General features: G+C 35.6%; 1 long non-coding RNA gene across 1 annotated transcript; it reads left to right on the top strand.

Moving 5' to 3' along the window:
• Window positions 1–21,603: 21,603 nt before the first annotated feature.
• LOC122675743 lies at window positions 21,604–45,945 on the top strand. Its single transcript, XR_006335330.1, has 3 exons — window positions 21,604–21,776; window positions 40,761–40,768; window positions 45,920–45,945. It is a non-coding gene; the product is annotated as an uncharacterized LOC122675743 (long non-coding RNA).
• The last annotated feature ends 26,144 nt before the right edge of the window (window positions 45,946–72,089 follow it).

The following is a 72,089-nucleotide window of genomic DNA, read 5'->3' as shown; positions in this document are numbered from 1 at the left end:
CCTCTCTATTTTCATTTCTACTCTCTCCCCAGACAGATGAAACCACACATTTCATCCTTTAGATAAGACAATCAGTAGTTATCCTTATAAGAATTAAATAGAATGATAATACCTTGCTGATAATATCCATTTTCCAAGAGTCAAAATATACTGAGCCTTTTAATCACAGATCACCCTATAAGGTAACTCCAGATCTTATAAGGAAATCTTTACATAGTACCTAACAGTTATATTCCAAGTAGTTAGCCAGAAAAGTTGAGTAATTTGGGACTTTGTATGCATTATCAATTAACACATTGTAGTAACTCTCAGATTCTAAAACATAGTGTCTCAAAAGGGCTAATTTAAAAAACAGTAAAATACAGTACTGAGTGTGTAAAATATTTATTGTATTTTACAGCACAGATTCAAGATTGAGACAAATATATTTTATTATATTTCAATCACAGTATCAACCAGAAGTTAAATGAACTGTCATTAATGATTTTCTCTTTCAATTTTAGAAAGAAGTTACCCTGGAGAAGGGAAAGGCTACCCACTCTGGTATTCTGGCCTTAAGAATTCCATGGACTGTATAGTCCATGGGATCGCAAAGAGTCGGACACGACTGATTGACTCTCACTTTCACTTCAATTTTAAAGTAACAAAAGCACTCTTTAATTTGTATATTTAAGCTTAATGGCAACCCACTCCAGTATTCTTGCCTGGAAAATCCCATGGACAGAGGAGCCTGGTAGGCTATAGTCCATGGGGTCACAAGAGTCGGGCACGACTTAATGACTAAACCACCAAGCTTTAAATATCAGAAGAATATGACTTTAGCTGAAAAGTTTAGATTCTTGTAAACTTTTCACTTGCATATATGATTTCAATAGAATGAGTCATTATTTTTGCTCCTTGCTCGTACAAAAGAGACAAATAGAAACAGACCAGCTACAAAGCATCAACATAATTTACAGAGATAGTTGAGACGTTCTTTACAAAGTCATGTTCAGTGTGATTCCTTTTTATTATTTTGCTAAAAATAATCACTCTGATACTTTTTCACTTTCTATTTTCCCCAAGGTCTCTTTAGAAGTAACCCTCTAAATTTCCTTATAAGAATTTCAATTGGGAAGGAAATTGATTCTGAAGGATGATAAAATATGGAAGTTACTTCAATAAAATATTTGCAAATATATTTTTAATAATTTCCCTGTTTGCTGATGTTCATATTTTATAAAGTGGCATCTCTAGTCTAGAGAATTTAATGACTTTCTAATGGCTTTCCCTAACCCAAGAAGTCTGAAAAAGACCTCAACCAATGTAATAGAGAGAAAATAAGCCAATGATAAACAAGTATCAGAAGAGAATAAAGAAATAATTGTATTGCATTATTTATTTATCTATGACTTTTCCCAAGAGATAGTCCCAGCAAACTTTGAAAAAATAAAGTAGGACTCACACCTAATTGGTACCTAAGGCATCTTAGTGTTCAATCACCACCTTATACCTTGGAAATACTTTCAAAATTGCCATTTCCTTTCCAATTCCCAATGTTACCTCCTCTATCAGGGTTTCATTTTCTTTTTCTTAATCCTGGTTTAGGGTCTGGATTCCTTGCAGCTCATCTGTCTATTCTAGTTCATCATCTTTAACAGAATTTTATGTAAAATGATTTATTTTCTGCAAAATACACACAGATCATGTTGTAGTCCACACAGCTGCAGAGTGCCTATTGAATACAGATCTCTTTAGCTTTATATTTTAAAGTCTTCAGAATATACCCACCTCTTTAACTGTGCTTAGAACTGCTCCTCCTTGCAGACCTGAAGTTTCAGCCACAAAACTTTGAGCATTTGCTCAAAGGGAATATTCAACACACGTTTGAAACAATGAAACATTGTCTTTTTTCTTTTTATTTTTTTTTTTATTATTTGGAGGCTAATTACTTCACAACATTTCAGTGGGTTTTGTCATACATTGATATGAATCAGCCATAGATTTTTATACACACTTTTCTTTGTTCTTTTAATAAATACTCTCACTTTTCTGATTGTCATGCTTCAAATGATGGTTCAAGACTGCAGAAGAATACTATTTTCAATTAATTAATTAAGATGTTTCTCAAAATTTCCTAGAAAATTGATGTTTTTTCCTTACATATCTCAGATCGCTATAATTCAGCTGTCTACTGGAGTCATGTTAAAAGTTTGTTGATATTAATATATCATTGGATTGACTCCTTCAGCAAGTGTTAGGTGGGAAATTCAGTATCTACATCAAGACTTGGCAAATTCTTGGAGCTTCAAGGTTACATAATCCCCTTGTGCTTTGTGAACAATTCTAACTGAATGGTTAAATACATTAATATCTTTCCTCTCATAGCATTTATTTTTATTTTATGGACAAAATGAACTTGAAATACAGTCACCTTTACTTTTGTCTCAGGAAAACCTCACTAATATGAGCTATTTGAACATATAATAATGTGGATCAAACATATTTGTTGATTTAGCTCCTCTGTGATTTTTGTTCTTCTGTTCCTGAAATTACCAGGAAATTTTAAATACAGAGAAATTTAGCAAGTAATCTCATCATAAATTATTCCCTTGATGAAGGTTAATATTGTGGCTTTATAATTTCAGTTCAGCTTACTGTGTTATGTACTTAATCAAAAAAACACCTATGATAGAGAAAGATATGATACTTTAGTGAGGGTGGGGCTTTGAGATGTCAACTGTGGTTTTAAAGAATAGAAAAGAATAAAAAAGCTGTTTTTTTTTTCTACATATATTCTTTGATGAGGGTTTTATCTGTGATCATGCAATTGGTATTTAATTATTACAACTCAAGTATTTAGATAATACTGCATTTTTTGAAAGCCTAGCAAGAAGCAAAATGTCTTGCATATATTAGGCATAAAATAAATATATACTTATGGATTCAGTTAATGAATAAAATGGAAATATTAAATCAATTACATCATTTGAATTTGTATTCCTTTCTAGATAAATAATTGACATAATTAACTAAATATTCTTGGAAATATTATATAAAAAAATACTGATTTTGTATCTAAACTGTAAAAAAGTGTTGTGAATAATAAACATGAATTATTTCAATCAGACTTTTTTTTTTTTTGAGACCTACAACACGCAGAATTTTTTAAGGACCTCCTCACTAAGAGTAACAGTTTCATGTGAAGATAGTTCTACATTCCTGGTGCCAAAATTGCGGTATCTGGACATCAAAGTTCTCATTTATTACTGTGTAATAAATGATTTTATTGAATTATTAAATCTTGCTGAAATTGGTATATTATCAAATAATCAAATTATATCACTTTTAATTATTTTAACAGACAATATATTATACTCCTGATATAGTGAGGTAGACAGTCTGAACTATTCCACTGAAAGATACTGCATAAATTTAAACAAATATAATTTATAATGCTTTTCAAAGCTTACTATCAAGTAAAGCATGGTGAGACAACCAGACTTTTTCCTCTAGCATTAACCAAATAATGATCAGTTAATCAAGTTATATACTATTTAGAGAAAACTTGCAAGATTATTTTCAAAAATAACTCCTATGTAAAATACCCAAACATACTTAGATCAACAATTCTATGAAACACACTAGTTAAGTGAAGACAGCAGATGGTAAGATTTCTACCAGAACTTTCAACAGGCTTTTTGTTCTCTTTCTTAAATATGAGCAAATAGACAAGGATTAGACATTTGAATAAATCAATGAAAAGAAACTGAACAAAGTAAGCTATAAGAAAATAAGAAATCAATTGAAAAATGTAAAAAGAAGAAAATATTAGAGGTAATGATGATGATAAGACAAGTAATAGAAGTTATGGCATCAATGAACTAAGAGAAAAAAAGAGTCTTCTCCAACACCACAGTTCAAAAGCATCAATTCTTCAGCGCTCCGCTTTATTTATAGTCCAACTCTCACATCCATACATGACTACTGGAAAAACCAAAGCCTTGACTAGATGGACCTTTGTTGACATGATGTCTCTGCTTTTTAATATGCTGTCTAGGTTGGTCAATAAAGGACAGAAATGGTAGGGACCTAACAGAAGCAGAAGATATTAAGAGGAGATGACAAGAACACACAGAAGAACTGTACAAAAAAGAGCTTCACAACCCAGATAATCACAATGGTGTGATCACTCACCTAGAGCCAGACATCCTGGAATGTGAGGTCAAGTGGGCCTTAGGAAGCATCACTACGAACAAAGCTAGTGGTGGTATTGGAATCCCAGTTGAGCTATTTCAAATACTGAAAGATGATACTGTGAAAGTGCTGCACTCAATATGCCAGCAAATTTGGAAAACTCAGCAGAGGCCACAGGATTGGAAAAAATCAGTTTTCATTCCAATCACAAAGAAAGGCAATGCCAAAGAATGCTCAAACTACCAAACAATTGCACTCATCTCACATGCTAATAAAGTAATGCTCAAAATTCTCCAAGCCAGGCTTCAGCAATACATGAACTATGAACTTCCAGATGTTCAAGCTGGTTTTAGGAAAGGCAGAGGAACCAGAGATCAAATTGCCAACATCTGCTGGATCATCAAAAAAGCAAGAGAGTTCCAGAAAAAGATCTATTTCTGCTTTATTGACTATCCCAAAGCCTTTGACTGTGTGGATCACAATAAACTGTGGAAATTTGAAAGAGATGGGAATACCAGACCACCTGACCTGCCTCTTGAGAAACCTGTATGCAGGTCAGGAAGCAACAGTTAGAACTGGACACGGAACAACAGACTGGATCCAAGTAGGAAAAGGAGTACATCAAGGCTGTATATTGTCATCCTGTTTATTTAACTTATATGCAGAGTACATCATGAGAAATGCTGGGCTGGAGGAAGCACAAGCTGGAATCAAGCTTGCCGGGAGAAATATCAATAAACTCAGATATGCAGATGACACCACCCTCATGGCAGAAAGTGAGAAAGAACTAAAGAGCCTCTTGATGAAAGTGAAGGAGGAGAGTGGAAAAGTTGGCTTAAAGCTCAACATTCAGAAAGTTAAGATTATGGCATCCGGTCCCATCACCTCATTGCAAATAGATGGGGAAACAGTGGAAACAGTGGCTGACTTTATTTTTCTGGGCTCCAAAATCACTTCAGATGGTGATCGCAGCCATAAAATTAAAAGACACTTACTCCTTGGAAGGAAAGCTATGACTAGAAGACAGCATATTAAAAAGCAGAGACATTACTTTGCCAACAAAGGTCCATCTAGTCAAGGCTATGGTTTTTCCAGTGGTCATGTGTGGATGTGAGAGTTCGGCTGTGAAGAAAGCTGAGTGCTGAAGAAGTGATGCTTTTGAACTGTGGTGTTGGAGAAGACTCTTGAGAGTCCCTTGGACTGCAAGGAGATCCAACCAGTCCATCCTAAAGGAGCTCAGTCCTGGGTGTTCATTGGAAGGACTGATGCTGAAGCTGAAACTCCAAAACTTTGGCCACCTGAAGCAAAGAGTTGACTTATTTGAAAAGACCCTGATGCTGGGAAAGATTGAGGGCAGGAGGAGAAGGGGATGACAGAGGATGAGATGGTTGGATGGCATCACCGACTCAATGGACATGAGTTTGAGTAAATTTCAGGAGTTGGTGATGGACAGGGAGGCCTGGCGTGCTACGGTTCATGGAGTTACAAAGAGTCGGACACAAGTGAGGGACTGAATTGAACTGAACTAGGTTGGTCATAACTTTCCTTCCAAGGAGTAAGCATCTTTTAATTTCATGGCTGCAATCACCATCTGCAGTGATCTGGGAGCCCAGAAACATAAACTCAGCCACTGTTTCACCATCTATTTTGATGAGGTGATGGGACCAGATGCCATGATCTTAGTTTTCTGAATGTTGAGCTTTAAGCCAAGTTTTTCACTCTCCTCTTTCACTTTCATTTAGAGGCCCTTTAGTTCTTCTTTGCTTTCTGTCACAGGCAAGCAAATACATAATAAATGCTTGTGTATGAGGACACATTTCTTCTGGTAAGACTACCCATGCTCAAACTTTATGGTAGATGATTTTATCTATTGAAAAGAACCTAAGAATTGCACATGATTAAACTGGTTTAGGTCATTTCACAGCAATAGATATAGGAATTTTGTAAACCTTAAGTAAAACTAGCAACAATTAAAATAATTTACCTAATGATCAAAATATCTAAGGCTACATTACAGAAAGCATAATTCATACAGCAAAATATAAATTAAAAATAAAGAAATCACACACAAAAAGCAAAATATATAAAATTTAGACACAGTAAGACATAATGCTAAGTAGTTATAAAAAACTGGGTATTTTGTATGTGTTGTTTAAATCCATATTGTATATATGAAATTTGCTAAAAGGATACATTTTAAAATAAATCTGCTTAACACACACACATGCAAAGATAACTATGCAGAGGTAATGGATGAGTTATTTAGCTCAACTATGGTGATCTTTTCACAATGTGTGAATATATCAAGATGTATTAAGATGTGTGATATTAATATATCAAGATGTGAATATATCAAGGTGTTGTACACCTTAAATATGCACTATTTTTATATGTCAAAGATTTCAATAGAGGTGTTAAAAATGTTATCTGTTCTGGCAATTTCAAGTGCATTTTCCTATTAAGTCTTTATTAGTCTGAAAGTATCATACAAAGTTATATAAATAAAATAGGCATTGTGATACTTACTAGAGAAAAAAGTTTACATATAAGTTAAACTATATATGAGTGAAAGAAAAGCTAAGGAAGCAATAGAAACGTAGAATTTTATGTAGGAATGAAAGAAAGTATAACCACAAAATATAATTTTACATGAAAAATCATAGTCAATAGATAAAATATAATGTTATGAACTTGTCAGGCCAATACTATACTAGAACAATGTCTCAAAAATGTGTACAATTAGGTGGTTGGTGCCATGACTATTATGCTTTGTTCATTAACTGGGCTAATTTTCTCTTTAAACTTGATTGTTGGGTTAGAGAATATTTAGAATATTTTCGTTAATAAATTTTATTAACCTCATTCTACAGCTAATTGAGTACCAGTTTTAGAAACAGTAACAAATTAGTACATACAAAGAAAAAAAGGTGAGGGAAGAATAATCATATTCATCCAGTAATGAATGATTTTTCCTCTTACTAATGAGACTGTATACATATTTTTTCCCCGTAAAGTGTTTAAATTGTCTGAATTGCAATCTAATTTAAATAAGAAGTCTAGTATGAAACATATCTTCAATCTCCCTGAATATCAAATTGGCTATTAAATAATAAAGTATGAATGGGAAGAGATGGGTAATGGGAATATATCTTACAACATTTCTATTCACATACAGTCATTCTTAAGTTTCCAAATGTCTAATATGTATGAAGAATTCTATGATCATTTGGGTGCTAGAGAAAAGTTAAGGATTTCATTAACTAGCCAGGTAGAAGAGAGATATACATAAATATACACGGTGTGGTATATGTATTCATTCTGTAGAACATATATATTGAGCATTTATTGAAAATTTTGTTTCACAAAAGAGGTAGAGAGAGTGATATGAGGGTTTATATCTCTCTGTATTTTTCAAAAAAACTTTATTTCACAAGGGGAAATACCAAAGAATATTCAAATAAACCTTAAAATATTTTACCACGTTTAAGTGTATTCCAGAAACTTAATTTCTTTGATATGTATTGTCTAAGATAAACTGTTTATATTCTTTACTATTTATTGAAAATTCATTGAATAATCAAAGAAAAATGATACAAAATATTATTCAAACTGTAAAATAGAGTAATACTGATTTGTTTGTTCTAAAGAACTACCTTTTTCAAGAGATCACCAATTTCCTAAAAGGTTGCAAAGTGAATTGTATCTGTAATAAACTTCTGACTCAGGAGAGGAAGATAACATGAAAGTGTGTGAAAGTAGTCCAGTTTTCCTATCAAAGATTTTACAATTTATACTTATATGGAGAGAACAAATTATTAAATGGTAACATGTTAACAATAATTTCATAATATCATTTGAGTCAAAGAATACTGTCTTTTAAATTTTTTAAAGAATAATTTAGAGGCTGTTACATAACAGCTGAGAGTCAAGATTATGTCCTGAGTAAAAATGGAAAATCTAAATTACAGCATGTTTTTCTGTAATATATCTCCTTAAAAGATTTTCTTAGTGTTAAAAAAGATATTTTAATATATCTATCACTGCAAACAAGCTAAATTTTCAATAGCTTTGATCCTACTGAGTATAAATATTATAGATTATATCTAAAATCTTCTATCAAGTTTTTGAATTTATTATCCATGTAATATTTATGATGAGCTTTAAGAAAACTCTAATCCTTTAGGATGATGGACAGCAGAATTGCGGGGGAAAAACAATGACACTGTTCAGGGACCTGGGTTTCATTCCATCCTCTGTCATATTCTGGCTCTGTGATCTTGAGCAATAATTTTGACTCCTGAGACATATTTTGGAGTTAATAAGAAGTTAATAATAAAGTACAGTGGGCTTTCCTGGTAGCTCAGATGGTAAAGCCTGCAGTATGGGAGACCCAGGTTCGATCCCTGGGTTGGGAAGATCCCCTGGAGAAGGAATGGCAACCCACTCCAGTCCTCTCCCCTGGAAAATTCCATGGACTGAGGAGCCTGGTGGGCTACAGTCCATGGGGTCACAAAGAGTCGAACACGACTGAGTGACTTCACTTCACTTCAAGTAAATGTTTTGCACATGTAGTGAAAAATGAAGTTTGACTACATATGATGACAAATATCTGCAAATTGGCTTTTTAAAAACTTGGGACTATCTGTTTGGCTCCAGGAGACAGTTAATTTTTTTTTAATAAAACTTAGTCAAACTGTAATGTGAAACCAACAAACGAAAGGTTTTTCTTCATTTTTAACAAAATACAGTAATCTCTGACGTATCAGTTGAGCTTTTTCCCCCAGAAGCACAAGGATACAATGATGCTTAACAACACAAATTAATGAATTTTTTTGTTGTTGTTGTTTTTTTTTAAAGAGGAAGAGCTCAAAACCACAGGAAATCACTACTCTTAGGGATAAAAAGGTCTTGTTATGCCAAGAAGTTTGCAAAACCAACAGCAATTTAATGACAAATTCTGTGCTTGGAGAGAAAGAATGAATTATTGGCAAAATACCTATATATGATGACATTTTTGGTGCTTTGTAATATAACAGAGATAGAAAAGCAATTACTATCACTCTTCTTGAGGCAGTAATAGAGCCTGCAAAAAGGTGCATTGTACTCGGTGCCAACAGCAAAACAGCCACACGTGGAGCAATTAAGGCTGAGATCTCCATCATATTTTGAAATTGGAGTGGCCGCCTCCTCAATCGTAACCCACACATTCCAAAATCGTGAATGCTATATAGTCACAGACTTATCTAGGTAAAAGGCTTAACATAATTTGTTGCCCATAATTTTTCAGGTTGACTTTGATCTTAATATCTAGAATGATTTGGTACAGATACCAACATTTTTGCATTCCTGATAGCATAATATTGAATCTTGGGATTGTCTGGCATATACTTCAAGTTATTGTTTAGTTAAATATGAATAGCTTTGTGAAAGACAGTAAACAATATGCTTCTTGAGCAAAAAAAAAATTATAATTATATTTTATTATGTTGGAGAATACAAACGCTAAAGGTTTCATAATTGCTCATCGCTGATTAAGCAACATGGAAAAACACTTTGAAAATATTTTGGTAACCTCTGCAGGTGAAAGTAATTGCTATCAAGTTAAATATAGTGCTTTCCTGGAAGACAGGAAACCATGATAATACCCCCAAAGACTAATTTTTGAAAAAAAAAAAAAATCACATAAAACCCAATATTTTCAATACAATAGAAGGATTTGTAACTAATATTACTAACTACTCAATTTCCTTTCGTTAGTATTTTTAATAGTAGCCTTACCAAAACTAGTGATGACAGTGGCATGGTCTAGGGTAGGAACAGTGAATAAATGGAAATAAATGCTTAGATTTGAAATATATTTAGGAAGTGGATTATTGAATGTGAGAAGATGAAAGAGAAATATCAAAGAGGCACCAGGTATCTGCTTAGAAAGCAGGGTGAATGATGCTATAGGAAACTCACAAAGAGAGGCAAGAGGAAGCTGCAGACTGAGGACCACAGTTCCCACTCATTGTAAATGGCTGAAGGTTATTAAGAATGAAGAAGTCAAAGAATTAAGATTTTTAAGCTTTCGGCGGGTCATAGACATTTCTCAGAAATGTCAAAAGCTGCAGAGTAATGCAACTAATTTCTTCTTGTCTCCAGTGAATTAGAGAAGGAACTGAAAAGCTGGTGGTATAGCCAGGCAACCCAGATAAATAGGTCTTAGACTCTGAATGATCTAATAGCATGATTCGGGATCCCATCTGCCATACTTCCCATTGGTGGAGTTTAGGACAATAAGAATATTTCTTTAAGAAGGCTAGGAATCAGAGGAAACATATTTGAAGGGGTTGAGGATGTAGCTGTTTTTGTTCCACTATTCAGCCCAGTTCCAGAGGGAACAACAGAGACTTTTTTAGAAGGATGAAAGCAATGGGAACTTGCCTGAGACAAAATAAAGCACAAAGCAATATATAGAGAGCAGAATACGGAGAGGAGGGTTCAAAAATGCTTACATTTGAATCAGAACAGAGGTAAAGTTGGGACGCATGGAAGAGTGGTACTCAAGATGTTTAAGTTATTAGTGCTTCCCCTGTGGCTCAGCAGGTAAAGAATCCGCCTGCAATTCAGGAGATACAGGAGATGCGGGTTGGATCCCTGGGTCAGGAAGATTCCCTGGAGGAGGGCATAGCAACCCACTCCAGTGTTCCTGTCTGGATAATCCCATGGACAGAGGAACTTGGCAGGCTATAGTCCAAAGGGTCACGGAAAGTTGGACACAATTGAGTGACTAAACACATACACAGAGTTCCCAAACTCCTTATATCTTTCAGTTACCACTTATCTTTGCTCCATCAAACTAACGTGTATGTGTGCAAAAGAAATGTCAGTTTTACCCTTTTCAGCCTGTAAAATACATGCACAAGTGGTCATGTTCATCAACGTTTCTCTCAGCACAGGTTTTGGCACATAGTAAACCTATACAAAAAGCTGTGAGATCTAGATTTGTTTTCCTGTTGGCGCTTAAATTAAAGTAGACCTTAATATGTATAGCATTCATCCATGGAGTGTCTATATTGGATTGTGTACACAGACAGGAAAAGACACTGAAAGGTTTATTCCACTTATTTTCTTTATTTTAGTTTTTATTCAAATATTTTTTCTTAAATTAACATATATAGGTCAATAATTTCAATAAAGGTGAGGCTATCTGTTTTGCTTACTAATATTAATAGATGCCTTGAACCTAGATGGGTACCTGGCATATATTAGACATTTTTGATATTTGTTAAATTATGGAACCCACCAACATTACCTAAAAACAACAAAAACATCTTCACCACATGTTCTTCGCTGACTAAACTTTGTAGTAACGATTTAACATTCCCAATAGATCTACTACTTCAGCCACATTAAAGGGAACCAAGATGTGTGCTATAATAGCAACTTGTCATATTTTCCATGTAAAATATCTAAGAGTAACATAAAGATATAGTAGAAACATTATGCTCAAAGAGGTTAAAGTAATAGCCTGAGAAATATAATAAAAGATTTGTAATGAGGTCACAGCTCCTGAGTAATGTACACAATAATAGTATAAACTATTTGTGTACTCATTTTTAAATGCAAGTCTAACTTCAACCTCAGGGAGTAATTTTATTTCCTATTTAATTTCAGGTGTTGTAACTGCCTTAAGGTTGTTATAAATTATGCACAGCACTATATAGAAATGAAAGTTGCACTTTCTATTCTTTACCAAGTACAAATTTTGTTTTAAATTAAACATGCTAAAAAAAAATTAAACATGCTGTAGATTTATAGTTCGATTCACAGTCTTGTGGTTACATTATACAAATCAAGGGAGAATTTCAAAGGATATCTTCGAAAAATGCCAGATTTTTCAGTAGATTATCAAGAATTCTATTAGTGCATTTAAAATTCATAGAATACATAAAATATAATTAAAAGTCTATTCTTGATCTGAAATTATAGATAAGTTCCCTTTCTTTAAGCTAAATCTTCAGTAGTGGCAAGTTTGTCTTTTAATACCCATATGCCATCCTCATTTCTCTTTTATCTCACATAGGAACAGAGCTTGAAAATATCATATCATTTCCATTTCTCTTTTGTCCTGCATAGCAAGGGAACAAGGGAATAAGCTACAGTTTTCCTTCCCTATGATATGTTTTTTTTTTAATGAAATTATTTGACAAAGATATACTATTCTATAACAATTTGTTTTCTCTTTTAATCTCTGAAATTTGGTTAGAAAATTAATTTGCCTCAACATGGTTATCATGTAACTGCACTATTATACTTAAGGGAAGCTTCTTAGATTAATATCTGATCAAGCCTTTATGTTTCTTTTTCTGCAGAATTTCTAAGCAAGACACTTTACTATAATATCTAATGAGATATTTTTCAATTAAGTATAACAGTGAAATAAGTTTTTTGTTTTAATTACACTAACAAATTGTATTTATTAAACACAGGCTTTCATCTTTAGTATTAGTTGCTAAGTCACATCTGACTCTTTGAAACCCTGTGAACTGTAGTCTGCCAGGCTCCTGCCTTGGAATTCTCCAGGCAAGAAAACTGTAGTGGGTTGCCATTCCCTTCTCCAGGGGATCTTCCAGACCCAGAGAACGAACCTGGATCTCATGCACTGTGGGTGGATTCTTTACTGTCTGAGTTTTTGAGACAACTGACCACTCCATCTACAAGGAAACATTCTCTCTCGAATTTTCTGGCAATTTACTTCGCTGCTTCTCTTTCTATCCTTCTGGTAACTACTTTCCAATACTAATCACATCATCCTCTGTATTCTTTGCCGCCCTTAAGCTCAGTTCTGAGCCCTCAAACTGACTCATTTCTGAACACCTTGGGATAACCTCAAAACTACAGCATCACTGGAACTTTTCCTCTGCTTCCCGTCCTTATTTATCTAGCCTTTCCCTACTGTGGAAAGTGCTGAATACTACAAAAATCATTTTCTAGTTCTGGAAGTCAAATTTTAAGATATCCCTTTTTAATACTCAAATTTTGACATTCAAATTTTAAGAATTCTCTTTTGCTAAAGGCTTATTACCCCCTTAGTAAATGCTTTTCTTATTCTTTCAATTTTCCCCCCAAGTGTACATGTCACATCCATTCTCTTCTATCTCCACTACCATCACCAACATGTCTCATCTAAACTAGTGAAATAGCTTCCTAACATGTTTCCCTAGCCCATTCATGAGCCAAAGAGTTAATTCCCCACACAGCGACCATGGTAGCATGTTCATAATATAAACCAACTAATTTCACTTCTTTAAAAAAATAAATAAATAAATAATCAACAACAACAAAAAAGAAAACTTCAGTGACTCCTTGTTTTCACAATGAAACACAAATGCCTTGACCAGGTTTATACCACCCATCATGATGGTCTCTAACTTCCTGTCCAATTTCATTTGATAATATAGCCCTTATCTCCCTTTCCATCATATTATACCTTCTCTAACTTCCTCTCAATTTCTCACAAAAAAGAAATCCTTTTTCTCCTCAGGAATTCTAACCTTATACTTCAATTCCTGCATAAGGTTACTTTAATCTCACGTAGACTTCAACTCATATGTCATATTTCAGAAGGGCCTTTAATAATCATCTTTCACAAACTAATCTTTATTAACTTAATAGTAGTTAGTAATCAGGAATTGTTTTATTTTTATGTACACACAGTCAGTTTTCCCTTTCTTGAATGCAGATTGAATATGTCATGGGTAATAAAGGTCTTCTTCAAATATATATATATATTTTTAGCCACTAGCATGCTGCTGCTGCTTCTAAGTCACTTCAGTCGTGTCCAACTCTGTGTGACCCCATAGACGGCAGCCTGTCCCAGGCTCCCCCGTCCCTGGGATTCTCCAGGCAAGAACACTGGAGTGGGTTGCCATTTCCTTCTCCAATGCATGAAAGTGAAAAATGAAAGTGAAGTCGCTCAGTCGTGTCCAACTCCCAGCGACCCCATGGACTACAGCCCACCAGGCTCCTCCGTCCATGGGATTCTCCAGGCAAGAGTACTGGAGTCAGGTGCCATTACCTTCTCCGAGCCACTAGCATAGTACTAGTCTATTGCAGGCACTATGTAAATACTGAATGAATGAACAAATAAATATATGAATTAATAAACAAACATAAAAGTCATGTTTCCACATATCACTGGAGGAAGTGACCTCTATTTAAGTCTTTATCATATGGAGAAGTTATGTATTAATGCAATGGGGAAAAAAAGAACACAAATAGAGCTACTCTATTTGCATGGACTGATCTTATTTTAAATCTCATAAATTACCTTCTTTCAAATCTGCTCACAGTCTGTGAAAGACCTTTTCCTCCAAAAATTCATAATATTATGTTGCTTAGAGCAAAAATGACTTTAGTAGAAAGTCAGAGCTATACCTTCATAACAAAGATACAGACCATCTTACAAGCGCTGATGGAGTGGTGTTTCTTTCTTTTTTTTTTTAAGGCAACTTGTATCATCTGAGAAAGATGCCTTCTAAGCAAAGTTCTTTGCTTGGCCTCTGCAAGTGTATGTTACTATAACATCTGATCCCAGGAATGAAGAAGATTTCAAGATTATTTGACATCCACAAGTTCAATGATACAGAAAAGGCAGGTGTTGCTAATGAAGGAATAGGACAGCATTTGCCAACTCCTCCAGATGCTTCTCCTTATAGCCAGATGAAGCCTCACAGTACGTTTTATTTTGTCCAGATGCTACACGTTTAAAGTTTTGGCAAAACAAGGGTAAACTAGGTCTATGATCCAGATAAAGTTGGCGTTCTCTCTGCCTTTAATGTCCATATCAGTTTATCAAAAATGAGCTCCAAATTGAAAACTATTTCATTGACCCAATTCACTTAAATAGTACATGACTTAAGGCTCTTTTCTGATTAACTATAGCACATCAGTCACAGTACAGATAAACAGACATATTAAATAAAACAGTTTATGCTGAATTGCTACACATGTACACAGGAGTTACTGTCACTAAAATATTTAGATTTAACATTTTGATCTTTTTCAGACTTTTTAAAAATCAAAATTTACTTATCTTTTTTTTTTTAACCTCAAGTTATGCATCTTCTATCATCAATTTATGTCTGGAATCTCCCTATACTCATCTCATAAATGTTCTATTTTCTCTCATGGTGGGAAAGCATAACCATTCAAGTCATGTAAACATATGTGCAAAACTGGGTTTTGGAACTAACCTGATACACTTGGACTAAGTATGTAGATTTGACTTCCAGTCTTAACTGGAGACTTACTAGAGCTAATAACCATCTTATTATACAACTTTTAAATGATTAAATGATATAATATGTAAAAAATGTTTTATAAAGTGCCTCCTAGTATTATTTAAAAACAGTACATTACATATATTGTGACATTAAACAAATGTCAAATCTTTTTATTCTCTTTTTTATTTTCTTTTTTTTTTTTCAAATCTTTTTAAAGAAAAATACATTGAACTAAATTAAGCAGTGCTTCTATGCATACCTCACATTTGGAATGACTGTTTAAATGTTTTGTCTGTATGAACAGAAAATACCATATCCATGTGTAAAAAGGATGTAATAAAAATTGAATTTTGACTGAATAGAAGGAATCCTATTAAAAAAATAGTTAAAGTTATTGAAACAAAGTAATGAACAAAAATAGGAGCCTGAGTCTCATAAAAAACCTCAGGACCGTTGAGGAGGGACAAGGGCTATATAACATGTACTCTAAATCATTAAACTGTTGGAGTCCCCATCCTTTTTTTCCCATTTACTTATATTTTTGCATCTCACAATTCATATGGAAAAAAATTAAAGACATAATTCATGCTCAGGTAGGGTATCTAAAAATGTACATGTATTGATGAGAATTTATAGTGAACCATTAAATGCCAATAAAGAAAATAAGCCTTTACATAAAATATGCAGGTATTACATTTTTTCATAAACAGTTTTTGAGGGTTACAGTCAAATTAAGTCTTACATTTCTTCTGTTAATATATTTGCATTATTAATTCAGTATTACAGTTAATTGTTGAAATCACTTAAAAATAAAAATATACATAAACCTAATTTATGCTTAATGGGCCTATGATATTTCCAATTTAGATTTATTTCATCCCTGTCCCACCAGTACCTTCCATACAACAAATGCAACCTCCGTTTGCTTCATAGCCAGGAAAAAATGAACCTGGGCCAGCCTATCGGAGAGCTAAGGTGCTTCTGGTGAAGAGACTTTTTTTTTTTAAGATAAAATTATCTTCATTATGCTAACTAATTCAGGGCTAGTTTGTAGCAGGAGTATCAACTTTGGATTTGTTACCAAAAGGGACAAATTTATGTAACATTTGGCTAAACCAATTCTCATCATTTTCAATTTTCCTGGGCTCAATTAGTTTATGTGCCATGAATTCAACTTTGGAATGTATGTTTTTAAATCAGGACAAACTGTTCAGAATGTCCCAACTAACCAGAGCAGTTACTTAAACTTCAACAAGCAAATTCAAGCTCTGGAAAAGAGAAAGATAAAAGACAAAGAAAGATAACAGACATTGTTTTCACCTGCATATGAAAAAGGTGGTATAGTAACATCATTTGCTCTACAGAACTTCAAGACTTCCCAAAAAATCAGGTTAAAAAAAAACTGATTCTATGTAAGTTATTCTTCTATCTGCAAATCTTACTGTTTATAGTCTAAAATATTCAGTGAAGAGTTAAAACATTGGTTCTGCAGAATATTCATGGAAGCTATTGTATTTTAATTGAACGGTATGAAACTGTCATTACATAGGTCAAAAATGTCAAACAGTAGTTTCATGTTTCAAATGTGATAATTTTATCTTTACCAGTTTATATAATCTGTATCACTTTTCTGCTGAGCTTGCATCATTAAGTCAGTGGTCTCCAAATTTTGCTGCACATTGGAATCACCTGGGAAGCTTTGTAACCTACTAATGCTTGATTTCCATCCCTAAACATTCAATTTAATTGATATGCAGTGTGACCTGGGCATCAAAATTTTAAAAATCTTCTCTTCTAATGTTCAACAGTGGCAATGTTTGAGAATCAGTCTGCTACATTGTTGGTTTTCAATCTTTGATTAAAATTAATGCAAGAAGCTATTTAAAATTCAAGATTAATTAACTCTATTCTGAAATTCTGGTTCAGAAACTCTAAGGTTGTCTTCTTGAACTGAACCCTAGAAAATCAGATAGTCCAACTACCATTTTTGTAGGTGTTTTGTAGAAACATCTAGATCTGTGTTTTGGACTCTGGATGTACTCAAGTTCATCCGATTAAATCAATGAATTGATAGAATTAATACAGAACTCCTGATTGTGAGGCCAGTGCCCCAATTAAAAATTTCCACACATAGTTCTAATATGCTGCCAGAGATGATATACTGCTGGTTTGCAATTTCAGTTAAATATAGTTATAAAAGTCACAACTAAAAACAGAAACAGTAGTCTGAGCTCTGCAATTCAATTGGTAATCATATAACTTGGGACAATACACTGAAAAATAGCATATGGATTGAATAACAGCAGAAACCTCATGGTTCTAACTGTTATAACAACTGAATGAGGAAAAAATTAAAAGTCTTAAGCATGATATGAAAGTGTTTATTATTCTTTAGAAAACAGCAACAACAACAGAAAATGTAGGCAAGACATTATATTTCCTGTAGCCAAATTCCTATCTACGCTGTTCTTACTCTTACCCACTTGGATAAAGCTCCAGAGTCAGACTCCATCAATATTCACAGACAACAATGAAATTATAATTTTTTTTACAAAAACTTCTTCCCTCTGTCTTCAGGACATCAGTGTATTGGTTTTTCTGTTACCTTACTAGATGTCTTTTTCTCACTGTGAAATGCTCCAGAGGTTAGTCTTCAGAATTCTCTTCCTTATCATCAGTCATTCTCCATGGAAATTATCTCATCCTCTTCTACAACTTTAAATATTATTTCTGTGTCAGCACCTCTGAACATTATTGCTAGCAGCAGACACACAGTCATTACTCAATCATATCCAATCTAGAACTGCTCCTCACTTTCCTAATCCCCATTTAGCACCACCCACCACACAGCCAACTCTCTTTCCAGAGCCTCTCAAGAGTCCCCAGAAGTATGCCCTCCCTTTCTGCAGCAAGCTACATAAAATTTTGATTGGCTTCACATGTCTTTCTAGAGCTAATTATCTTTCTTTCATGGTCTTGCACAGCAGGATAACCAAGTAGTGAGGTGCATGCATGCTCAGGCATGTCAGACTCTGACCTCTATGGACTTTAGCCCACAGGCTCCTCTGTCCATGGAATTTTCCAGGCAAGAATACTGGAGTGGGTTGCCATTTCCTACTCCAAGGTATCTTCCAGACCCAGAAATCAAGCCCGTGTCTCTGGTATCTCCTGCTCAGTGGTAAAGAATCTGCCTGCCAATACAGCATATCCAAAATAGCCTGTATATCCATAAGATGGATCCTCTTGTGGAGATTTTTATTTGCTTTTAAAATGTTGCTTCCTTTTGATCACTGTTTTTTTTTTATTCGTTAATTCTGTATATTCAAAACATGTATTCACTTAAAATTTTTTTTGAGATAAAATAATTTTCTTTCCAAAATTCTTTTGCCTTGGCATCTATTTAGGTCTAGAAATGCCATACAATAGAAATCAATGAAATAAACATAAAAATTATCTCATAAGTGAATAGTTCCTATTCTTTCTATATTTTAAAGAATCTTTAAAAATATTGCATAAAATATAAATTATCCTACAACCATATGGAATCTCACTGGAAACACCTATTTTGCTATTGCATAGTGGGTAACAGACTATATATGTAATAGATAGGACTGGAAAGTGAAACATGTGATTGGGTTAAATGAAATTTCTGCCCTTACAGCAGCTGCCATTATAACTCCAAACAGCTTGCTATAGGTAGACATTGATAGTTCAACTAATTAAAAACAGGTGGACTATTTGAACAGGAAGCTCTGCCATTCCTAGGTTAGGCTGTTAATGATAATAAGATCATTCACAACAGCAGGTGTTTAAAATGCCATTTATGTGTGTGGAAAGAGATGTGTTGGGTATAAAAAGTTATTTTTAATCTGTTCAGGATTTTTTTCTCAATTTAGGAAATTAGGTTCTGTTTAAATATGATCTAAAGGTGGTATTTCTTCTGAAATTCAACTGATTACATAATTCTTTAGCATAGAGATTCATAAATGGACATGGTCACATATTTTGATAATATATAAACTGTTTATTTTTACAGTTGTGTACTTAATCTAGGTCCTTAAAATACAACACAGTAAGCAGTTATCTTTCTTATACTTTGGCTCAAAATACACTATAATCAGTAAGGTAGGCATAAAACCCAACCTTTTTTGTGCATGTGTGCGCCATTTTACTGAGTCAAGGAAATGGACAAGGAGTATATGTAATTGTGTAAAATTAGTTGTTGCTTACATTTTGACATAACTAGTAATTTACATTTTTAATGAAAAGATACAGGCTGTTACTAGGTACACTATTTTCACTTATGCAAAGTAACATGCCAATTGTGAAAGTTAAAATGAATTGCCTTCTGTGTTTGAATGACCTTGCTTAAGCCTTTTATGTGCGACAAGATTCTTTTTACTATTACTTTTGTTAAGTGAATAAATATCCACAACTTGGGAGTAAAGCAAGCAGATGACAGCATGTCCTCTCAAGTCATTGTTTAATAGGTTCACTCTAGAATTATTTAATTATCTAGGAGAGTGCACCTGTGTTTTATTTTGCTATTTACTATTCTACTAGATCCCTGAAACTGTGAAATTAAATGTTAACTTACAGGTTTCTGTCAGGTGGAAAAGATAAGCCTAAAGGACTCAGGGTTTCACTTTTAAGGCTTATAGGACATTTGAAAATTTTATTTCTATTATCAAATACTTTTCAAGAATCCTTTGATGATATAAATCTCTCTTCCTTGAATTAACATTTGAATCAGTATTACCATTTTATTGGTTCACTTATTGATGAATGAGGTTAATAAAATTGTTTAAACATGCTATTTTATACTTATGTAAGTAGTCTTGCTTTTAACTCTAGACTATTACAGTTCAACAGTTTAGTAAATTCTGTGGAGTAGACTTGTCTGCCAGAAGTGATTACACTGAGTTACCTGAGAACAGTACTTGATGGCTTATCTCATCCTGGCTCCCAGAGTAATTCCCAAGGGGCAGTAGGACTCAAGTCCTTGACTCTCTGTTTCTGTTATTTTTCCTCATTTTGTGTTGTTTTACATTTTGTTTCCAGTTCTAGTCCAAGTTTCATTATAGTTTTGATTGTTTAGGATTGAAAAATTATTCCTATCTGGTGGCAGCACAAATTAGGATTCTGCTTTTATGAGCTGATTACTTAGTGGTCTGGTCTGCATTGAATGAATGATGGATGTATGTTATCTCTTGGGTGAGAGCTACTAGAGAATCCTGCTTAATGCTCTTTTAAAATTGCTTTTCTATTTGCGAGAACAAATCGATTGGGAAAAAATCCCATGCCTCCTGGAAGGGAAAATATGTCTTTGAAAATTGGATCAAGGAGTTATATTTCTGTAATTCCGATCTGCTATGGAGGTTTTAAAATGTAATGTCTTAAGTCCTGTGTCCCTATGTCTGAATTGATATGAGCCTTTATCATTTTATCTTGTGACTTGAAACATTATCCTAATCTGAGTAATTATTACTAAATTAGATTATAAAGGCTCAAATTCAAGTGGTTTTGTATTAATTGGTTTGTAAACAATAGAGGTGGTATAGGTCTAATAATACAAAAAAGTTGAAAATAAACTGATTTGGAGATATTTTAATTTAAAAATATTAAATTTTAATATTTAACACTTTTACAGTATAAGATGTAAAAAATTACTTTCTTAGAAATTTTTAACCTCAAGAACTTGTTTATATGCAAATGCAAGTTCAAGAAAATCTCCTGAAAGCCCAGGACATATTAATAATTTTGATTTTAGAAAACATTTTTTTCCTTATGTTTATCAGTGTGGAATATGTAAATAAAGTTTATAGTATGTATGATGGTGAAAATGTAGAAGTACATGTTCAATAATATTGAGTCATTATTCTGCAAAATGTCTTTTTAATAGTAATTATAGTTCATAGTATGTTTCCTAGAAAATTTCTAGGATCACTCCTTAGTTAATTTAAAAATTTGGACAAAAATTAATAGGTAATCTTTTTTTTCTTTTTTATTGAGTTAGAACTGTACAATGTTATATAAGAAACAGGGGCACAATATAGTGATCCATAATTTTTAAAAGTTATACTGCATTTATAGTTGATGCTGTGAAAGTGCTGCACTCAATATGCCAGCAAATTTGGAAAACTCAGCAGTGGCCACAGGACTGGAAAAGGTCAGTTTTCATTACAATCCCAAAGAAAGGCAATGCCAAAGAATGTTCAAACTACCACATAATTGAACTCATCTCACAAACTAGCAAAGTAATTCTCAAAATTATCGAAGTCAGGCGTCAAGAGTACGTGAACCGTGACATTCCAGATGTTCAAGCTGGATGTTCAAGATGTTCAGATGGATTTAGAAAAGGCAGAGGAATCAGAGTTCAAATTGCCAACATCTGTTGCAACATCAAAAAAGCAAGAGAGTTCCAGAAAAACATCTATTTCTGCTTTATTGAATATACCAAAGCCTTGGACAGTGTGGATCACAACAAACTGTGGAAAATTCTGAAAGAGATGGGAATACTAGACAACCTGACCTGCCTCCTGAGAAATCTCTATGCAGGTCAAGAAGCAAGAGTTAGAATTGGACATAGAACAACAGGCTGGTTCCAAATCAGGAAAGGACTATATCAAGGCTGTATATTGTCACCATGCTTATTTAACTTATATGCAGAGTACATCATGAGAAATGCTGGACTGCATGAAGCACAAGCTGGAACCAAGATTGCCAGGAGAAACATCAATAACCTCAGGTATGCAGATGACACCACCCTAATGGCAGACAGTGAGGAACTAAAGATCCTTTTGATGAAAGTGAAAGAGGAGAGTGAAAAAGTTGGCTTAAAACTTAACATTCAGAAAACCAGGATCATGGCATCCGGTCCCATCACTTCATGGTAAATAGATGGGGTAACAGTGGAAACAGTGAAAGAGTTGTTTTTTTTGGGGGGGGGGGATCAAAATCACTGCAGATGGTGACCGCAGTCTTGAAATTAAAAGATGCTTGCTCCTTGGGAGGAAAGTTATGACCAACCTAAACAGCATATTAAAAAGCAGAAATATTACTTTACCACGAAGGTCCATTTAGTCAAGGCTATGGATTTTCCAGTAGTCATGTGTAGACGTGAGAGTTGGACTATAGAGAAAGCTGAGCACCGAAGAATTGATGCTTTTGAACTGTGGTGTTAGAGAAGACTCTTGAGAGTCCCTTGGATAGCAAGGAGATCTAACCAGTCCATCCTAAAGGAAATCAGTCCTGAATATTCATTGGAAGGACTGATGTTGAAGCTGACACTCCCAATACTTTGGCCACCTGGTGCAAAGAACTAACTCATTAGAAACTCTGTGGAGATTCCTTAAAAAACTGGAAATAGAACTGCCATCTGAACCAGCAATCCCGCTGCTGGGCATACACACTGAGGAAACCAGAATTGAAAGAGATCCATGTACCCCAATGTTCTTCTCAGCACTGTTTATAATAGCCAGGACATGGAAGCAACCTAGATGCCCATCAGTAGACGAATGGATAAGAAAGCTGTGGTACATATACACAATGGAATATGACTCAGCCATTAAAAAGAATACATTTGAATTGGTTCTAATGAGGTGGATGAAATTGGAGCCTACTATACAGAGTGAAGTAAGCCAGAAAGAAAAACACCAATACAGTACACTAATGCATAAATATAGAATTTAGAAATATGGTAACGATAACCCTGTATGCAAGAGAGCAAGAGAGACGCAGATGTATTGAACAGTCTTTTGGACTCTGTGGGAGAGGGTGAGGGTGGGATGATTTTGGAGAATGGCATTGAAACATGTAAATTATCATATGTGAAACGAATCGCCAGTCCAGGTTCGATGCATGATACAGGATGCTCAGGGCTGGTGCACTGGGATGACCCAGAGAGGTGGGATGGGGAGGGAGGTGGGAGGGGGATTCAGGATGGGGAACACATGTACGCCCATGGCAAATTCAAGTCAATGTATGGCAAAACCAATACAATGTTGTAAAGTAAAATAAATAAATTAATTAATTAAAAAGAAAAAAAAAAAAAAAGAAAGAAAAGACCCTGAAGCTGGGAAAGACTGAAAGTGGGAGGAGAGGGGGACAACAGAGATTGAGATTGTTGGATGGCATCACCGACTTAATGGACATGAGTTTTAGGAAACTCCAAGATTTGGTGATGGACAGAGAAACCTGGCATGGTATGGTCCTTGGGGTCACAAAGAGTCGTACACCACTGAGTGACTGAACTGAATTGATAGTTATTATAACATATTGACTCTATTCCCTTTGCTTTACAGTATACCCTTGAACTTATTTTAGACATAATAATTTGTACCTCTTAATTCCTTACCCCTGTTCTGTCCCTCCCTCCATCCCTCTAGCACTAGTAACCCCTAATTTGTTCTCTATATCTGTGAGTCTGCTTCTTATTTGTTATAATCGTTATTTTGCTGTATTTTTTTTTAGATTTCACATATCAGTTCAGTTCAGTCGCTCAGTCGTGTCCAACTCTTTGCAACCCCATGAATCGCAGCACGCGAGGCCTCCCTGTCCATCACCAACTCCCGGAGTTTTCTTAAACTCATGTTCATCAAGTTGGTGATGTGATCTAGCCATCTCATCCCCTGTTGTCCCCTTCTCCTCCTGCCCCCAATCCTTCCCAGTATCAGGGTCTTTTCCAGTGAGTCAACTCTTCGTATGAGGTGGCCAAAGTATTGGAGTTTCGGATTCAGCATCAGTCCTTCCAATGAACACCCAGGACTGATCTCCTTTAGGATGGACTGGTTGGATCTCCTTGCAGTCCAAGGGACTCTCAAGAGACTTCTCCAACACTACAGTTCAACAGCATCAGTTTTTCAATGCTCAGCTTTCTTCACCGTCCAACTCTCACATCCATACATGACCACTGGAAAAACCATAGCCTTGACTAGACGGACCTTTGTTGGCAAAGTAATGTCTCTGCTTTTTAATATGCTATCTAGGTTGGAAGTTATATTATACAATATTTATCTTTCTCTGTATGACTTATTTCACTTTGCACAATGCCCTCAAAATCCATTCATGTTGCTGGAAATGGCAAGATTTCATTCTTTATGGCTCAGTAGTATTCTATTGTAGTATATACCACATCTTCTTTATCAATTCATCTGTTGATGACATTTAGAATGCTTCCACACCTTGGCAACTCTTAAATCATGTTGCTGTGACTACCAGATTTGGAAGATACATTGGAAGAGGGCATGGCAAACCACTCCATTACTCTTGCCTGGAAAATTCCATGAACAGAGGAGCCTCGTGCACTTACAGTCCATAGCGTCTCACAGAATCAGACACTACTGAAGCTACTAAGCAACATTGACTACTGGGGTGATGGTATCATTTTAAATTAGTGAGTTTTTTTCTAGATATATACCAGAAGTGAAATTGTTGTGTCATATGGTAATTCTATTTTTGTTTTTTTGAGAAACCTCCATGCTGTTTTCCACAGTGGTTGAACCAATTTCCATTTCCATTAACAGTGTCTGAGGAATTCCTTTTCTCTACTTTAATATCAATATTTTCTATTTGTGTTCATTTGGATTATAGCCATTCTGACAGTAAGGTGACATCTCACTCTGGTTTTGATTTGAAATTTCCTGATGATTAGCAATGTTGAGCATTTCATATAACTGTTGACTATCTGCATTTCTTCTTTGGAAAAATCTTCAGATCTTCTGCCCACTTTTGAATTGAGTTTTCTTTTGCTGTTGAGTTATATGAGCTATTTATATATTCCGAATATTAAACCATAATTAGTCATATAATTTGTAAACATTTTATCCTATTCGGTTGGCTGTCTTTTTTTTTAAAACTGTTTCTTCTGTTATGTAAAAACTTTTTAACTTTAATTAGGTATCTTATTTATTTTTATTTTTATTTAATTTACTTTAGGAGACTAATTAAAAATTTTATTTTCAAAACTTATGTCAAAGTATGTTCTCCCTATGTTCTCTCTTGGAGTTTTTATGGTTTCTAGTTTTACATCTAGGTCTTTAATTCATTTTTAGTTTATTTTTGTATGTTCAGTTCAGTTCAGTCACTCAGTCGTGTCCAACTCTTTGAGACCCCATGAACTGCAGCACGCCAGGCCTCCTTATCTATCACCGACTCCCGGAGTTCACCCAAACCCATGTCCATTGAGTTGGTGATGCCATCCAACCATCTCATCCTCTGTTGTCCCCTTCTCCTCCTGCCCCCAATCCCTCTCAGCATCAGGGTATTTTCAAATGAGTCAGCTCTTTGCATCAGGAGGCCAAAGTGTTGGAGTTTCAGCTTCAACATCAGTCCTTCCAATGAACACCCAGGACTGATCTCCTTCAGGATGGACTGGTTGGATCTCTGTGCAGTCCAAGGGACTCTCAAGAGTCTTCTCCAACACCACAGTTCAAAAGCATCAATTTTTTGGCACTCAGCTTTCTTTATATTCCAACTCTCACATCCATACATGACTACTGGAAAAACCATAGCCTTGACTAGATGGACCTTTGTTAGCAAAGTAATGTCTCTGCTTTTTAGTATGCTATCTAGGTTGGTCATAACACTCCTTCCAAGGAGTAAGCGTCTTTTAATTTTATGGCCGCAATCACCATCTGATGTGATTTTTGAGCCCAAAATAATAAAGTCAGCCACTGTTTCCCCATCTATTTGCCATGAAGTGATGGGACCTGATGCCATGATCTTAGTTTTCTGAATGTTTTTGTATGTGGTGTTAGGTAATTTTCTAATTTCATTCTTTTACTTGGAATTGTTCATTTTTTAATATAGTACCACTTATTGAATATAATAATCTTTTGATAATACTTAAGTAAGCTAAGGGGCTTCCCTGGTGGCTAGATTGTAAAGCATCTGCCTGCAATGCAGTAGACCCAGGATTGATCCCTGGATCGGGAAGATACTCTGACGAAAGAAATGGCAACCCACTCCAGCATTCTTCCTGGAAAATCCCATGGTTGGAGGAGCCTGATAGGTTACAGTCCATGGGGTTGCAAAGAGTAGAACATGACTAAGTGACTTTACTTCCACTTCCACTTCCAAGTAAGCTAGAACACTAATGCTTTAATTACTCAGCATAATTTTATACATATATTTATATTTATAGGATATAGCTATATACTTAACATTACAGTTACATGTACTTATATTTGTATAGTATGTACTTACATTTTATGTAATATGTATGATGCTCATTTATTTATACATAAAATATATATCTTTATAAAAACCACAAACATACATATAATAAATTACATTGTGTTTTAGGATATCAGTTCTTATTTTTATATGTTATAGAATAGCCAAATTCCTGGGCTGTATTTGGGACTATTTTCATTTTTTCCACTTTAATAAGGTACAAAAGTGACATATGTGGCTATAAAACATTATGCCATACACTAATCTGCAAAATAAATTTTGAATTTTAAATAATAGTTTTAAAATATTTAAGATTGTAAAAGTTGTACTAACATCAAAAGCTGGAAAATCACTGTGGTATACTATATTGTATAAACTGATGGAAATATTTTTTGAATGGTTCCTGACTCTTATTGAATAAAAGAATATTCAAATCATATAAACAAATATTTTACTGAACTTTTTTATATAAATATACAATTGTGTGCATATTTTCATTAAGAGTCTGCCCTGTCTTTGTCTTCTATCATTAGATAAGTCAATTTTGCAGCCAAAGCCACAATTAGAGTGTCACCTAAGCATAAGCCTCATTTAATTAGATATGACTAGCACACCACCAAAGAACAAGGATTACATTTGTAACAAGCTCTAAAAGAAATATTTAAAGGAGCAAAGTGTAAGGCAGGACACAATACTTTCAAATGAGTAAAAATGAAACACAATATTACAAAAGAAAGTTAAACACAGGAGATTTTTCTAATATACTGCAAAAAAATAAATCAGCACAAACCTAAAATCCCATCATTAAATAAAGGAAAATATAAGAAACAAAATATAAAAATTTAGAAGAATAAAATTGGGATATAGAACTTGGAGAACTCCAATAAACAAAATAATAAGAAAAATTTTGTAGGAAGTTATTTAGTCATAAGGAAAACGATAGCAGATGGGAAAACATACATTCAGAAGTAAATTAAGTAGAACACACAGACATACAGGCACGCACACATATATATACACATGTAATATTATTATGAGATTTAAAGTATATGTTATATTAAAATACATAATAAATGCACAATGCTCAAAATTCTTCAAGAGGGGCTTCAACAAGTTCAAGTGAACCAGGAAATTCCAGATGTTCAAGTTAGATTTAGAAAAAGCCAAGGAACCAGAGACTAAATTGCCAACATCCATTGGATCATAAAAAAAGCAAGAGAGTTCCAGAAAAATATCTACCTCTGCTTTATTGACTATGCTAAAGCCTTTGACTGTGTGGATCACAACAAACTGTGGAAAATTCTTAAAGAGGTGGGAATACCAGACTCCCTTACCTGCCTCCAATGAAACCTGTATACAGGTCAAGAATCAAGAGTTAGAACCGGATATGGAACAATAGACTGATAAAAATCCATTAGGGACTTTTATCCCAAAAAGGGGAAGGAGTATGTCAAGGATTTATATTGTCACCCTGTGAAACCTGTATACAGGTCAAGAATCAAGAGTTAGAACCGGATATGGAACAATGGACTGATAAAAGTCCATTGGGGACTTTTATCCCAAAAGGGGGAAGGAGTATGTCAAGGATTTATATTGTCACCCTGCTTATTTAACTTCTATGCAGAGTACATCATGCGAAATGCCAGGCTGAATGAAGCACAAGCTGGAATCAAGATTGCCAGGAGAAATATCAATAACCTCAGACAGGCACATGACACCACCCTTATGGCAGAAAGTGAAGAGGAACTAAAGAGCCTCTTGATGAAGGTGAAAGAGGAGAGTGAAAAAGCTGGCTTGAAACTAACATGTAAAAAAATAAGATCACAACATCTGGTCCCATCACTTCAAGGCAAACAGAAGGACAAACGATGGTAACAGTGACACATTTTATTTTCTTGGGCTCCAAAATCACTGGATGTGAGAGTTGGACCATAAAGAAAGCTGAGTGCCAAAGAATTGATGCTTTTGAACTGTGGTGTTGGAGAAGACTCTTGAGAGTCACTTGGACAGCATGGAGATCAAAGCAGTCAATCCTAAATGAAATCTATCTTGAATATTCATTGGAAGGACTGATGCTAAAGCTACAACACTTTGGCCACCTGATGTGAAGAGCCAACTCATTAGGAAAGACCCTGGGGCTAGGAAAGATTGAAGGCAGGGGGAGAACTTTACAAGGATAAGGATAAGATGGTTGGATGGCATCCCTGACTCAATGGACATGAGTTTGCACAAGCTCTGGGAGGTTGTGAAGGACAAGGAAGCCTGGTGTGCTGCAGACCATGCGATTGCAAAAAGTCAGATATGACTGAGCAACTGAACACAACAAAAACAACAAAGATACAGTATTCTAGATTCTTGCTTTGTTTGGGAAATGGTGAGAGGCATTGTATTAGGCTCTAATAAGTTATAATAGGAATGTATGTATGCATGTTTTTGTTTTTATACTGTTTATTAAAGTAATAATAAAAAACAAATTATTTGACAGGGGCTCACTTTCAAAATTATTTAAACAGTTTATAGAACTCAATAGCAACAACAACAACAACAAAAAAATAATTTAAAAAATGGCAGAATACCTTTATAGACATTTTTCCAAAGACACAGAAATGGCCAATAGGCATTTGAAAAGACACTCATTATTACCAATTATTTAGAGACATGGAAATCAAAACTACAATGAGATTCCATTTCAGAGCAGTCAGAGTAGCTACCAGTAAAAAGTATACAAATAACAAGTGCTGAAGAGGATGTGGAGGAAGGGAAACTCCCCTCCACTGTTTGTCGGGATGTAAGTTGGTGTAGCTACCAAGGAAAACAGTGTGGAGGTTCCTCTAAAGCTACAAAAAAAAGAGTTGTCATATAATCTAGCAATCTTACTCATGGGTGTATATCTGGAGGAAACTATAATTTGAAAAGATACATGCATCCCTGTGTTCATACCAGCACTATTTACAATAGCCAAGACATGGAATCAACCTAAATAATTATCAATTGATGAACAGATAAGGAAGTGATACATATATACATTGGTATATACATATATACATTAATATATATGTACATATATACATGTATATATACATATATACATTAGTAAAGAATAAGGTAATGTCATTTTAAGTAACATGGATAGACCTAGACATTATCATACTAAGTGAAATAAGTTAAAAAGAGAAGGACATATACCATATGATATCACTTACATGTGGAATCTAAATATGACATAAATGAACTTATCTAAAAAATATAAACAGACTAACAGACATAAAGAACAGAAATGGTTGTCAAGGGAGAGGAGTTTGGGGTTTGTAAATGCAAATTATTATGGATTAACAACACTACCCTTAACAAGAGAATAGCTAAACTGAAAAAAAAAAAAAAAAGACCTACAACTTTGAATTCACAAAGAATAAACTAGTTCATCTAATCTAGAAAAAATTTTTAACCAACTAAGTTAGATATATTCTCTATGACCAAAGAGTTATCTTACTCTTATGGTTAGCATGGTATCACTAAAAGATATGTGCTGAAATACTTCTGGCTACATGATTCATAAAAGCCCCAAACTATTAACAATGCACATAATCAAAAACAGCTGAATTCTTAAGAAAATTATGTAATATTTATGGAAGGGAACACTGTGCAACAATGAGAATGTATGTACTCCATGTAGAAGTATGGAATAATCTCACAAACAGAATATTGAGAACAAAAAGGCAGATACAAAAGGGTGTATGTTATATAATTAACTTTTAAAAGTTCAAAAATAAGCAAAACAGTTAACCATGCACTGTTATGTGAAGATTGTGTTTATCTTCAATAGGTGCAGGTATGGACTAAAAGGTTAATGGGGAACTTCTGGATTGCTAGAAAATATGTCATTTAGATATTTATTACTCATTTTTTGTGTAAAAATTCATAAAGCTATATGTTATAATATTTGAATTTTTCTCTTGCTTCTTTATATTTCAAGAAACTTTATTACATAAGCAGAAAATGTGTCACTTAAATGTGAATCAAATAGGCAAATATCTTCAAATATTTAAGAATTCATAAAAGATAATACCTACTGGCCTTTCTTGGGAAAAAAAGAAAAACAACAGTTAATATTTAGTATCCAAACAGCTAAAAGGAGAATGAACAAAGTTTTTAGAAATCATGTGAGCCTTGAGTTTACTTAAATATAGTACTAGGGATTAAAGTTAGCAAGCTAAATTTAATATAACAAATTTGCATAGTATAAATATTATAACATGGTTAACAAAGATCAGTGATGAGCAAATTTAGAAAGAAGACTAAAAGTGTTAATTTCTCATCTCTTTTTAAAAATTTTTCTTATTTTAATTGGAGGCTAATTACTTTAAAATATTGTAGTGTTTTTTGCCATACATTGACATGAATCAGCCATGGGTGTACATGTGTTCCCCGTCCTGAGACCCCTCTCTCCTCTCTCCCCATTCCGTCCCTCAGGGTCATCCCAGTGCACCAACCCTGAGCAACCTGTCTCATGTATCGAACCTGGACTGGCGATCTATTTCACATAAGATAATATACATGTTTCAAAGATAGTCTCTCAAATCATCCCACCTTCACCTTCTCCCACAGAGTCCAAATATCTGTTTTTTAGATCTGTGTCACTTTTTCTATCTCGCATATAGGGTCATTGTTACCGTCTTTCTAAATTCCATATATATGCCTTAATATATTGTATTGGTGTTTTTCCTTCTGACTTACTTCACTCTGTATAATAGGCTCCAGTTTCATCCACCTCATTAGAACTGCTCAAATGCATTCTTTTTAAAAGCTGAGTAATATTCCATTGTGTATATGCACCACAACTGTCTTATCCATTCACCTGCCAATGGACATCTAGGTTGCTCTCGTGTCCTGGCTATTGTACACAGTGCTGCAAAGAACATTGGGGTACATGTGTCTTTTTCAATTCTGGTTTCCGCAGTGTGTATGCCCAGCAGTGGGATTCCTGGGTCATATGGCAGTTCTATTTCCAGTTTTTAAAGGAATCTCTACACTGTTCTCCATAGTGGTTGTACTAGTTTGCATTCCCACCAACAGTGTAAGAGGGTTCCCTTTTCTCTGCACCCTCTCCAGCATTTATTTATAGCCTTTTGGATAGCAGCCATTCAGACTGGTGAAATGGTACCTCACTGTGGTTTTGCTTTGCATTTCTCTGATAATGGGTGTTGTTGAGCATCTTTTTGTGTGTTTGTTAGCCATTGATATGTCTTCTTTGGAGAAATGTCTGTTTAGTTCTTTGGCCCATTTTTTGATTAGGTCATTTATTTTTCTGGAGTTGAGCTACAGGAGCTGCTTGTATATTTTTGAGATTAATTCTTTGTCAGTTGCTTTGTTTACTATTATTTTCTCCCATTCTGAAGGCTGCCTTTTCACCTTGCTTATAGTTTCTTTGGTTGTGCAAAAGCTTTTACATTTAATTAGGTCCTATTTGTTTACTTTTGCTTTTATTTACATTGCTCTGGGAGGTGGGTCATAGAGGATTCTGCTGTGATTTATGTCAGAGAGTGTTTTGCCTATATTTTCCTCTAGGAGTTTTATAGTTTCTGGTCCTACATTTAGATCTTTAATCCATTTTGAGTTTATTTTTGTGTATGGTGTTAGAAAGTGTTCTAGTTTCATTCTTTTGCAAGTGGCTGACCTGTTTTCCCAGCACCACTTGTTAAAGAGATTGTCTTTTCTCCATTGTATATTCTTGCTTCCTTTGTCAAAGATAAGGTGCCCATAGGTGCATGGATTTATCTCTGGGCTTTCTATTCTGTTCCATTGATCTATATTTCTGTCATTGTGCCAGTACCATACTGTCTTGATGATTGAAGATTTGTAGTAGAGCCTGAAGTCAGGCAGGTTGATTCCTCCAGTCCCATTCTTCTTTCTCAAGATTGCTTTGGCTATTTGAGGTTTTTTGAATTTCCATACAAATTGTGAAATTATTTGTTCTAGTTCTCTGAAAAATACCATTGGTAGCTTGATAGGGATGGCATTGAATCTATAAATTGCTTTGGGTAGTATACTCATTTTCACTATATCAATTATTCCAATCCTTGAACATGGTATATTTCTCCATCTATTTGTGTCATCTTTGATTTCTTCCATCAGTTTTTATAGTTTTCTATATATAAGTCTTTTGTTTCGATAGATTTATTCCTTAATTATTTTGTTCTTTTCGTTGCAATGGTGAATGTAATTGTTTCCTTGATTTCTCTTTCTGTTCTCATTGTTAATGTATAGAATGCAAGGGATTTCTGTGTGTTAATTTTATATCCTGCAACTTTACTATATTCATTGATTAACTCTAGTAATTTTCTGGTAGAGTCTTTAAGGTTTTCTATGTAGAGGATCATGTCATCTGCAAGCAGTGAGAGTTTTACTTCTTCTTTTCCATTCTGGATTCTTTTTATGTCTTTTTCTTCTCTCATTGCTGTGGCTAAAACTTCCAAAACTATGTTGAATAGTAATGGTGAGAGTGGGCACCCTTGTCGTGTTCCTGACTTTAGGGGAAATGCTTTCAATTTGTCACCCTTGAGGATAATGTTTGCTATGGGTTTGTCATCTATGGCTTTCATTATGTTGAGGTATGTTCCTTCTATGTCTGCTTTCTGGAGAGTTTTTTTTTTTTTTTTTATCATAAATGGGTGTTGAATTTTGTCAAAGGCTTTCTCTGCATCTATTGAGATAATCATATGGTTTTTATCTTTCAATTTGTTAATGTGGTATATCACAGTGATTGATTTGTAAATGTTGAAGAATCCTTGCATCCCTGGGATAAAGCCCTCTTGGTCATGATGTATGATCTTTTTAATATGTTGTTGGATTATGTTTGCTAGAATTTTGTTAAGGATGTTTGCATCTATAGTCATCAGTCATACTGGCCTGTAGTTTTCTTTTTGTTGTGGCAGCTTTGTCAGGTTTTGGTGGTGGTGGCTTCATAGAATGAATTTGGAAGTGTACCTTCCTATGCAATTTTCTAGAAGAGTTTGAATAGGATAGGTGTTAGCTCTTCTCTAAATTTTTGGTAGAATTCAGTTGTAAAGCTGTCTGGTCCTGCACTTTTGTTAGTTGGAATATTTCTGATTACAGTTTCAATTTCCATGCTTGTGATGGGTCTGTCAAGATTTTCTATTTCTTCCTGGTTCAGTTTTGGAAAGTTATACTTTTCTAAGAATTTTTCCATTTCTTCCAAGTTGTCCATTTTATTGGTATATAGTTGCCGATAGTAGTCTTTTATAATCCTTTGTGTTTTTGTGTTGTCTGTTGTGATTTATCCATTTTCATTTCTAATTTTTTTTTATTTGATTCTTCTCCCTTCGTTTCTTGATGAGTCTGGCTAAGGGCTTGTCTATTTTATTTATCTTCTCAAAACCAGCTTTTAGCTTTGTTGGTTTTGGCTATTGTCTCCTTTGTTTCTTTTGCATTTATTTCTGCCCTAATGTTTATGATTTCTTTCCTTCTACTCACCCTGGGGTTCTTCATTTCTTCTTTTCTAGTTGCTTTAAGTGTAGAGTTAGGCTATTTATTTGATTTTTCTCTTGTTTCTTGAGGTAAGCTTGTATTGCTATGAGCCTTCCCCTTAGCACTGCTTTTACTGAATCCCATAGGTTTTGGCTTGTAGTGTTTTCATTTTCATTCTTTTCTATGCATATTTTGATTTCTTTTTTTATTTTTTATGTGATTTTTTGTTATTCAGAAGTGTGTTGTTTAGCCTCCATATGTTTGTATTTTTAATATTTTTTTTCCTGTAGTTGACGTCTAATCTTACCACATATGATCAGAAAAGATGCTTGAGATGGTTTCAATTTTTTTGAATTTATCAAAGCTAGATTTATGGTCCAGGATGTGATCTATCCTGGAGAAGGTTCCATGTGCACTTGAGAAAAAGGTTAAATTCATTTTTTGGGGGTGAAATGTCCTATAGATATCAATTAGGTCTAACTGGTCCATTGTATCATTTAAAGTTTGTGTTTCCTTGTTAAGTTTCTGTTTGGTAAACCTATCCATAAGTGTGAGTGGGGTATTAAAGTCTCCCACTATTATTGTTTACTGTTAATTTCCCCTTTCATACTTGTACACATTTGTATTACATATTGTGGTGCTCCTATGTTGGGTACATATATATTTATAATTGTTATATCTTCTTGGATTGATCCTTTGATCATTATGTAGTGTCCTTTGTCTCTTCTCACAGCCTTTATTTCAGTCTATTTTATCTGATATGAGTATTGCGACTCCTGCTTTCTTTTGGTCTGCTTATTTTTCCAGCCCTTCACTTTCAGTCTGTACATGTCCCTTGGTTTGAGGTGGGTCTGTTATAGACAGCATATATAGAGGTCTTGTTTTTGTCTCCATTCAGCCAGCCTTTTTCTTTTGGTTGGGGCATTCAACCCATTTACATTTAAGGTAATTATTGATAAGTATGATCCCTTTGTTGTTGTGTTCTCATCTTTCAAATAAGGAAGTCAATAATTTTCTTTAAAATAAAGCAAGGGACTGCAAATAGCATTGCCATTCAAACCTCCCAATACTTTCTATAAGCATTTTCCAGGCTTGGAGTGATTTTTCAAAAAAATATATTATCCCTTCTGTTAAGAAATAGTTTTTGAAATGGAACAATAAGTTTCACTTTGGTATCTTTTCTCCAAGCATAAGACAAAAACAAGAAAAAAAAAAAAAACACAAAAGTACATGAAAAGGTAAATAAAATATTTCAATTATGATACTGAAAGGTTGTTGTTAACCCATGAAAAGACACTGGGATTCTTGGCCTCCAGAGGAGAAGAATTCTATTTGGGGCCAGAGACGAGGCTTGATCTCTCAGAGCTTTTGTGTAATGAAGTTTTATTAAAGTATAAAGGAGATAGAGAAAGCTTCTGACATAGGCATCAGAAGAAGTCAGAAAGAGTACCCCTCAGACTAGCTGAACTACAGCTAGTCTTCCTGGATGTTATATAGTCCCTAGCAGTATGTTAATGAAAGAAAGGACTGTCTTAAAACTCAGAATAGCACCAGGTCTTTCATCCATAAGATGTATTTTGGGATAATCTTGGCACCAGATGATTCATCCAGGGCCATGAAATAATTGAGTTGAATCTTGTAGAAGGGCAGATTACCATACAAACAGTTTTGTTTACATAGATTAGGGGAACAATGTCTGAGTATAACATACTGGTTTGTCAAGTAGGTTCTGAGCCATTAGGCAGAACCAACTTGAAGTCAGAGTCTGGGGTAAATGCATAGTACATTAACATAACTTAAGACAAACATTTCCATAAGAAAAATGCACTGGTTAACTCAAGGTTTGAGAATAGTTAGCTTCAGGTGAAACCAGATGTCATTATGGCAACACAGTATTTTAAGAGAAACCTCCTTTTAAATTTGTATAGAGAAGGAAAAAAATATTGCTAGTTTATTTCTTCCTGCCACTTAAGAGAGATAAAAATGCCTGACACTTGCAACATATTTCCTCCATTTGGAGACCCCTGGCCTTCCTGCCTGTTACCCTCTCAAAACCATCAATGGTATATTGCCATTTTTATAAAAATGCTATTATTTTACATTATAATCAACTTATTCATTCATTTTTATCTCTGGTTATATTCATGGAAATATTCCTGGAATGGGCTCACCTAATTGAAGAAAATCAGTGGATACTTAAATATTAGGTTTTTTTTAAAAATCAATTTTATATTCATATAATTTTCTGCATTTAAGTTTTTTTCAGTGCATATAACATTAACAAATAACAGAAAGATTGTCATTCATAAAGTAAGACGAGGAAATAATATACCTAGAAACTAATATGCAAAATCACTAAAAATGATTAATTCAAAATGCTGACAGCATAGATGTTAGATGTTTTCTTTTTGATCATGTTCATTTGTTTGAAATTTTCAAATAAATTTAAAAATTAATGTAATTTGAGGAAATCTGACATTTTGAGTAGCAGTTCTGTTCAGTAAGTGTGTATGTCTTACAGTGCAATACATAGATCTGAAGCTTTTCATTTAAAAAAAAAAGATAAATGTTTGCAATGTTCTCATTCAGATCCCACTCTTTCTTGCAAAGTTCAGTTCAGTTCAGTCACTCAGTCATGTCTGACTCTTTGCGACCCCATGGACTGCAGCATGCCAGGCCCCTCTTTCCATCACCAACTACTGGAGTTTACCCAAACTCATGTCCACTGAGTCTGTGATGCCATCCAACCATCTCATCCTCTGTTGTCCCCTTCTCCTCCCACCTTCAATCTTTCCCAGCATCAGGGTCTTTTCCAATGAGTCAGCTTTTCACATCAGGTGGCAAAAGTATTGGAGTTTCAGCTTCAACATCAGTCCTTCCATGAACACCCAGGACTAATCTCCTTCAGGATGGACTGGGTGGTCTCCTTGCAGTCCAAGGGATTCTCAAGAGTCTTTTCCAACACCACAGTTCAAAAGTATCAATTATTCTGTGCTCAGCTTTCTTTATAGTCCAACTCTCACATCCATACATGACTCCTGGAAAAACCATAGCCTCGACTAGATGGACCTTTCTTATTCCTAAATATTTCATATATTACTTTCATATTCTCAAAAAAATATAGGAAACATTCTCATCAATTCTATTGTGTAAAGTTACATTGATTTGATTTTTATTTCAGTTAGTTTTTATTGAAAAATATGAAATGAAGTGAAAGGAAGTCACTTAGTCATGTCTTACTCTTTGCGACCCCATGGGCTGTAGCCTGCCAGTCTCCTCCATCCATGGGATTTCTCAGGCAAGAATACTGGAGTGGGTTGCCATTTCTTTTTCCAGGGGATCTTCCCGACCCAGGGATTGAACCAGGATCTACCCGCATTGACAAGGTATGGGACAAGTCAATTCTGAGAGGAAACTTTGAATTGTATGATTCAAGACTGATAACATGCAGAAGAGGTCTAGGCCAGTACATACAAGGAAACAAAGAATCATTCACTCAGGTACCTCCACTGGTTTTTGTCAGCTTATATTACAATAGGTATTTTACTATTTATTATTCCTAGTTAAAGCATCTGAGTGATATCACATATTCATGTGATACATGGTTACATACATGGCTACATATTCATGGTTACATATTCATGTCCACTTCTGCCAAGTGAGGGTAGGAAATACTTGACTGGTTTTCCTAAAAATACAGACATACTGGTAGTTTCCCCAGTTGGAAGATACTGCCCCAAAAAGAAACAGGAAGGAAGTTAGGCAAAGTACAGGTGTTTTGTTGTTGTTTCTAAACAGGTTTTGAAAGTGAAAATTTAGGGTAATGATTTGAGGAAATTATTATCTTCTAATGTGGGTTTCCCAGATGGTGCTAGTGGTAAAGAACTTGCCTGCCAGTGCAGGAGACAGGAGGGGATGTTTAGATCTCTGGGTCAAGAAGATCCCCTAGAGGAGGAAATGGCAATCTGCTCTAGTATTCTTGCCTGGAAAACTCCAAGGAAGAGGAACCCTGGTGGGCTGCAATCCACAGGGTCACAAAGTGTCAGATACGACTGAAGCAATTTAGCATTTCCTAATGTAGGGATTTATAAATATATATTTTACTTTCAGAAGTGATTTGTGTACCTCTCTTAGGTTCCATTTCCTCCAAAATATGAAACCAAACTATTTGTTCTGAGTTTTTAAACTCTTTCATAGTTCAGCCACAAATTCTTTCTTCTTGAAGCACCCTCTTCTTTTAGTCTCGGTAACACTGGACTACTCAACAGCTTTACTTCTTTGATTTTCTGTTGCACATATGTCCTTCCCTAAAGATTATTTTTGGTGTTTTTATATTTTCTTTCTGTATATTCTTTCTTTTATCACTCACATAACATTATTAGAGCTCACATGTATCACTAAAGCCAATTTATTTTTCAAAGCTCTAATCTAGTGTTTCAAATATTCCAGTGTATACTTTAAACTGGAAAAGTCAATAAACCTTGAAAAAATTCTAAAATATTTCACTCCCTGCTTACAGAGTGTCTTCTCTATTTGTCCCTCTCCCTTCCCACTCTTTCTTTCCCTTTCTTTCATTCTCTCTCTCATTTTCCTTATCACACTAACTAACCTAAAAGACATATTTTAGAGACACTTAAATAATTTACCATTTAAATTTAGTTTCAAACTGAATTATATCATTTTAATTTAAATACTTTAATACTGGTGAGTGTCATATGAATTTTTAATACAATAAGGGTAATGGATGTCCTTTGAAATCACTATTATTTTCACAGTAATGATGCAGAAAGTATTGATACCCAGAAAAATGAAAAAAAAAAAAACATTTGTTGGCTGATTTCCTACATTAGTTCATCTATAAAGGTTAGTAATTGTATTTAAAAGATAAAATTAGCACTAAGAAATGTTTCATAATTGTTCTTTAATCAGAAACTAGATTGCAGATGATTAACTGTGTGCAATTTATACATAAAACATCTCATAATTTCAGTGAATGCTCATCTCTCAAAAATAAACTTAATATTTATTTTAGTAATAGTGCAATTATAAAAAACAAATCTCAAATTAAAGTCACAGTTAAAAAATACTAAGAATTCAGTATAGAATAGCAATACTCTTAAGAAATATGTTTCTATTTCAGGGCAAAATAAAATTTTTATATGTATTATTTTTTGCCAATCTTATATATATATTTATAAACATCTATGAATTATTCTACTCAGAAAATGTATTCTAAGATATTAAATTTAAATCTGACTTAAAAGTCAACAGCTGTAGTTTTTATATTTGTTTAAACAATACTTAAATAGATATATCTTTATAGGGCATTAAATAAATTATAGTGGATGTGTCAGTGAGAATTCACTTCAGCCATGTCTGACTCTTTACAACCGTATGCACTGTAGCCCACCAGGCTCCTCTGTCCATGGGATTCTCCAAGCAAGAATACTGGAGTGGGTTGCCATGACCTCCTCCGGAGGATATTCCAGACCCGGGATTGAACCTGTGTCTTTTTCATTGGCAGGTGGGTTCGTTACCGATAGTTCCAGCAGGGAAGCCCCAAACATATAGTGGGTAGTAGGCTTAATTAATACTTGCATTAAATTTTCATTTACTAAAATGCCAATTTCACTTTTAAATGAAACTATGTTTGTATAAGAGGAGAGTGAAAAAATTGGCTTAAAGCTTAACATTCAGAAAACTAAGATCATGGCATCTGGTCCCTTCACTTCATGGCACATAGATGGGGAAACAGTGGAAGCAGTGTCAGACCTTATTTTTTGGGGCTCCCAAATCACTGCAGATCTTGATTGTAGCCATGAAATTAAAAGACACTTACTCCTTGGAAGGAAAGTTATGACCAACCTAGATAGCATATTAAAGCGCAGAGACATTACTTTGCCAACAAAGGTTCCTCTGGTCAAGGCTATGGTTTTTCCAGTGGTCATGTGTGGATGTGAGAGTTGGACTGTGAAGAAAGCTGAGCGCCGAAAATTTGATGCTTTTGAACTGTGGTGTTGGAGAAGACTCTTGAGAGTCCCTTGGACTGCAAGAAGATCCAAACAGTCCATCCTAGGGGAGATCAGTCCTGGGTGTTCATTGGAAGGACTGATGCTGAAGCTGAAATTCCAATCCTTTGGCCACCTCATGAGAAGAGCTGACTCATTGGAAAAAACCCTGATGCTGGGAGGGATTGGGGGGCAGGAGGAGAAGGGGATGACAGAGGATGAGATGGCTGGATGGCATCACCAACTCAATGGACATGAGTTCGAGTAAACTCCAGAAGTTGGTGATGGACAGGGTGCTGCGATTCATGGGGTCACAAACAGTCGGGCATGACTGAGCAACTGAACTGAACTGACTGAACTGATGTTTGTATCAATATATGGATATAAAATTATTCATTTTATTTTATTAAGCTAAAATAAAACACAAACACTTGCTTTTATTTTCTGAAAACATTTTGTATTATTAAGAAATAGTAACAGTTTTTGAGTATAAAATAATTTTTTGCTGTTTCCAATCTTAGTTTATAGAAGTATAAATTTAAAATTCTATAAGAAAGTTCATACTGCAGTCATTTAAATTATATTTATTATTTTCAGGGCCCAAGAACATAAAACATCTTAAAAGTTTTTGTTTTCCTTGTATCAGTTAGGAAAGTAAGCAATATGTTTCTGTAGTGAATATTAAAATTCAAAGATAGATAACAATAGCCCTCAAACAGAAATACTTAATGGAAAACATATTCATTCAACTCATATGAGAAAACTTGGAAGTGCAAACCAATAAGGGAAGCTGGTTTTGTTTTGAAAACATGTGATTTCTTTCTCTACTGCCAGTTTTTTTATAACAAAATGTAGAAATGAATTTTATTATAACATAAGGGGTATGTTGACCACTGAATTGACCTAAAAGATAATTCCTAACTGAGAAGTTCTACTTCAGTCAGAAAGTAAGATTTTATTTTATGCTGTCATTTTCTCTCAAGTTGAAATATCATTCAAATGTTGTCCTGAGAGGACTGAGTGTGTTCAGGCAGACAGTACTCAGGAGAGACTGATGCTGTATCCTTCTCAGCTCCCTGTCTTCAAGATGCAAGCTCCCTTTCACTTTCTTTCTCCACTGCTTCTTCACCAACCCAGGTCAACCCTCTCCTCTTCCTCTACTTTCTTCCAGCCCTAATTTCATCTATTTCAGGCAAGCACACTTTCAATTTTTTCCATTGTATGCTGAGGCCAGAAAATTTTAGGGTATATATTTCTATTTCAGTGTGAGCAGGCAGAGAACAGAAGTGCCCTTGGGTTCTCAAGGAAAGAATAATGAGGAAGGGAAACATTTAATAAACTCACCAAGTAAATCCTGAAAGGATAATGTTGCCATTTTATCCTGAGTACTTTCAGACTTAGAACTCTAAGCTGCAGGATCTAATGATCCCAGAATTAAAATAGAAGAACAATACACATGAAGAATAAAAATTTGTAAAAATTTGAAAACTGTTAAGATGGAGCTGGAGAAAGGATTTACCTGAGTAATGGTAAGTGGAGCACAGATGAGCAGCCAAGTTTAAGAGGAGATAAAATCTGGGCATTTGAAAAGAAAGACGTCAATACTGAATATGCACATCACAGAAGTAAGTCAAAATTATTACAAATATATCTAGGCAACGAATAAGAAAAGCAGCTAAGAACCAGAAAGATAGTTAGGTGGACACCTAATAGGAGCTTGTTTGTGTAATTCAGGCAGCATGGAATAGACGCAAAGGAGTAAAGAAGATGCAAAAGGTCAGTAATTCCAGGCAAGAGGTTTGGGGAACAGGAAGATTGATCAACTAAATATAAACTGTTAGACAAAAGCCAATTTTTCCTCAAACAAAAAGTCTGTATATGCTTTTTTTAGAACAGAAACTAAGACAAGTAGTATAACATTCATATTCTAGTTAGATACCTTGGTACATTTAGCTTTAAGAAAGAAGATTTTAGTCATACCTTATGACTAAAAGATGTAATTTAGAATAGTATATGTTAACCTCCTAATTATAGGCATCTATCATTTAGACTCTACAATGGAAAGAGAGAAAATATATATACTTCAGATTATGATGCAATTAACTAGTCATCCAAAAAACAGTAAGTTGTTCACAACTCTATTGGCATCAGTACTGGCCAAGAATCATCCTTAAGAACTTTAATTTCCTTAAATTTTTGTCAATTAATCATTAAGATGTGTTAACATTAACATCTGCTGCATTAGGACAAATAAAATTTGTTTGACAAGTCCTCAATGATGCCACATAAATAACTATTAGATGGATTGAAAAAGTATCATTGAATCCCTTGAGTATTTTACATCATGGAATCTCTCAATTAATCGGAAATTTCCCTGGCCAGGAAAAAATATAACTATCAAGATATTTGCATCTATACCAATACTGATTGATACTATAAAGTATTAATTATTAACCACAGTCATGTCTCATTTTATTCAGCTCTATTAGCACAACTACTAATATTAATTATATCAAAATTCTTATTTTGAATCTTTAAGGGATTTTTACATTAAATAATCATTATTTTTCTGAAACAAATATGATTAATATTTTGTGTTTTTCAGGCTGCATGATACAAAAACCTAAAAGCTCAACAATTTTTTTTAAGGCAGAACATGTTACCTAAATTACATGTATCTCATCACCATCCCCTGGGATAAGAATAAAATCACTCTATAATTTTTATCAACAATCATTACTCTTACTAGGTAACTACTAGGACAAAGGGAAAGATATAAAAACCAATATATCTTCTTTCAATTATCAATTTGGAATATCCACCATTCTTAGTATATTTGAGGAACTCAACTTTGAGTTGATATGTAATCAACTATTAAACAGAAACAATCAAAAAATTCTGTGAAGTAGAATTTTTATCAGGTAAAATATAGGAACATCCTAATTGGTATACAATGATTCCTACCATCATGCTAGATAATTTTTCCATTGTAGTACATTTTTAAAGAAATTATATAATTACTGGAAGACAGGGAAAAGTCATGATTATTTTCAATTAGAAGTTTATTAATAGCACCACTCAGGTCAACTATATCTGTAGCGATTTTCTGTATGCTTTGATCATCCATTACTGAGAGAAGCCTGTTGAAGTCCTAAACTATAATAATGGACTTTTGTTTTTTAACGGTTCTGTCAGATTTTGCCTCAGTGGCTCAGTGAAAAAGAACCCACCTGCCGATGCAGGACACATGGTTCAATACCTGGGTCTGGAAGATCCCCTGGAGAAGGAAATGGCAACCCACTCCAGTATTCTTGCCTGAGAAATCCCATGGATAAAGGAGGCTGGTGTGTTACAGTCCAGGGGGTCACAAAAGAATAGGACACAATTTAGTGACTAAACAGTAACAGGAAATGCTAAAAGTATGCTGTTCACTGCACAGACCTTAGGAACTGTTCTGTCTTCTTAGAACATTAACCCCTTTATCACACTATGTGATGCTTCTCTCTATTCCTGAGAAATTTCTTTGTTCTGAAGTTGGCTTTGTCTCAATTTTATAGCTTGTCTAGCTTTTGATTTGTGTTAGCATGGCGTACCATCCCCTATTTTTAAACTATCTGAGTAAAGTGTGTTTCTTGCAGACAGCATATAATTAGGTCTTTTATGCACTCCGATGATATCTCTGTCTTTTAATTGGTTCAATTTGACTTTTCACATTTAGAGTAATTAGTGATATAGTTGGATTAATAATATCTATCACATTTGTATCTGTTTCCAATTTGTTATAGTTGTTCTTTGCTACTTTCCCTCTTATTTCCCTGACTTCCTTGGTTTTAATTAATATCAATATTATTTGAGTCTTTTTATTCTTCTGTTTACTATTTAGAGGTATAGTAATTATACCTCTTTGAAAAACTGTTAATGAGCAAGCCAGCATTTGCAAAAAACTTGTTTAAACTAAACTAAGCCCATCTCAAAAAACACTATATTATTTTGTATGTAATATTGGTACACTTTTAACAGAGTATCCTCATGTCTTATCTCCCATCTCTCATGACTTTGCTATCATTGATTTCTCTTATCCATGTGTGATTATCACCCAATGCATTGGTGTCAGTATTATCTCAGTAATCTTTTAGATTAAATAAGAAAAATTAACCTCATTTGTTTCTTCTCCAATATTCTTCAGGTTTGTTTGTTTGTTTATCTGTTTAAATCTAGATACAAGTTTCTGACCTATATCATCTCCTTCTCCCTGAAGGAGTTTGAATATTTCTTGTAAGGCATGCAAGGTCAATACGACCTATTATTTCATAAGAAAAAAAAATAATAGGGAGAATAGGCTTCAGATTTAGTGCAATTCCATGCTGTGATTCTACTTTTCTATGATTCTCTTGCTCTGTCCTCTAGGTTAACTGTGTCATCTTTGGGCTAAGATAATAGCAGAGGTTTTCAAGAAGAATATCATGTAAAGAAGCAGAAAGTTGTGTTTTGGATTCATGGTTTTATGACTGATGATGTGATCCTCTGAAGTACAACAGAAGGTTTCACCTCTGCTATCACTGGCCAGAATAGGCCATATGCCCATTCACAATTCAGTAATTAACAAGAACTATAAGAGTATTATGACTAACCTTGTATAATCAGGGGAAAAAAGAAAAGAGCAACTGTTGGAGCTGGTGTTGGATTTACAAAGTAATATGGGAGGAGTTTGGAGAAGGCAATGGCAACCCACTCCAGTACTCTTGCCTATAAATCCCATGGATGGAGGAGCCTGGTAGGCTGCAGTCCATGGAGTCACTAAGAGTCAGGCACGACTGAGCGACTTCACTTTCACTTTTCACTTTCATGCATTGGAGAAGGAAATGGCAACTCACTCTAGTGTTCTTGCCTGGAGAATCCCAGGGACAGAGGAGCCCATGGGCTGCCATCTATGGGGTCGCACAGAGTCAGACACGTCCGAAGTGACTTAGCAGCAACAGCATGGGAGGAGTCTGAATACCTGACCATAGAGATTTTAGTTAGCAGGAAGGAATGGGGAATGAAAGAAGGGTAGTTCCTGCTAATGAAAGTCTCTATGGCCAGTTACTAAAATTCTTCCCATGTTACACTCTGATGATAGACCCTGAGGAAACTAAAGATAAGAATTACAGTATAGTGGCTCCAGATAGCTGAGATGCATATCAAAGAAGTGATTTCAATGAGTCCAGACACTGCATATTCCCATATATAGAAAAGTGAAAAATTCCTTACCTTGAGATGCCTAGTCTTCCTTAATTAACAGTAATTTTTTGATTGCCTGAAAAGATGGGCACAATAAAGGACAGAAATGGTATGGACCTAACAGAACCAGAAGATATTAAGAAAAGGTGGCAAGAATACACAGAATATCTATAGAAAACAGATCTTCATGACACAGATAATAAGGATGGAGTGACCAATCACCTAGATCCAGACATCCTGGAAAGTAAAGTCAAGTGGGTCTTAGGAAGCATGACTATAAACAAAGCTAGTGGAGGTGATGGAATTCCAGTTGAGCTATTTCAAATCCTAAAACATGATGCTGTGAAAGTACTACACTCAATAGGCCACCAAATTTGGAAAACTCAGCAATGGCCACAGAACTGGAAAAGGTCAGTTTTCATTCCAGTCCCTAAGAAAGTCAATGCCAAAGACTGCTCAAACTACCGAACAATTGCACTCATCTCACACGTCACTGAAGCAATGCTCAAAATTCTCTGAGACAGGCTTCAACAGTACATGAACTGTGACTTCTAGATGTTCAAGCTGGTTTTAGAAAAGGCAGAGGAACCAGAGATCAAATTGCCAACATCCAGTCGATAAATGAAAAAGCAACAGAGTTCCAGAAAAATATCTACTTCAGCTTTATTGACTATGCCAAAGCCTTTGTGTGGATCACAATAAACTACAGAAAATTTTTCAAGAGATGGGAATACCATACCACATGACCTGCCTCTTGAGAAATTTGTATGCATCAGGAAGCAACAGATAGAACTGGACATGGAACAACAGAATGGTTCCAGATAGGACAAGGTGTACATCAAGGCTGTACATTGTCACCAGGCTTATTTAACTTATATGCAGAGTACATCATGAGAAACACTGGACTGGAGGAAGCACAAGCTGGAATCAAGATTGCTGGGAGAAATATCAATACCTCAGATATGCAGATGACCCCACCCTTATGGCAGAAAGTGGAGAAGAATTAAAGACCCTCTTGATGAAAGTTAAAGAGGAGAGTGAAAAAATTGGCTTTCAGAAAACTCAACATTCAGAAAACTAACATAATGGTATCTGGTTCCATCACTTCATGGCAAATAAATGGGCAAGCAATGGAAACAGTGGCAGACTTTATTTTTGGGGCTCCAAAATCACTGCAGATGGTGACTGCAGTCATGAAATTAAAAGATACTTGATCCTTGGAAGAAAGGTGATGACCAATCTAGACAGCATATTGAAAAGCAGAGACATTACTTTGCCAACAAAGGTCTGTCTAGTCAAATCTATGGTTTTTCCAGTGGTCATTATGGATATGAGAGTTGGACTATAAAGAAAGCTGAGCACAGAAGAATTGATACTTTTGAATTGTGGTGTTGGAGAAGACTCTTGAGAGTCCCTTAGACTACAAGGAGATCCAACCTGTCCAGCCTAAAGGAAACCAGTCCTGAATATTCATTGGAAGGACTTATACTGAAGCTGAAACTCCAATACTTTGGCCACCTGATGTGAAAGCATTAGGTGGGCATCCAGGGGCAAAGGGGAAGCCCCAGCAAGACTGCAGGAGGGGCAAATTTGCATTTAGAATCAAAACCCATTCCCAACAGAAATGCTCAGAGGGCTCAAAGAAACTTTGTGTGCCCAGGACCCAGGGACCCCACAGAGACTGAACTGTGGTTGAGTGTCTCCTGTGGAGGTACGGGTTGGCTGCCACAGGGACAGGGCTCTGAGTGCAGCAGACTAGGGTATGGCATAGGTCCTCTTGGAGAAGAACGCCATTAACCTCATCAGGGAGCTGCCAGAACTTACACAGGACTGGGAATTAGACTCTTGGAGGGCACAACAGAAGCTTGTGCACCAGGACCCAAGAGAAAGGAGCAGTGACACCACAGGAGACTGTCCTGGACTTACCTGTGGGTGTCCAGGAATCCCCGGTGGAGGCGTGGGTCGGTGATGGCCTGCTTCAGGGTTGGGGGCACTGAGTGTAGCACTACATGCATGGGGCTTTTGACAGAGGTCAACATTATCTTCATTACCGCCAGCATAGATTCAGTCAGTTCAGTCACTCAGTTGTATCTGACTCTTTGTGATCGCATGGACTGCAGCATGCCAGGCCTCCCTGTCCATCACCCACTCCTAGAGTTTACTCAGAGTCATGACCAGTGAGTTGGTGATGCCATCCAACCATCTCATCCTCTGTTATCCCCTTCTCCTCCTGCCCTCAATCTTTCCCAGCATCAGGGTCTTTTCAAGTGAGTCAGCTGTTCGCATCAGGTGGCCAAAGTATTGGAATTTCAGCTTCAACATCAGTCCTTCCAATGAACATTCAGGACTGATTTCCTTTAGGATGAACTGGCTAGATCTCTTTCCAGTCGAAGGGACTCTCGAGAGTCTTCTCCGACACCACAGTTCAAAAGTATTAGGTCTTCGGTACTCAGCTTTCTTTATAGTACAACTCTTACATCCATACATGACTACTGGAAAAATGATAGCCTTGACTAGATGGACCTTTGTTGACAAAGTAACTTCTCTGCTTTTTAATATGCTGTCTAGGTTGGTCAAAACTTTTCTCCAAAGGAGTAACTGTCTTTTTATTTTATGGCTGTAGTCACCATCTGCAGTGATTTTGGAACCCAAAAAAATAAAGTCTGCTACTGTTTCCACTGTTTCTCCATGTATTTCCCATGAAGTGATGGGACCAGATGCCATGATTTTTGTTTTCTGAATGTTGAGCTTTAAGCCAACTTTTTCACTCTCCTCTTTCACTTTCATCAAGAGTCTCTTTAGTTCTTCAATTTCTGCCATAAGGGTGGTATCATCTACATATCTTAGGTTATTGATATTTCTCCCAGTAATCTTGAATTCAGCTTGTGCTTCCTCCAGCCCAGCGTTTCTCATGATGTACTCTGCATAGAAGTTAAATAAGCCAGGTGACAATACCTTGACATATTCCTTTTCCTATATGAAACCAGTCTGTTGTTCCATGGCCAGTTCTAACTGTTGCTTTCTGACCTGCATACAGATTTCTCAAGAGAGATTTCAGGTGGTCTGTTATCCCCAGTTCTTGAAGAATTTTCCACAGTTTATTGTGATCCACACAGTCAATGGCTTTGCCATAGTCAATAAAGCAGAAATAGATGTTTTCCCGGAACGCTCTTGCTTTTTTGATGATCCAGCGGATGTTGGCAATTTGATCTCTGGTTCCTCTGCCTTTTCTAAACCAGCCTGAACATCTGGAAGTTCACGCTTCATGTATTGCTGAAGCCTGGCTTGGAGAACTTTGAGCATTACTTTGTTACCGTGTGAGATGAGTGCAATCGTGCAGTAGTTTGAACATTCTTTGGCATTGCCTTTTTTAGGTACGTCCCTGGTAGCTCAGACAGTAAAGCATCTGCCTATAGTGCGAGAAACCCAGGCTCAATCCCTGGGTCAGGAAGATCTCCTGGAGAAGGGAATGGCAACCCACTCTAGTATTCTTGCCTGGAAAATCCCATGGATGGAGGAGCCTGGTAGACTACAGTCCATGGGGTTACAAAGATTTGGACATGACTGAGCGACTTCACTCACTTCACATATTGGGATTGGAATGAAAACTGATCTTTTCCTGTTCTGTGGCCACTGCTGAGGTTTCCAAATTTGCTGACATATTTAGTGCAGCACTTTCAGAGCATCATCTTTTTGGATTTGAAATAGCTCAACTGTAATTCCATTGCATCCACTAGCTTTTGTCATAGTGATGCTTCCCAAAAGCCATTTGACTTCACCTTCCAGCATGTCTGGCTCTAGTTAAATGAACACACCATCAGGATTATCTTGGTCATGAAGATATTTTTTGTATAGTTCTTCTGTATATTCTTGCCACCAATTCTTAATATCTTCTGCTTCTGTTAGGTCCATACCATTTCTGTCCTTTATTGAGCCCATCTTTGCATGAAATGTTCCCTTGGTATCTCTAATTTTCTTGAAGATATCTCTAGTCTTTCCCATTCTATTGTTTTCCTCTATTTCTTTGCACTGATCACTGAGGAAGGCTTTCTTATCTCTCCTTGCTATTCTTTGGAACTCTGCATTCAGATGGGAATATCTTTCCTTTTCTCCTTTGTTTTTTGCTTCTCTTCTTTTCACAGCTAATTGTAAGGCCTCCTCAGACAGCCATTTTGCTTTTTTGCATTTCTCTTTCTTGGGGATGGTCTTGCCAGTCTCCTGTACAGTGTCACAAACCTCTGCCCATAGTTCATCAGGCACTCTATCAGATCTAGTCCTTTAAATCTATTTCTAACTTCCACTGTATAACTGTTAGGGATTTGATTTAGGTCATGCTTGAATGTCTAGTGGTTTTCCCTACTTTCTTCAATTTAAGTCTGAATTTGGTATTCTGAGCCACATTCAGCTCTGGTTCTTTTTGGCCCCAAATTCCAATCCCTAAGAAAGGCAATCCCAAAGAATGCCCAAACTACTGCACAATTGCACTCATCTCACGTGCTAGTAAAGTAATGCTCAAAATTCCCCAAGCCAGGCTTCAGCAATACGTGAACCAAGAACTTCCAGATGTTTAAGCTGGGATTAGAAAAGGCAGAGGAACCAGAGATCAAATTGCCAATATCTGCTGGATCATCGAAAAAGCAAGAGAGTTTCACAAAAACATCTATTTCTGCTTTATTGACTATGCCAAAGCCTTCGACTGTGTGGATCACAATAGACTGTGGAAAATTCTGAAAGAGATGGGAATACCAGACCACCTTACCTGCCTCTTGAGAAACCTGTATGCAGGTCAGGAAGCAACAGTTAGAACTGGACATGGAACAACAGACTGGTTCCAAATAGGAAAAGGAGTACATAAAGGCTGTATATTGTCACCCTGCTTATTTAACTTATATGCAGAGTACATCATGAGAAACTCTGGGCTGGAAGAAGCACAAGCTGGATTCAAGTTTGCCAGGAGAAATATCAATAACCTCAGATATGCAGATGACACCACCCTTATGGCAGAAAGTGAAGAGGAACTAAAAAGCCTCTTGATGAAAGTTAAAGAGGAGAGTGAAAAAATTGGCTTAAAGCTTAATATTCAGAAAGCTAAGATCATGGCATCTGGTCCCATCACCTCATGGGAAATAGATGGGGAGACAGTGGAAACAGTGGCTGACTTTATTTTTTTCGGCTCCAAAATCACTGCAGAATGTGACTGCAGCCATGAAATTAAAAGATGCTTACTCCTTGGAAGGAAAGTTATGACCAACCTAGATAGCATATTAAAAAGCAGAGACAAAAATAAAAATAAAAATAAAAAGCAGAGACATTACTTTGCCAAGAAAGGTCTGTCTGGTAAACATTATGGTTTTTCCAGTGGTCATGTATGGATGTGAGAGTTGGATTGTGAAGAAAGCTGAGCACTGAAAAACTGATGCTTTTGAACTATGGTGTTGCAGAAGACTCTTGAGAGTCCCTTGGACTGTAAGGAGATCCAACCAGTCCATCCTAAAGGAAATCAATCCTGAGTGTTCATGGAGGGACTGATGTTGAAGCTGAAACTCCAATACTTTGGCCACCTCATGCAAAGAGTTGACTCATTGGAAAAGACCCTGATGCTGGGAGGGATTGGGGGCAGGAGGAGAAGGGGACAACAGAGGATGAGATGGCTGGATGGCATCACCGACTCAATGGGCATGAGTTTGAGTAAACTCAGGGAATTGGTGATGGACAGGGAGGCCTGGCGTGCTGTGATTCATGGGGTTGCAAAGAGTCAGACAGGACTGAGTGATTGAACTGAACTAAACTAAACAGCAGGGAGAGAACACAGCTCCACTCATCAATACAAAATTGGATAAAGATTTACTGATTATGGCCCTGTGCATCAGAAGAAGACCCAGTTTCCCCCTCAATCAGTCTATCCTATCAGGAAACTTCTATAAGTCTCCTATCCTTCTCCATCAGAGGGGAATTCCTTCACAATTAAACAAACACACTGGAAAATAAAATGTCCAAGTTAACTGATAATATTTTGAAATTCTTAATACTATGTATGTTACACTACTATAAAATACATAAATGATTAAGAAACGGGATTACAAAATGACAAGGTATAATAAAAGGCAATTCAAAAAAAGAAACACAAGTAGTTAAATACTTAAGAAAGTCATTAAAATCTCTCTAATAATAAAAAAAAATAAAGTTACACTATTTTTGTATTATCAAACTGTCAAAGCTTAAAATAACTGCCAAGCTTTAGTAGGACTATGGTAACATGGGAAATCTTTTACTCTGTGGGTTAAATGAAGAGAAGTATAAAAATTTTAAGGGCATTTTATCCATGCTTTGATCTAGTCAAAGGTAGTGCACATGATTGTATAGTGGTTAATAAAATGTCACACATCTATTATTAAAAACATACATTTTAAAATGATGTGAGTATAAAAATATGGTCACAATATTATAATATGTTCAAATAAAAGACTATAGAAACATAAATATAGCATGACCTTATCTATCGCATATGGAGAAAGACAGAAGAGACAGAGAACAGAGAAATTTAATAGAGTAATTATCAGGAAGAAATACAACATATACTAAAAAAAATCTGATTTATAATTGGGATACCATGGAAAATTCATTGTATTTTACACATTTTTTTGTTGTTGAACTAAAATTTTGTAAGTTACCATATACTAGTCATGAAAACTATATATATATATATATATATGTATATATATATATATTTATATATCTGTCTTTACTGTTCACCTATGATTCCATGTGCTAAGAACAGTGCCTGGCCTGGTAGGGACTGTGTCAAAAACATTTGCCAAATGAGTGAATCATTAAAAATTCAGAGGCCTCAATTGCTACTCATAATGAACAAAACACATTTACATAATATAGTTTAGTAAGCAGTATGCAATAATTTAATACATATTATGTATTTTTTACTGCCTTCACCCATTTATCAAAAATAACCTACTTTCATCCAACTATGCTCTTTCCTATAATTTGTAGTTTAAAATTTTGATCCTGATCATACTTTATATGTTCAAACCCAACACTTCAACAAGAATATACCTGTTAAAGAACTATATATAAGCCTAATCTTTCAGATGCAACAAAGCTCGATATATAGCACATACTATCAATTAAGGAATTAAGTTTTAAAAGCACTCAAATCACACCAATGTAATTACAAAAAATTTTTAGACAAATGCCTTTAAACTTTTTGAGAATAAATTTTATGTTAAATGAAAAGGAATTATATGTCCAAAGAAAGTAATAGAAGAAATAAATCTATTTTATGTATAACATCAGTCACTAGGTTTTTCAGTTCAATTCGGTTCAGTTGCTCAGTCGTGTCTGACTCTTTGCGACCCCATCAATCGAAGTCCACCAGGTCTCCCTGTCCATTGCCAGCTCCCAGAGTTACTCAAACTCATGTCCATCGAGTCGGTGATGCCATCCAGCCATCTCATCCTCTGTCGTCCCCTTCTCCTCCTGCTCCCAATCCCTCCCAGCATTAGGGTCTTTTCCAATGAGTCAGCTCCTCTCATGAGGTGGCCAAAGTATTGGAGTTTCATCTTCAACATCAATCCTTCCAATGGACACCAAGGACTGATCTCTTTTAGGATGAACTGATTGGATCTCCTTGTAGTTCAAGAAACTCTCAAGAGTCTTCTCCAACACCAAAGTTCAAAAGCATCAATTCTTCTGTGCTCAGCTTGCTTTATAGTCCAACTCTCATATCCATACATGACCACTGGAAAAACCATAGCCTTGACTAGACCGACCTTTGTTGACAAAGTAATGTCTCTGCTTTTCAATATGCTGTCTAGGTTGGTCATAACTTTCCTTCCAAGGAGTAAGTGTCTTTTAATTTCATGGCTGCAATCACCATCTGCAGTGATTTTGCGCCCAGAAAAATAAAGTCAGCCACTGTTTCCACTGTTTCTCCGTCTGTTTGCCATGAAGTCATGGGACCAGATGTCATGGGACCAGATGCCATAATCTTAGTTTTCTGAATGTTGAGCTTTCAGCCAACATTTTCACTTTCCTCTTTCACTTTCATCAAGAGGCTTTTTAGTTCCTCTTCACTTTCTGCCATAAGGGTGGGGTCATCTGCATATTTGAGGTTATTGATATTTCTCCCGGCAATCTTGATTCCAGCTTGTGCTTCCTCCAGCCCAGCGTTTCTCATGATGTACTCTGCATATAAGTTAAATAAGCAGGGTGACAATACACAGCCTTGACATACTCCTTTTCTTATTTGAAACCAGTCATTGTTCCATGTCCAGTTCTAACTGTTGCTTCCTGACCTGCATACATGTTTCTCAAGAGGCAGGTCAGGTGGTCTGGTATTCCCATCTCTTTCAGAATTTTCCGTAGTTTATTGTGATCCACACTGTCAAAGGCTTTGGCATAGTCAATAAAGCAGAAATAGATGTTTTTCTGGAAACCTTTTGATTTTTCAATGATCCAGCGGGTGTTGGTAATTTGATCTCTGGCTCCTCTGCCTTTTCTAAAACCACCTTGAACATATGGAAGTTCACGGTTCACAGATTGCTGAAGCCTGGCTTGGAGAATTTTGAGCATTACTTTACTAGCGTGTGAAATGAGTGTATTGTGTGGTAGTTTGGGCATTCTTTGGCATTACCTTGCTTTGGGATTGGAATGAAAACTGGCCTTTTCCAGTCCTGTAATCACTGCTGAGTTTTCCAAATTTGCTGGCCTATTGAGTGCAGCACTTTCACAGCATCATCTTTCAGGATTTGAAATATCTCAGCTGGAATCCCATCACCTCCACTAGCTTTGTTTGTAGAAGATCAATTATTTTTACTTCAGATGTACTACAAACCAAAATTCAGTAGGGACAACCATACTGTAATAATAATGCTAATCCATTTTATTCAAATGCTTATAAATAAGCTTGGAAGGATGTGAATAAAATTTATGAGTTACTCATATATCTGAATGTTTCATCCCATTCAACTCATTCCAAATTAGTTACCATCATGCTATATCATAAGTCCACTTTGATCAATTTCAAATTAAACACATTTCACACTTCACACAGCATACTCCTAAATTCTGGGGCTAAGACATAAAAACTTGAAATGTCTGAGAAATGAGGAACTAAGCTCCATATTAAAGAGAATTTTCTTATATTTAAAGAACCACTGTCAGACTTAAAGAAAGCTGCAATCAGAGCAGACATTAAATATAGCCTTTGATGCCACTATTTATGAGAAGTGCTTACATAAAAAAGAAAAACACAGGTAGGTTTATCTTTGGGTGCCCTTACCTATCAGTTTGTGTATGTCAGTATAAAATATTAATATAAAAATGTTTACTTCAGATGAATTCTTACTCAATAATTTCTGATAACTCATGCTGGGAAGGTTTATTCACTAGTCTATTCTCTGGTATATAAATGGATCAGAAATCTTCCTGATGATAGCCTGTGATTTCAACAACATACAATTTTAAATGTATAGGTTATACAACCAGAGAGTCATCCAATATGGGTATTAATAATTATGAGCACTAGCCTAGAAATAGTAATTTTCTAAGATGCTTAAGACTTCATTGAAGTAGATGTTTACATTAGCACTGGCTTTCATTCCTATTTTTATTCATAAACTGTATATATTTAAATGAATGTTTAAATGTTCTGAATACTCATCACTTATTTACCTGCAATAATATTTTTAGATTGTAACTCCAAATTTCTGAATCTTAAGTCTTTTCAAAACTGAAAACAGTATGGCTTTAAAGGAATGTCATACAAAACAAGTAAACTAGTACCAAAATTTTAATGAAGACAGATTATCAGTTAATTGTCTTACCATATGTATGGAATACTATAATGAGATATACTGTATAATTTAAACCATTTAATCTTTGCTATAATTCTACATAAGAAATATTAGAGTAATAATTAACCTTTTTAGATAAAAACTTGAGTTTAATAATAATTGCTTCTACACAATTTAAAATATGAATTCAGATATCAAACCAATAGTTATCTGCTTCCTAAGTCAGTGCCCATTCCAGATATACTGTGAACTGAACTAGATTTCTACTGAAGTGTGTTTGTTCAGTATGAGGTCTTGGATATTGAGATAAACATAAATCTGAAAGGATTTCAGAGAGTACTGAAGCAAGAAATAGGAAAATATGTAAAATCAAAACTCGGGTTCTTTATGTTTGCCTGTTTAAAAACACTTTTGCAGACTAGTAAAAATTTTCCCACTGTTTCTACCCACAGAAGATGTTCTGGTATAATATGTTAGAGAAAATAGCTATCTACTCATGGTAGCCTTCAAGAAAGCTGTAATCCTGAAATATTTAGGTAGATGATTATCACTCCCAAAATACTATACAAACTATCCAATCAATAAAGGAGAAGTAAAATATAGGAAAATTTACAGTATTAATGTTTAGTCAAAAATGTTGTTCCACTACTCAAAATAAAAGAAAAATTTGAGAGAAAATAATATAAATATTGCTGAACATTTTTTTTTTTATGTAAAAGACTAAAACATCATTCAGGAATATCAGGGTCTTCAAGAAGCCAGCATTAAAATTAGAGTTTCTGTCTTTGAAATATGGTAGCCAAATTGTGGTACCTCTCTGAGTCTTATTTTCATCAATTTTAGGGTACATATAAAATTTACCTCTCGCCTAGTATTTCCTAGAAGCAAACATAGTTTCTTATATAATGCTTTTATAAGCTCCACCACATTTATTTTCAATACAAAATGATGTGCTGCTTAGTTCAGGTCAGTCACTTAGTCGTGTCCGACTCTTTGCGACCCCATGAACCGCAGCACGCCAGGCCTCCCTGTCCATCACCAACTCCCAAAGGCCACCCAAACTGATGCCCATTGAGTCGTTGATGCGATCCAAACATCTCATCCTCTGTGGTCCACTTCTCCTCCTGCCCTCACTCTTTCCCAGCATCAGGGTCTTTTCCAATGAGTCAACCCTTCGCATCAGGTGGCCAAAGTATTGGAGTTTCATCTTCAACATCAATCCTTCCAATGGACACCAAGGACTGATCTCTTTTAGGATGAACTGATTGGATCTCCTTGTAGTTCAAGAAACTCTCAAGAGTCTTCTCCAACACCAAAGTTCAAAAGCATCAATTCTTCTGTGCTCAGCTTGCTTTATAGTCCAACTCTCATATCCATACATGACCACTGGAAAAACCATAGCCTTGACTAGACCGACCTTTGTTGACAAAGTAATGTCTCTGCTTTTCAATATGCTGTCTAGGTTGGTCATAACTTTCCTTCCAAGGAGTAAGTGTCTTTTAATTTCATGGCTGCAATCACCATCTGCAGTGATTTTGCGCCCAGAAAAATAAAGTCAGCCACTGTTTCCACTGTTTCTCCGTCTGTTTGCCATGAAGTCATGGGACCAGATGTCATGGGACCAGATGCCATAATCTTAGTTTTCTGAATGTTGAGCTTTCAGCCAACATTTTCACTTTCCTCTTTCACTTTCATCAAGAGGCTTTTTAGTTCCTCTTCACTTTCTGCCATAAGGGTGGGGTCATCTGCATATTTGAGGTTATTGATATTTCTCCCGGCAATCTTGATTCCAGCTTGTGCTTCCTCCAGCCCAGCGTTTCTCATGATGTACTCTGCATATAAGTTAAATAAGCAGGGTGACAATACACAGCCTTGACATACTCCTTTTCTTATTTGAAACCAGTCATTGTTCCATGTCCAGTTCTAACTGTTGCTTCCTGACCTGCATACATGTTTCTCAAGAGGCAGGTCAGGTGGTCTGGTATTCCCATCTCTTTCAGAATTTTCCGTAGTTTATTGTGATCCACACTGTCAAAGGCTTTGGCATAGTCAATAAAGCAGAAATAGATGTTTTTCTGGAAACCTTTTGATTTTTCAATGATCCAGCGGGTGTTGGTAATTTGATCTCTGGCTCCTCTGCCTTTTCTAAAACCACCTTGAACATATGGAAGTTCACGGTTCACAGATTGCTGAAGCCTGGCTTGGAGAATTTTGAGCATTACTTTACTAGCGTGTGAAATGAGTGTATTGTGTGGTAGTTTGGGCATTCTTTGGCATTACCTTGCTTTGGGATTGGAATGAAAACTGGCCTTTTCCAGTCCTGTAATCACTGCTGAGTTTTCCAAATTTGCTGGCCTATTGAGTGCAGCACTTTCACAGCATCATCTTTCAGGATTTGAAATATCTCAGCTGGAATCCCATCACCTCCACTAGCTTTGTTTGTAGAAGATCAATTATTTTTACTTCAGATGTACTACAAACCAAAATTCAGTAGGGACAACCATACTGTAATAATAATGCTAATCCATTTTATTCAAATGCTTATAAATAAGCTTGGAAGGATGTGAATAAAATTTATGAGTTACTCATATATCTGAATGTTTCATCCCATTCAACTCATTCCAAATTAGTTACCATCATGCTATATCATAAGTCCACTTTGATCAATTTCAAATTAAACACATTTCACACTTCACACAGCATACTCCTAAATTCTGGGGCTAAGACATAAAAACTTGAAATGTCTGAGAAATGAGGAACTAAGCTCCATATTAAAGAGAATTTTCTTATATTTAAAGAACCACTGTCAGACTTAAAGAAAGCTGCAATCAGAGCAGACATTAAATATAGCCTTTGATGCCACTATTTATGAGAAGTGCTTACATAAAAAAGAAAAACACAGGTAGGTTTATCTTTGGGTGCCCTTACCTATCAGTTTGTGTATGTCAGTATAAAATATTAATATAAAAATGTTTACTTCAGATGAATTCTTACTCAATAATTTCTGATAACTCATGCTGGGAAGGTTTATTCACTAGTCTATTCTCTGGTATATAAATGGATCAGAAATCTTCCTGATGATAGCCTGTGATTTCAACAACATACAATTTTAAATGTATAGGTTATACAACCAGAGAGTCATCCAATATGGGTATTAATAATTATGAGCACTAGCCTAGAAATAGTAATTTTCTAAGATGCTTAAGACTTCATTGAAGTAGATGTTTACATTAGCACTGGCTTTCATTCCTATTTTTATTCATAAACTGTATATATTTAAATGAATGTTTAAATGTTCTGAATACTCATCACTTATTTACCTGCAATAATATTTTTAGATTGTAACTCCAAATTTCTGAATCTTAAGTCTTTTCAAAACTGAAAACAGTATGGCTTTAAAGGAATGTCATACAAAACAAGTAAACTAGTACCAAAATTTTAATGAAGACAGATTATCAGTTAATTGTCTTACCATATGTATGGAATACTATAATGAGATATACTGTATAATTTAAACCATTTAATCTTTGCTATAATTCTACATAAGAAATATTAGAGTAATAATTAACCTTTTTAGATAAAAACTTGAGTTTAATAATAATTGCTTCTACACAATTTAAAATATGAATTCAGATATCAAACCAATAGTTATCTGCTTCCTAAGTCAGTGCCCATTCCAGATATACTGTGAACTGAACTAGATTTCTACTGAAGTGTGTTTGTTCAGTATGAGGTCTTGGATATTGAGATAAACATAAATCTGAAAGGATTTCAGAGAGTACTGAAGCAAGAAATAGGAAAATATGTAAAATCAAAACTCGGGTTCTTTATGTTTTGCCTGTTTAAAAACACTTTTGCAGACTAGTAAAAATTTTCCCACTGTTTCTACCCACAGAAGATGTTCTGGTATAATATGTTAGAGAAAATAGCTATCTACTCATGGTAGCCTTCAAGAAAGCTGTAATCCTGAAATATTTAGGTAGATGATTATCACTCCCAAAATACTATACAAACTATCCAATCAATAAAGGAGAAGTAAAATATAGGAAAATTTACAGTATTAATGTTTAGTCAAAAATGTTGTTCCACTACTCAAAATAAAAGAAAAATTTGAGAGAAAATAATATAAATATTGCTGAACATTTTTTTTTTTTATGTAAAAGACTAAAACATCATTCAGGAATATCAGGGTCTTCAAGAAGCCAGCATTAAAATTAGAGTTTCTGTCTTTGAAATATGGTAGCCAAATTGTGGTACCTCTCTGAGTCTTATTTTCATCAATTTTAGGGTACATATAAAATTTACCTCTCGCCTAGTATTTCCTAGAAGCAAACATAGTTTCTTATATAATGCTTTTATAAGCTCCACCACATTTATTTTCAATACAAAATGATGTGCTGCTTAGTTCAGGTCAGTCACTTAGTCGTGTCCGACTCTTTGCGACCCCATGAACCGCAGCACGCCAGGCCTCCCTGTCCATCACCAACTCCCAAAGGCCACCCAAACTGATGCCCATTGAGTCGTTGATGCGATCCAAACATCTCATCCTCTGTGGTCCACTTCTCCTCCTGCCCTCACTCTTTCCCAGCATCAGGGTCTTTTCCAATGAGTCAACCCTTCGCATCAGGTGGCCAAAGTATTGGAGTTTCATCTTCAACATCAATCCTTCCAATGGACACCAAGGACTGATCTCTTTTAGGATGAACTGATTGGATCTCCTTGTAGTTCAAGAAACTCTCAAGAGTCTTCTCCAACACCAAAGTTCAAAAGCATCAATTCTTCTGTGCTCAGCTTGCTTTATAGTCCAACTCTCATATCCATACATGACCACTGGAAAAACCATAGCCTTGACTAGACCGACCTTTGTTGACAAAGTAATGTCTCTGCTTTTCAATATGCTGTCTAGGTTGGTCATAACTTTCCTTCCAAGGAGTAAGTGTCTTTTAATTTCATGGCTGCAATCACCATCTGCAGTGATTTTGCGCCCAGAAAAATAAAGTCAGCCACTGTTTCCACTGTTTCTCCGTCTGTTTGCCATGAAGTCATGGGACCAGATGTCATGGGACCAGATGCCATAATCTTAGTTTTCTGAATGTTGAGCTTTCAGCCAACATTTTCACTTTCCTCTTTCACTTTCATCAAGAGGCTTTTTAGTTCTTCTTCACTTTCTGCCATAAGGGTGGGGTCATCTGCATATTTGAGGTTATTGATATTTCTCCCGGCAATCTTGATTCCAGCTTGTGCTTCCTCCAGCCCAGCGTTTCTCATGATGTACTCTGCATATAAGTTAAATAAGCAGGGTGACAATACACAGCCTTGACATACTCCTTTTCTTATTTGAAACCAGTCATTGTTCCATGTCCAGTTCTAACTGTTGCTTCCTGACCTGCATACATGTTTCTCAAGAGGCAGGTCAGGTGGTCTGGTATTCCCATCTCTTTCAGAATTTTCCACAGTTTATTCTGACCCACACAGTCAAAGGCTTTGGCATAGTCAATAAAGCAGAAATAGATGTGTTTGTGGAACTCTCTTGCTTTTTCAATGATCCAGCGGGTGTTGGCAATTTGATCTCTGGTTCCTCTGCCTTTTCTAAAACCAGTTTGAACATCTTGAAGTTCACGGTTCATGTGTTGTTGAAGCCTGGCTTGGAGAATTTTGAGCATTACTTTACTAGCGTGTGAAATGAGTGTATTGTGTGGTATTTTGAGCATTCTTTGGCATTGCTTTTCTTTGGGATTGTAATCAAAACTGACCTTTTCCAGTCCTGTGGCCACTGCTGAGTTTTCCAAATGTACTGGCAATTATTGAGTCCAGCACTTTCACAGCATCATCTTTCAGGATTTGAAATATCTCAGCTGGAATCCCATCACCTCCACTAGCTTTGTTTTTAGTGATGCTTCCTAAGGCCCACCTGACTTCATGTTCCAGGATGTCTTGCTCTAGGTGAGTGATCACACCATCGTGGTTATCTGAGTCATGAAGATCTTTTTTGTATAGTTCTTCTGTGTATTCGTGCAACCTCTTCTTAATATCCTCTGCTTCTGTTAAGTCCACAGCATTTCTGTCCTTTATTGAGCCCATCTTTGCACGAAACCTTCCCTTGGTATCTCTAATCTTCTTGAAGAGATCTCTAGTCTTTCCCATTCTATTATTTTCCTCTATTTCTTTGCACTGATCACTGAGGTATACTTCCTTATCTCTCCTTGCTGTTCCTTGGAACTCTCCATTCAAATGGGTATATCTTTACTTCTCTCCTTTGCTTTTCACCTCTCTTCTTTTCACAGCTATTTCTAAGGCCTCCTCAGACAGCCATTTTGCTTTTTTGCATTTCTTTTTCTTGGGGATGGTCTTGATCCCTGCTTCCTGTACAATGTCAGGAACATCTATCCAGTGTTCATCAGGCACTCTCTTTATCAGATCTAGTCCCTTAAATCTATTTCTCACTTCCACACTATAATCATGAGGGATTCAATCTAGGTCATACATGAATGGTCTAGTGGTTTTGCCCAGTTTCTTCTATTTAAGTCTGAATTTGGCAATAAGGAGTTCATGATCTGAGCCACAGTCAGCTCCTGGTCTTGCTTTTGCTTAGTATATAGAGCTTCTCCATCTTTGACTGCAAAGAATAAAATCAGTCTGATTTTGGTGTTGACCATCTGGTGATGTCCACATGTAGAGTCTTCTCTTGTGTTGTTGGAAGAGGGTATTTGCTATGACGAGTGCATTCTCTTTGTGCAGTTAAGAAGGATGTCAAATGCAATAAACACTGTGCATTTTACCATAGGTCTCTTTAAACTGTCAATCTTTGTGTTAAAAATATGTCTTAAAAAAAACTCCTGTGTTGGTAGATGTTATGGGCTGAATATTTGTGTTCACTCTAAATTCATATGTTGAAGCTCTAACCCCCAGTGAAACAGTATTTGGAGAGAGGATATTTGAGAGGCAATTAAGATTAGATAAAGTCTGGAGGGTCATGGGGCCTTCGTGATTGGTTAGTGTGTATAGGTCACTAAGTTGTATCCAAGTCTTTGTGATTCCATGGACAGTAGCCCACCAGGGCCCTCCGTCCATGGGATTCTCCAGGCAAGAATACTGGAGTAGGTAGCCATTCCCTTCTCCAGGGGATCATCCTGACCCAAGGATAGAACCAAGGTCTCCTGCATTTCAGGCAGATTCATTACCATCTGAGCCAGCAGGGAAGCCCAGGAACTCAAATACATTCATAAAAAAGCTTTTGGCCCTAGTGTCCTTATAAGAAAACACACCAGGTGGTTTGCTTTTTTTCTCTACTATATAGAATACAGAGAGAAGGTGGCCATCTGTGAGCCAGAAAGATAGCCATCATGAGAAACTGACCATGTTGGCACCCTGATATCATATAGCCAGACTTCAGAACTGTGAGAAAATAAAGTTATGTATATAAAAATGTATATATATATATATATATATATACTTTTGTTAAGAAGGCAGCCCTAGCAGACTAAGACAGTAGAATATGTTATAATGCCTATTTATTTCAATGTTTGTATTTTAAAAACAAAAACAAAACTAGAACTGAATTGAGTTTTTATGTCTAGATACTATATAGACTTTTACCATCTTATAAATGAAAAATTTATACTGTGATCTTTAAACCCAGAACTGTAAGTCAGAACTAACTCATAGTTAAAGGGAAAAGAAATAACTCCATGTATTATTTATTTAATGTTGCAAGTGTAACAATTAAGTTCTGAAGTAGAAAAATGTTCCGTCTTTGACCAAAATCACTGAAGCGTAACTTGATCAAAGATAATACACAGAATTCTGCCTTCAGTGAGACCACACGACCAGAAGGCTTCCAAGGGACACAAGCCAGTTCTGAGCACTGCAGCTGACAGGAATTATCTCAGCAGTTCAATTGCTTTTCTTTCCAACTCTTCTTCCATATCAATGTCTACATAAGTTCCCAAAGTTGCCCAAATATCATTTATGTGCAGAAATGCTGCTCCTTTTTAAGGCAGAGTAGACTGAAAATCCCACAGAGAAACTAAGAGAAAGTGTAAGTGACTCAATCAAATTTTAGGAACAAAGCTAGTGAAAGAAGCAGAATTCCAGCTGAGCTATTAAAATTCTAAAAGATGATGCTGTTCAAATGCTGCACTCAATACGTCAGCAAAATGGGAAAATAGCAGTGGCCACAGTACTGAAAAAGTTCAGTTTTAATTCCAATTTCAAAGAATGACAATGACAAAGAATTTTCAAACTATTGTAAAATTATGCTCATTTTACAAACTACCAAGGTTATGCTCAAAATCATTCAAGCTAGACTTAAGTAGTGCATGAACTGAAAATTTCCAGCTGGGATTAGAAAGGGCAGAGGAACCAGAGATCAAATTGCCAATAACTGCTGGATTAAAGAAAAAGCAAGGGAGTTCTAGAATAACATCTACTTCTGCTTCATTGACTACACTAAAGCCTTTGGCTGTGCAGATCACAACAAACTGTGGAAAATTCTTAAAGAGATGGGAATACCAGACAACCTCCTTACTTGCCTCCTGAGAAATTTGTATGTGGGTCAAGAAGCAACAATTAGAACTGGACATGGAACAAGTGACTAGTTCAAAATAAGAAAAGGAGTACATCAAGGATGCATATTATCACCCTGCTTATTTAATTTATATGCACAGTACATCATGTGAAATACCAGGCTGGATGAATTATAAGCTGGAATCAAGATTGCTGGGAGAGATACTAACAACCTCATATATGCAGATGATACCATTCTAATGGCAGAAAGCTAAAATGAACTAAAAAGTCTCTTGATTAGGGTGAAAAGGAGAGTGAAAAGTCTGGCTGGGAACTCAACATTCAAAAAACTAAAATCTTGGCATCCGATCCTATCATTTCATGGACAACAGAAGGGGAAAAAGCAGAAGTGACAGATTTTATTTTCTTGGGCTCCAAAATCACTGGATATGGTGACTGCAGCCATGAAGTGCATGGGGACTGCAGCCATGAAATTAAAAGACACTTGCTCCTTGAAGAAAAGCTATGACAAACTTAAATAACATATTTAAAAAAGCAGAGACATCATTTTGCCAGCAAAGGTTCATGTAGTTAAAGCTATTGTTTTTCCAGTAGTAACATATGGATGTGATAGCTGGACCATAAAGAAGACTGAGCACCAAAGAATTGATGCTTTCAAATTGTGGTGTTGGAGAAGACTCTTGAGAGTCCCTTAGACAGAAAGGAGATCAAACCAGTCAATCTTAAGGGAAAGGAACCCTGAACACACATTGAAAGGACTGATACCAAAGCTGAAGCTTTAATACTTTGGCCACATGATGCAAAGATTCAAGTCATTGGAGAAAATCCTGATGCTTGGAAAGATTGAAGGCAGAAGGAGAAGAGGTTGACATAGGATAAGATGGTTGGATGGCATCACAGATTCAGTGGTCATTAATTTAAGCAAACTCCAGGCAATAGTGGAGGGCAGAGGAGCCAGGTGTGCTGCAGCCCATGATATCACAGAGAGTCAAACATGACTTAGCAACCGAATAACAACAACAACAATCAAATTTATAAGCTAAAATTTCTATTTTAACCAGAATAATTAGTTGGACCATAAAGAAAGCTGAGCACTGAAGAATTGATGCTTTTGAACTGTAGTGTTGGAGGAGACCCTTGAGAGTCCCTTGGACCGAAAGGAGATCAAACCAGTCAATCCTAAAGGAAACCAGTCCTGAATATTCATTGGAAGGACTCATGGTGGAAGCTGAAACTCCAACGTTTTGGCCGCCTGTTGCGAAGAACTGACTCATTGGAAAAGATTGAAGGCAGGGTGAGAAAGGGATGACAGAGGATGAGATGTTTGGATGGCATCATCAACTCGATGGACATGAGTTTGAGCAAACTCTGGGAGTTGGTGATGGACAGGAAAACCTGGCATGATGCAGCCCGTGGGGTCTCAAAGTGTTGGACACAACTGAATGACTAAACCGAACTGAACTGAACTGAACTGAACAATTTCTACCAGGTTTCAATTTGTAAGTGGATTCTTTACCAGCTGAGCCATCAGAGAATCCCAAGAATACTGGAGTGGGTAGCTTATTCCTTCTCCAGCACATCTTCCCAACCCAGAAATTCAACTGGGGTCTCCTGCATTGCAGGCAGACACTTTACCAGTTGAGCTACCAAGGAAGCCTAATTATTAAAGAACTACTTAAGTTATTCTTATAGCAGATCATGGAAGCCCTGCTACTTTCAGGTACGGATTGAAAAATTATTAATTCACATGGCTTACAGTCTCTACTTTATATGAACAGACCACATTGACTTCCATAAATGATACCTGTGTTTGTACATTGAAAAGATTTTAGTTTGTCAAATTTTATTTAGAAAATGAGTATGTTGAATCTTTGCAAATTCAATTCATTCTTTTTTAAATATCATATTACATTCTTTAATAATTTTAATGTATATCTCTGTCATGTGCCATATCCTTTATCAGATCATTTGAAGGGATATTTCACTGTTTCTATTAATTTGTAAACTATAACTAATATTACATATTGCTAAAGCATATGAAAATAACATTTGGAATAGTTCATTGTGGCCCTGAATTTCTGATGAGGGTATTGATATATTTTAAGTTCACATCTATAATTAAAATGCTTAATGAAGTCAAAAGGAAACTTTAATTTTCACATAATCAAAATGGACTTTCTTTTCAAAGAGGAAACTTTGAACAAGTGATTCATAACCCCATTTTAAATTTCCTCTAAAAAAATGTTTCACCTGTGGCTTCAGAAATAAAACAGTCTCATTTCTTTCTACACTGCTTCCCACCTAAGATTCAAGATGATTATAACGATAAGTTCCAGGTAAATAAATAAAGATGATTTTCAATTTCTACAGAAGAAGAAGGGATTTTTAAATTCCCATTGATCTTTTATTTCCCATTTTAAATCCTATGGTAAAATTTAATTTCTGTAATCACCTACACATTTTAAACTCATATTTAGTACAGCTCACCTTAAAAACCGGGCTTCCCTGGTAGCTTAGTTAGTAAAGAATGCACCTGCATTGTAGAAGACCCGATTCAATTCCTGGGTCAAGAAGACACCCTGGAGAAGGGATAGGCTACCCACTCCAGTATTCTTGGGCTTCCCTTGTGTCTCAGCTGGTAAAGAATCCTCCCACAATGCCGGAGACCTGGGTTCATTCCCTGGGTTGGGAAGATCCCCTGGAGAAGGGAAAGGCTACCTATTGCAGTTTTTTGGCCTGGAGAATTCCATGGACTCTATGGTCCATGGGGTTGGAAAAAGTCAGACACGACTGAGCGACTTTCACATACATATCTTAAAAACGATAGCACAATTTCCCTCAAAAGGCCCTTTATACTAAAAAAAAAAAAAAAAATTAGCACAACATTGTCCTATTTTAGAAAACTTTTTTTTTTTTTTTTTACACAATCCTAGATTAACTGTAAGTTGCAAAGAAACATACAGGAAGATCCTGTGCAGGCTTCATGCAGCCTGTCCCAATGATAACATCTTGCAAGATTAAAGTACATTCAAACCAGATGCACATTATTTGTCTGTTCTTTTTGATGAGCTAAATGAATTAATGACTTTTCTTTAAACCATTTAAGTTTTACTTAGATATACCTTTACATACATAGGTATAAGTGTGTGTGCCTGGGTCAGTATGTGTGCATAAATGAATATGTGTATAAATTACTGTATGTTAAGTATCTGAAAATTAGCTCTCTCATCCTTTTTTCTTTCATATAATTTAAACATTAACTTTATTAGCTCTACTGTTTAAAATAGCATTCTAATCTAAATATCTTAATCATATTACATTTATAATCATCTTTTTTTCCCCTGTCTTAGTTCTTCTAAAGGTAGGCTTGTCAATAATTAACTGAATAATAAGCATTCTTCATCTAGATTTAATATAATGAATTTAATAGCCTCAGCTATCAAAAAATACCCTCAGAAATATTGCACTGGGAGGACAAATTAGGGATTTGTTTGCTTTTGAAGAATCCGAAGTAAGTGCCTCATAAGTTTTCAGGAAATCAATACTATTTAATAACATGTTACATAGCTTTCTCTTATAATTTAACTTAGAGTTTAATGCTTCATTGTCATTTCCAGCACTAGTTACCAATATCCTTACATGACAGTGTTTATAAGGTAATTTTTTGCACCATTAATGTCACAATTCTCATGACAATGGTACAACTAGGTTTCACAATCCAGTTTTTGTGGAATAAATTATCTATCATATTGATGGAAAATTAATGACAAAGCAAAGATTCTGTGTTTTTCCCTTCTATTTATCTGTTTAAGTCATTTTAGATTTGAAGTCCTCTTTGCTATATTTTACATTTGCATCCCCCTATTCACATGAGTGAGGAGGCACAAATTTCATTTTAGGTTTTGACTTTCTTCAAAACTGCCTGTTAAAAAGCATCATTAATCTAACAATGAGTGGAAAGAGTCTGGGGCATCTTTAGTTTGTGTCTCAAAGGAATCTTAAAGAAAAATGGTCACATTGGAATGTAGGCGATATTTTCTATTTTAAAGATGTGAACCAAGGCAAGAGCAGCACGGTATGGGGGACACACTGTTTCCATTCAAGCTGTAATATGTCTAACTCGCTGAGGTCTTTAAGGATGACAGAATACATTTACTGGCAGTCTGAAACTGGGTAAATACTGAAAATTATACCATTGATCACTTTTTCTGACGGAGCTCAAGACAATATTATCAAATTGGTGATGGTAAATAAAAAGGAAAAAGAGCAGTATTTGAGCAGGATTAAGAGATTTTCATGTACATGTTAATGCTTCTAATATCCCTTAGAAACATTATCACTCTTTTGTCAATATTACCTTTAATTTAAAAATACAAAATCAATACACATAAATCCCTTGAATTTCTATATACTAACAATAAAAAATCAGAAAGAGAAATTAAGGAATCAATTCCATTAATCATTGCAAAAAAAGAATAAAATATCTAGGGGTAAACTTACCTAAGGTGACAAAAGAATTGTACACACAAAATTATAAGACAATAATGAAAGAAATCAAGACGGCATAAACAGATGGAGAGATATTTCATGCTCCTGGGTAGCAAGAATCAATATTGTGAAAATGACTATACTACCAAATGCAATCTACAGATTCAGTGCAATCCCTATCAAATTACCAATGGCATTTTTCACAGAACTAGAACGAATGCTTCACAATTCATATGGAAACACAAAAGACCCCAAGTAGCCAAAGCAGTCTTGAGAAAGAAGAGTGAAGCTGGAGAAATCAATCTTCCTGACTTCAGATTATAGCACAAAGCTACAGTCATCAGGACAATATATTACTGGCACAAAAACAGAAATATAGACCAATGGAACAAGATAGAAAGCCCAGAAATAAACCCATGCATCTATGGGTACCTTATTTTTCACAAAGGAGGCAAGAATATGCAATGGGGCAAAGACAGACTCTTCAATAAACAGTGCTGGGAAAACTTGACAGCTACATGTAAAAGAATGAAATTAGAACACTTCCTAACACCATACACAAAGATAAGCTCAAAATGGATTAAAGACCTAAATGTAAGGCCAGAAACTATAAAACTCTTAGAGGAAAATATAGGCAGAACACTCGATGACATAAATCAAAGCAAGATCCTTTATGACCCACCTCCTAGAGTAATGGAAATAAAAACAAAAGTAAACAAGTGGGACCTGATTAAACTTAAAAGCTTTTGCACAGCAAAGGAAACTATAAGCAAGGTGAAAAGACAACCCTCAGAATGGGAGAAAACAATAGTAAATGAAACAGCTGACAGAGGATTAATTTCCAAAATATACAAGCTGCTCATACAACTCAATACCAAGAAAACAAACAACCCAATCAAAGAGTAGGAAAAAGACCTAAACAGACATTTCTCCAAAGACATACAGATGGCTAATAAACACATGAAAAGATGTTCAACATCATTCATTATTAGAGAAATGCAAATCAAAACTACAATGAGATATCACCACACACCAGTCAGAATGGCCATCATCAAAAAGTCTACAAACAATAAATGCTGGAGAGGGTGTGGAGAAAAGGGAAAAGAAAAAGAAAAGAAAGCAAGAAAAGGAAAGCTTTTGCACTGTTGGTGGGAATGTAAATTGATATAGCCACTATGGAAGAGGATATGGAGATTCCTTAAAAAACTAGGAATAAAACCACCATATGACCCAGCAATCCCACTCCTAGGCATATACCTGAGGAAACCAAAATTGAAAAAGACACATGTGTCCCATTGTTCATTTCAGCACAATTTACAATAGCTAGACCATGGACCCCACCTCAATGTCCATTGACAGATGAATGGATAAAGAAGTTGTGTATATATACACAATAGAGTATCACTCAGTCATTAAAAGGGACACATTTGAGTCAGTTCTAATGCTGTGGGTGAACCTAGAGCCTATTATGCAGAGTGAAGTAAGTCAGAAAGAGAAAGATAAATATCATATACTAATGAATATATACATAATCTAGAAAAAAATGTTACTGAAGAATTTACTTGCAGGGCAGCAATGGAGAAACATAGAGAATAGACTTATGGACATGGGGAAAGGGGAGGAGAGGTTGAGTTGTATTGAAAGAGTAACATAGAAACACATTACCATATGTAAAATAGATGGCCAATGGGAATTTCCTGTATTGCTCAGGAAACTCAAACAGGGGCTCTGTATGAATCTAGAGGGGTGGGATGGGGAAGGAGTTGGGAGGGAGTTTTGAAACAGAGGGGATATATGTATGCCCATGACGGATTCATATTGAGGTTTGACAGAAGACAAAAAAATTCTGTAAAGCAATTATCCATCAATTAAAAAATAAATAAATAAAATGGGTAAAGTGATCAAACATAAAAAAAAAAGTAAAGTTCTGAAAGTGAAGTAACTTACATAAACTTGCAAAGGTAGCAGTGATCAAAGTCAGAGTATGAATTTACTCTTGACTTCTCCAAAAAACTCTTTCCACATAGCAACTGGAATCTTAAGGATTTGTTTTCAATAAATCCTAAAAAATATGTACATAAAGAGATAACTATTATTTTTTAGTTAATATCAAATTATTCATATGAAGAGAATAATGAGTCCATTTCAAGTAATATGAAAACTATTAAAAAAGGAAAATTTCAAACAAGTTCAAGTAACTGAATTATAAATACGGTTGCAATTTCAGAAGTTTAGGTGTCCTAGGTAATCAACATCGGCAGATATTTGACCAACACTTATATCCCCTAACAAACCTGTCTAACTTCTTACATACCTGTCATATATCTGCGTGCAATGTCCAGCTAAAACTTTTCTTGTACTGTCTACTCTATAAGTACTTCAAGAACCTCAACTGAAGTTTTAGAAAATTGAGAAGAGGCTGAGAAATGTTCTGGGCTGTTAACATGGGTTAGAGTTGATTGGTGTCAAGCAAAAGTTCAGAGGGCATGAGATTATTTTTCTGCTAGTTACTGATCAAGTCCCATAGGCAGTATGCTCCCAGTGAAGTGACCAAAATCCTCATCCAGCAACTATAAAATGACTTCTCTATTACACAAGGAGAACATCACATATTCACTTGAAACAAAGAATGGGCCACAGGCAGAACCTTGGTTCTGGCCAAAATGTGCTCAGCAGTCCTTTTATCTGCTCTTTCTACCTCTCCTTAGTAATCAGCTCCAATTACCATGTGGCTCCCCTTGGAGCCCTGAGCATATTTATCTCGACAGTAGAGGCCAGAGTAAAGTTGCCTCCATAACCTGTTTTGTTTTCAATCTTGTGATGGCATAATCTGAAAATTCCTCTCCCCTCAGTGTCTTCCCTTTTAGATTACAAAAGTTTTGCTTGCAAGTTTAGAATAAAACAAATTAAATAAAAACAAATTGAACATGAATTTCCTAATTATATTCTAGCTAGAATACTCCCAATTTGCATCTAGAAAATATGAATTTTTCTGTCTCCAGAAGAATATTTGGGGTGAAAAGTAAAACAAGAGAGGACATATTCTAAGATTTTATGAAGCTTCATGCACATGTATCTATCAATGATACAGATGTGCACAGACACATAAATAGTCATGGTGTACTGTTGTGTTTTGTTAGTCACTCAGTCATGTCTGACTCTTTACGACCAGATGGACCATAGCCCGCCAGGCTCCTCTGGCTATGGAATTCTCCAGGCAAGAATACTGGAATGGGCAGCCATTCCCTTCTCCGGGGAATCTTCCCAACCCAAAGATCAAACCCGTGTCTCCTGCATGGCAGGCAGACTTTTACTGTCTGAGCCATCAAGGAAGCCCATACGTTATATTAAAAATATACACTAGAATATGAGCTCTGAAAAGAGCAAAGACTGTGCCTACTTTCTCACCTTTGTGTTCTCAATGTCTGTAAAGATATCTATATGGAAAAATATTTCTGAGACAATTGCATATCCTGGCTGTATATTCTAGATATTTAGTTTGTATATCCTGGATATTTTCTGTGGGCCCTTGAGATGTATTTGCATCTGTTGACGAGTAGACTCTGTGCCATGTGGACCTAATTCCAGGGACTTCACCAAAAAGCTCTTTTGCCCTCTGGTTTCCAATTTGGTTCAACTGCGGGGTGTCATTTGCTAGAGATGGGAGAACAGGAAAAAATGTATTCCCACATCCTCCCTCCCTGAAGGTTCATCAGAATTTAGCCATGTCTTTCTACCAAAGGCCATGGCTTCTTTCAGGGAAGGCAGTGCATATGTTCAAGTCACAGCACTTCTTTATCAGCTTCAGGGACTGTTCCCTCCAGTTGCATTTGAAGCGTAAGGGCAGCCAAAGCTCTGGGTAAGGTTGAGGTCAACTCTTGATATTTCCCATTAATCCTAGCCACACCTTCATAAATAATTCCTTTATTAAA

The sequence above is a fragment of the Cervus elaphus genome, chromosome 19, assembly GCF_910594005.1.
Source record: "Cervus elaphus chromosome 19, mCerEla1.1, whole genome shotgun sequence".
Taxonomy (NCBI): domain Eukaryota; kingdom Metazoa; phylum Chordata; class Mammalia; order Artiodactyla; family Cervidae; genus Cervus; species Cervus elaphus.
The sequence above is the reverse complement of the archived record's forward strand: the minus strand, read 5'-3'. Positions and strand labels throughout refer to the sequence as shown.